The sequence below is a fragment of the Neolamprologus brichardi genome, chromosome 13 (assembly GCF_056152115.1).
Source record: "Neolamprologus brichardi isolate AB-2024 chromosome 13, ASM5615211v1, whole genome shotgun sequence".
NCBI classification, from domain to species: Eukaryota; Metazoa; Chordata; class Actinopteri; order Cichliformes; family Cichlidae; genus Neolamprologus; species Neolamprologus brichardi.
The window spans coordinates 1,503,382-1,571,071 of NC_142116.1; the positions used below are offsets into that span (position 1 = coordinate 1,503,382).

At 43.6% G+C, this 67,690-nt stretch overlaps 3 protein-coding genes across 3 annotated transcripts; 2 read left to right on the plus strand and 1 right to left on the minus strand.

Moving 5' to 3' along the window:
• Positions 1 to 13,034: 13,034 nt before the first annotated feature.
• On the plus strand, positions 13,035 to 17,937 carry adob (2-aminoethanethiol dioxygenase b). Its single transcript, XM_006783497.3, has 2 exons — positions 13,035 to 13,232; positions 14,587 to 17,937. The coding sequence occupies exon 2, from the start codon at positions 14,743 to 14,745 to the stop codon at positions 15,499 to 15,501; it is 759 nt and encodes a 252-aa protein (XP_006783560.2). The 5' UTR covers positions 13,035 to 13,232; positions 14,587 to 14,742; the 3' UTR covers positions 15,502 to 17,937.
• A 2,887-nt stretch (positions 17,938 to 20,824) lies between these two features.
• LOC102795423 (E3 SUMO-protein ligase EGR2-like) lies at positions 20,825 to 22,767 on the minus strand. Its single transcript, XM_006783498.2, has 2 exons — positions 22,559 to 22,767; positions 20,825 to 22,448 (listed from the first exon to the last, which is right to left on the minus strand). The coding sequence occupies exons 1-2, from the start codon at positions 22,713 to 22,715 to the stop codon at positions 21,421 to 21,423; spliced, it is 1,185 nt and encodes a 394-aa protein (XP_006783561.2). The 5' UTR covers positions 22,716 to 22,767; the 3' UTR covers positions 20,825 to 21,420.
• Positions 22,768 to 34,555: 11,788 nt separating this feature from the next.
• On the plus strand, positions 34,556 to 47,645 carry kif11 (kinesin family member 11). The gene is made up of 27 exons (XM_087849953.1): positions 34,556 to 34,745; positions 34,891 to 35,001; positions 36,655 to 36,784; positions 38,610 to 38,707; positions 38,804 to 38,882; positions 39,598 to 39,783; positions 39,864 to 39,988; positions 40,075 to 40,165; positions 40,242 to 40,387; positions 40,506 to 40,602; positions 40,781 to 40,876; positions 41,002 to 41,090; positions 41,191 to 41,278; positions 41,603 to 41,676; positions 41,768 to 41,882; positions 42,074 to 42,145; positions 44,416 to 44,551; positions 44,754 to 44,926; positions 45,002 to 45,127; positions 45,226 to 45,384; positions 45,890 to 46,029; positions 46,115 to 46,275; positions 46,355 to 46,473; positions 46,604 to 46,826; positions 46,902 to 47,074; positions 47,167 to 47,277; positions 47,399 to 47,645. The coding sequence occupies exons 2-27, from the start codon at positions 34,928 to 34,930 to the stop codon at positions 47,507 to 47,509; spliced, it is 3,192 nt and encodes a 1,063-aa protein (XP_087706079.1). The 5' UTR covers positions 34,556 to 34,745; positions 34,891 to 34,927; the 3' UTR covers positions 47,510 to 47,645.
• Positions 47,646 to 67,690: the final 20,045 nt, after the last annotated feature.

Here is a 67,690-nt window from a genome sequence, read left to right on the forward strand (position 1 = left end):
ATTTGAACCATTTTCCAGGAATTTTGCACATTTATTTTTTAACATTTAACCCAGAAACAATCAGGCTGACAGATTTCATCCATTTACTTCAACAGTATTTCTTTATCAAATCGAAGACCTGAGATGTGTTGTTGGGATTTCACTTTTTCTTCTTCTCTCACGATATCTGAGACAGAAAAGTGGAGTTTAAGGTCAAATTGGGCTGAATGAGCCTCATTCGTGGTTTAGACATTTCAGTTTGTCAGTGTGGGACTCGTAAAAGCCACCAAATATAATATTTCTAATGCTAAGAATAAAATGATCTCTTTCCACAACCTATGAGTCAACATAAAGTTTTATTTATCTCTGTATCATCGATGTCTTTAACGTTATTATGATCAGATTTATAGATCAGTGTAAATGAAGATCTGTTAGAGGGAGCTTCTTCCATATGATGGTGCTGACATGATGACTCCAGGAAATGTTTTTAACTTGAAAGAAATCCTTTAAAAAACAGTAGAAGAAAAATCTGTTTATGAATTTCTGCAGGTATGAAGTGATAAATTGTAACTTTTTATATTCAGACATATTTTTGTTGTGCCTGTGATCGTGTGATGTGTGTTCATACACCAGTGTGTGAACAGGGCATGGTGGGAACTGTGGTTGGGATGGAAGAAACCAGCGGTTAGCCACAGCTCATTCCAACCCCCCTGGACTCTGGGGGGCTCATCTGTCCACCTGTCTGTCTGTGAGGACATGTGAACATGATTAAGATGACAGCTCTGTTTCTTTTTTCATCTTTCTGATGATTGTTTCTCAAGTCCAAGATGTCCAAAGAAGTCGGAGGCAGAGCACAGAAATACTCTGAGGCTAAAACGCTGTCCTGTTTCTCACGTCCGTCCAAAACTCTGAAAACAGACGGAGTCGTAGAGAAGATGCTGGTTTCACATGAGGTGGACTGTGAACAACAGTAAACGTGATCGGTGTGCCGTGAGTAAAAGCATCGATGCGTGGGCCCGAAACATGAAGCTTCATAAACTGCAGTACCTCTAGTGTCCACACGAGGCTCCAAAAAGCGAGCCAGTCCCCCAGCTACAGTAACTGGACCTCTGGTCGGTACTTTTGGAGACTTTTAATCCAGTACTTCGGTTTTCCGTGTGCTTTACTGCATTAACAGAAACCTGTGCTCTAGTTTGAGATTTAAGGATTTTCTTTGCCTGATTAATAGTCCAATTAGGGGAGGCTGAGCAAATCATCTACTAATTGGAAGGTTGCAGGTTCAATTCCTGGCAGCTTTGGTCTAAGTCTATACCAAACCCAGAGTTGTTCCTGATGCACTCATTGGAGCATCAGTGTTTTAACTAATTCACCACTCTGCATTTAAAACATTAAGTTCTCTAATAGAATATCCGACATGTCCAAATTCAATTACACTGACTTTAAAAATACCAGTAAATGTATTCAGTCGTGTAAACGGTCCATCAGCGTGTATTGTGTATTGTTATAGTTTGCATAGTTTCATAGTCGCTGCAGCAGGACATATTTTAGGCTAGCGAACAGTTTCCACTCATCTGCATCACTCTCACAGCCCAGCGCACCCCAAAGACCTTCAACAACAACAACACACACAAGGTCATCGTGCATTTCAAACACTGGATTAAGATCGGTCTTGTGATGCCTGTAAAAAGCAAATTTGGCTCCAGGAGGCAGGAGGTTACTCTCACTGAGCTGCTTCCTCTGGCAGGTCTCATACTCAGTCATTTAACTCTGGCTAAGTGAGTAACGGATGAGCTCCAAGGGGATGGATCTTCAAAGTCTTTATCACCAGAATAATGTGCATCTGGAGGCAAAACATCACCAAGTTATCCACACACGCCCAACACACTGGTGTCATAGGTCGTCTTGGTTTTCTGGTTTCATACCAAAATAAGTGAAGCATTCGCAGATGAAAGCTTCGCGATCGTGTTTACGTGTGTCACATCTGCAATGGGTGTTATTTATGACACCAGCGACCCCAAATTAGTAAAGAACTAGTGTTAGATTTGATACAGCAAATATAATCACTTACAAATCAGAAAAAAACGTGTTTATGTCCACGTTTTATAAACCATATATGATCCAACACCTGCTGAAGTAAACCATCTGTGATGGCCAGGATGGCCGGTGTGTTTAAATCAGACACACAAAGGACAGGACGAAAGTTAAAAAGCGAGCCATTTATTCAGGCTCATGAGAAACACAAAAACTAAAGGTGAACTATGACTAGAACTCGGATAAGCAAACGATGACGTGAACCTGAACCGAAGCTTGAAAATAATCCTGTGAATTGAAGAACACGATGCTGAACAGAGGAAGACAGAAGACGATACACAGGAGGAGAACACTTGAAGAGAAACAGCTGACACAAATGAACCTGAACACCAGGGGACGCCAAACTAAACACACTGAACATGGAACAGCAGACCCTTCAAAGTAAAACAGGAAACTTAAAAGAATGTGGACAAGACAACACAAGCTCGACAACATGTAAGACTGCACAGAGGACAGGAAACGACTCAGGAGACAGAAAAAACATAAACTAGACCAAAACTCAACTAAAACAAAGTAATCCATCTTCCTCCGGTTTATCCGAGGCCGGGTCGCGGGGGCAGCAGCCTAAGCAAAGAGGCCCAGACCTCCCTCTCCCCAGCCACCTCCTCCAGCTTGTCCGGGGGAACACCAAGGCGTTCCCAGGCCAGCCGAGAGATATAATCTCTCCAGCGTGTCCTGGGTCTGCCTCGGGGCCTCCTCCCGGTGGGACATGCCTGGAACACCTCACCCAGGAGGCGCCCAGGGGGCATCCTTGTCAGATGCCCGAACCACCTCAGCTGGCTCCTTTCGATGTGGAGCAGCAGCGGCTCTACTCTGAGCCCCTCCCGGATGGACGAACTTCTCACCCTATCTCTAAGGGAGAGGCCAGCCACCCTTCGGAGGAAGCTCATTTCTGCCGCTTGTATCCGTGATCTTGTTCTTTCGGTCACTACCCACAGCTCGTGGCCATAGGTGAGGGTAGGGACGTAGATCGACCGGTAAATTGAGAGCTTCGCTTTTACACTCAGCTCCCTCTTCACCACGACGGACCGGTGCAGCGTCTGCATTACTGCAGCTGCAGCCCCAATCCGTCTGTCGATCTCCGGCTCCCTTCTCCCATCACTCGCGAACAAGACCCCGAGATACTTGAACTCCTCCACTTGGGGCAGGAACTCATCCCCGACCCGGAGTGGGCCTCAGATTTGGAGGTGCTGATCCTCATTCCCGCTGCTTCACACTCGGCTGTGAACCGTTCCAGTGCGAGCTGGAGGCCCTCACCTGATGAAGCCAACAGAACTCAACTAAAACAAAGTAATAATAACAAAAATGTAACATTTTCTCAACGTTTAATAAGCAGAGAGAATTGCCAGCCCCCTGACAGCATCTGATGGTGTGAAGACAGTTTGACATAAATCAGTGCAGAGCTCACAATTTGATTAAGCAGCCACTTCAAAGTTGAATAAAGATGTATATCGACAGAGCCACTATTCTGTCACTTTGCTTAATAAATACTTGGATCATCGTGTCCACCACATGTCTGTTTTCCTCCCATCTGAACAGAAATTCTTCATATGAAGCATTTGCTTCTATTTCTGCTTCTTCTCCTGGTTTTTCACCTACATCAGCACCATCTGCGTGTCGGGATAAAACCATCCGGCTGTCGATCCCGAGGCCACGGCAGAATGTTAAATGTCTTGTTATGTTATGGTTCCTAACTGCACTCCAGCCTGTCAGTAAACGCTGCAGGCTGGTGTTGATCTTTCGTGGAGAGAGTAAACACAATAACACGGCACTTTGACGTCACCGCGGAGGCTCGCACGGCCCTCTCGGGCCTCTGCGCTCCGCCGTGAAATCGTGGCTTTGACGTAGAGAAAAAAGACGCTGTGTGAAGCGCCCGGTCGGCGTATCGCCGAACGCATCTACAGATTGTAACCGTGGTGCCGTGTGGGCTGCAGATAACAGGTTTCTGGGAGCACAGTTGTTGTTGTCGCTCTGATACAAAGGAGACATGCGTGAGGCTGACTTCAGAGGCAGCATTCATAATACAGCCTCTGACCGACGGTGTCACTTCCCAGCATTTAGGAATTATACGTCTCAGTACTTTAATACTTCCTGTAAACGAAAGCTTTGTGTTTTTTGCTTGAGTGTTTTAAATAAGTACTTTTAAGGTATTTAAAAGGAGGTAATGTTGTACTTTTTCAGATCTTTGGAGCATTTTAAAAGAAAAGTGATGAATACTAGACCTTATTTTTATTATTTCAAAAGAAATAAACAGTACTATTAAGTGTTGTAGCTTTGTGTGTTCATACTTGGTGCAGGTAACGCTGATTCTGACGGAAAGGTGTCAGTATTAGGGCTGCCACAAACGATTATTTTGATAGTCGACTAGTCACCGATTATTTTTGTGATTAGTCGACTAATCAGATCATCATCCATTGGACGTAAAACATACAGCTTATTACACCAGCAGCATCTGCTCTTATATAACTATCATTAGCTTACAGCTTTAAGTGTTTAAGGTCTGTGCTAACTAAAAATAAAGACAAGATGATAGTTTATTAAATTTTAATGAAATTTGCAGATTGTTTCGGTGGAGTTTAATAAACTCCTTGCTATCTAAAATATAACAGGACACCGGAGTAAATTCTCGAGCATCTCACACTTCTGATAATCAGCTGTCTGCTTGACGTTTATTCAGCTGTGTAAAAACTATAACTTTAATCTCAGCCAAACCGATTTACTCAGGAACAAATAAAATACTGAAAAAAGCCAAACAATAACATTTTTAAGTTATCTAAGTGAGTTATATATCATGTTTAACCTGAGTAGCGAAAGACGGTGGTGGGTTTGAAAACGATTTGCCGGGAGTCCGGTGTTCTCACGGCTCTAGTTAGCCTAGCCCCCGGCTAGCTATCGAGCTAGTGGCTAACAGACGTCTCCGAAAACGTCGGAGCGCTTTTGAAAATATGTGGTGTCTTGATAAACTGAGCAGATATTTGAGGTTTACACAGCTACATTCTCGCCTGAAAATATGTTAAACGTTTATTTTATGACCCAGAAAGAATAATAAGAGTAATATTAAAACTAACTAGCTGCCGCCATTGTTGGAAACTGAGCTGGGCTGCGCTATGAATTCTGGGACAGAGCTTCTTCTTCTTCTTCGGGGTTTAACGGCAGCTGGCATCCTTGTACATGCAGTGCTGCCATCTTCTGTTTCAGTCCGTTATTACACTCTTAAATCCTACTACTTATTCCTGCGTCTTTTGTGATCTTACAAAGCTTCAAACGACGTCGACTATTAAATTAATCGTCGACGATTTTGATAGTCGACTAATCGTGGCAGCCCTAGTCAGTATACACAGATCATTACAGTTCATCGTGTTTGAACTGCACCACAAATGGGCCCCTTAGCATCCAAACTGGGCCCCAGAAGTAGTGTGATACTTTGGGCCATGTCCTGCTGGGAAACCTTGCGTCCTGCCATCCATGTGGATGTTTTCTAATGTGCAGCACCAACCTGAGCATCGTTCCAGACCATGTGGTCTTTCACGCGAGGTGCTCTTGATGTTTTTCAGTGTTTTATAAACAGATTCAGGAATCTCACGAAGTCTGAGCTTCACCAGATGATCTATGATCTATTAGTCTGAATAAACTGCATCAGGTTAACATGTGTGATGTAGAGGAACAGAAACAGGCTTTGGTGCCTCAGATCTTTGATCTGTCTTCTGACAAATCGCCAGATAAAACTTCAAAAATTACATTTTATTACCATGTGGAGTAGGTGGCTGCTCAGAACAAGTCAGAGCATGTGAAAGGTCTCCTTTTCACCAACATTTGGTGCCAGGTTTCCCTCTGAGTGCAGCTTTTTTAGCACTTGCAACTGTAGCTAATGGTTGTGAAGTGGACAAACATCATTGATGTTCGCTATATAGTCGACACCGTTAAAAGAAAAATGATTTTGTGTGTGTATATCCTCTGCAGGAACATTTTAACAACATAAGCTGACCCACCATAAACACAATGACCATCCAAAAATGGGCCGAAGCACAAAATAAGGCAGAAATGAGTCCATGCGAATCCCCCAGACAGAAATAACATGAAACTTCATCAGGTCCAGATCCCGAGAGTCTAAGGAGAAGTCATGAAAAACTGCTATGAACCTAAAAGGACAGTAATGTTAGTATTATTACATATATCACCCCCAAAATAGAAATATAGTTTGTTTCTGGGCTAAACACCACCATCTACTTACAGAGTAAAGCCCAGAGTCATGTGCATGTGAAGGTTCTCTGTGGGATTCTTTTGCCTTCAGATCCAGCTTCCTGTCTATACCCTGTGGACCGAAGTCTGTCAGAAAACACATTTGGATCCACTCAAGCTGAAGTGTCTGAGGAACAACGGCACGCAAACCTAAACTTAGCTTCGTTTGGGCTCCTTTAGAAATGCAGATTCCCGATCGGAGCGCAGCGCACATCCTGAAATGGCAAAGTAGTTGTCATCCCGAGAGCGACATTTATACGATACCCCCGGGACGACAGCTCCCTCAGCCAGTCGTGGAAATGTCACACAGAGCTCTGCTGCCAATGCTGGCAAAAGTTAAAAAGAGAAATTGTTGCGCAAAGCTCAAATTCCAATTTCAAGGAGCGCCGTGTAACCTCGGAAAAGTATGAAGGGAACTGTAGAGCTGCTCTGTGTGCGAGCTAGCATCGCGCTGATTATCACTATAATAATACAAATAATAAAAAGTATATCGACTGCACAGCTGAGCTGAATGTAACGAAAAAATACAGTAAATTACAGTCAATACACAACATGTGAGATTCATCTATTGGTCAGTTATGCTAATTACAAACATGTAGTAAACTGACCAACGTGTTCATGAAGTGACGTCGAAGCACAAACACTTCTAAATTCAGTTTTGTTCATACAGCTTCGAATCATCACAACACTCGTCTGAAGGTGCTTTATGTTGTAAGTAGCGCTGTCAGCGTTAATGTTGGCGATCAGCGTTACCTTGCTAACGGAGATTTACCGCGTTAATGCGGTAATGGCGTTAATGTCATTTTAACGAGATTAACATTGACAGCACCAAGTGTACAGTAGACCCTACAGTAATACATGCAGAGAAGAAACCAACAATCATATGACCCCCTATGAGCAGCACTTTGGCGACAGTGGGAAGGAAAAACTCCCTTTTAACAGGAAGAAACCTCCAGCAGAACCAGGCTCAGGGAGGGGCGGGGCCATCTGCTGTGATTGGTTGGGGTGAGAGAAGGAAACTGCAGAGACAAAAAATGGGAACATCTTGGATTTTTTTTAATGTGAAATTTGTCAAAGGAAACATTTTCATAAGAAATTACCAACACACACACACACACAGACACACACACACACACACAGACACACACAGACACACACACACACACACAGACACACACAGACACGCACACACACAGACACACACACACACACACAGACACACACACACACACACACACACACACACAGACACGCACACACACAGACACACACACACACACACAGACACACACACACACACACAGACACTAAAAGCACAAATAACTTTGATCTTCAGTTGTATTTATACAGGATTCACAACAGTCCCTTCAAAGTGTTTTATGTTGTGAGTTTCAGTTTCAGGAATAGATGCAAAATAAAGACACAGGAACTAAAAAAAACAAACAAATAAAAACTGATTCCGAACAATAAAAGGCACAATAATAACTTCCATGGAAAAACCAAACAAACAATTTAAGTTTAAAAAATGACCACAAAGAGGCAGGAAACAAAAACACGAAGAGTCATGTTTGTTTGTTTTTGTTTATTTGTTTAGAGGGGTTGGGGGATTCTCCTGAATCGTCTTCACTTCTTCTGAGTTGGGATTTTACCGTGTCTTAGCGTCTGAAGCTGTCATCAACCGCTGTGTGGAAAATGACGTATCCAGGACTCTCGAGACTGAAATAAATAATTTTATTTTCATGTTTTTCTCTTCTTTGACTTTCCGATAATTATTCTTTCGACTGCTCCGTTTCGGTGTCTCCACATTAGACCGTCTGCTTCCAGTTACCTCAGCATCCTCCTCTGTCACACCAACCCCCTGCTTGTCCTTCATTCCATCCATGAATCTTCTCCGAGGTCTTCCTTTCTTCCCTGCTGCCTGAGAGCTCCAGTGTATCCTCCTCCCTCCTCTGCACAGGTCCAAACCATCTCAGCCTCGTCTCCTCAGCTTTATCTCCATTTTATTCTGATAAAATGGAGATAAAGCTTTCGTTGGACTTTGTGAGATTTCGAGGATGAGCTCAGCCACCGCGTCCTGCACAATCCAAAATACTGTATTTTAAACATTTGCCCCAAACTTTGAGCTCACTGACATCCTGAAAATAGTTCACAAACTAGTTTGAGACTAAAGTTTGATCACAAATTTATACATTTGAAGGACAAGGTCTGCGCATACAGAGAGGATCCCCGCCCACACCTCACACCACTGTTTTGCTAACAGACTCGTCAGACGCTGCAAACTGGTTCTGAGACAGGTGAGAATTTGACCTGCAGGAGCTCTCAGCGCCCTGCAGGACTCTTTTGTGCACACTGACTGGGACATGTTTAGGGAGGCTGCAACAAATGTTGACCGCACCAACTACTACCAGATGCGCTGAACAACGTCTATGCACGGTTTGATGCTCAGAATGATGTGTTGCTATGTTCTACAGTTGGACTATCGAGAGCGTCCTGAGCAGCTGCATCCCTGCCTGCTATGGTAACTGCACTGTATCGGATTGCAAGACCCTACAACTGATAGTGAGAGCAGCTGAGAAGATCATTGGAGCCTCTCTTCCCTCCATAACAGAGAGATATCGCACCCACTCCATCCGCAAAGCCACCAGCATTGTGGAGGACCCCACACACCCCTCACACACACTCTTCACCCTGCTGCCTTCTGGCAAGAAGTACCAGAGCATCTGGGCGCTCACTGCCCGACTGAGGAACAGTTTCTTCCCCCAAGCCGTCAGACTCCTGCACACTCAGTGACACACACAGCTGCAAACACATCACCACCAAGCACTTATCTGCAGTATCACACACATACACACACACACCAAGTTACTTTTGCATACAATACTCACATCTCCATTGCACTGTCTTGTCTTGCCTTGTTTCTTTTGCAATTTTTGCACATTGTACTTTACGTATTTCTGTGTTGATCGTCTGTTATGTCATGTGCAGCACCAGGGTCTCAGAGGAACGCTGTCTCGCTGCACCACTGCACATGGCTGAAATGACAATAAAAGCCACTTGACTTGAGTTGATAATTTTTTGGATGTGCAGATAGCAACAAACAATCTTGGATTGTAGACTAAAGTAAATGTGATCTTGGAAGATATCGAGTTACTGCAGTGCATCATGGGAGGACAGCAAACCTCAAACGAGTCTGCAGTGTACACACAACATGCGCAGCCTCTGCTGTTTACTGTCCTGTTATAAATATACAAGGCTGGCCGTGTGTGTGTTTGTGTGTGTGCTGGCTGCACAGCAGCCGCCTGTTGCAGAATAATTTAAACTGTTTATTTGATTTGGAGGACGGCCTACGCGGGGCTTCCACAATCTGGCTCTCCGTCAGGGCTAAAAGCGTCCGAGCTCTGCATCACGCCGTCTATTTTCAGCAGGCCTTCGCTTCCTGCTAATAAAAACAGCACGTCGCTTCAGGAGAACTGTGGCGTCACGCGCTGACCGCACACATGCTCGGCAGTATTTCTGGTGTGGAAGCGAGGCCTCTGTGTCACATTGTGAGTGGGTGGGTGTCAGGAGAAGTTTTTACAGACTGAAGGGAAGTGAGGAGGTGATCTGCGTGGGAGCGGGTGACATCTCCACGGAGGGGTGGAGGGAGATCTCTGTGACTAGTTCGCTCACAGCCCGAGTGCACACTACAGTATTACTGAGGTGATAAAGAGTCAGCATGATGGTGGCTCCAGATCCTGTCCACATTATGTCATCAATGATCTGATTACAACTGCAAAACTCTGCAAAAGTCACTGCCAAACTCGACTGATGCACTCTGCAAAGGTTTAATGGAAACAGCTGATACAGGACCCACCAAAAAAGCCTGAATGACTACGAAAAGGTTCACAAAGTAATGACAAATGGCCCTTAAAAGACACAAAATAATGCATGTAAAATTAAAATATGCTACAAAATTACCACAAAAGGGTCCACATCAACTCAGAATGAGCACAACAGACCCCCAAAATAAGAAACGTGCAAAATTATGACAAAAAAGATGGAAAGTAACAGAAATAAATTCTCCCAAAGAGCCAGCAGCTCATCCAAAACCCCACAACAACATCAAAATAGAAAAACCCACAAAAGATTGTCAGAAATATCTACAGTAATGCAGTAAAGTACAAAGAAGATCAAATGCTCATAAATCGGTGAAAAACAAAACTCCCCCAAAAAACTACACTTTGCGCGGAATTTGCTACAATGTTGCAAATTCCGTGCAAACAGCATCAAAACACAAACACACCAAAAAAAATTAAAATGAACACAATATAATTCAAAACAATCTCAAAATTGTGAGAAAAGGTAACAAATGTCTCAAAACTGCCACACAACAAAACACAGTGGCCGTAAAAAAAAATAAGACGACCACAGAGAAACTCTCAAATATACAAAATGACCTAAAAACAAAACAACAAACACAAAGTAGCCGTGTTTGTTTAGCTCGGCACAAACTGTACGTAGGGCATTTAAATGAACACACAGCAAACAGCATGACTGGTGTTTGTGAACTTTACGAATCCTTTTAGAGCATCGAAGCATGCAGTTTGGTTTGTGTCAGTTTGTTTTTCAGATTTACGGTCCTGGACGAGCCTCTGTAAACTCTCCATTTCAACCCTAAAACTGTACCTGACATATTTAAAACAGGTAAAAATCAGTTGGCTGTGGACAGTGAGCACCCTGACAGGATAACACATCCTGAGGAGGCTCGCCCACATCCTGTTTCTCTCTGGTTTGATGTCAGCAGTGAACACAAAGCCAAACGAATGCCTTTATCAGGGTGAATTTCCATAAAGTAGGCTGTGTGTGTGTGGGTGGGTGTTTCCCAGCAGAAAGATGCCCAAATGGGCTGCCTACGTCTTTATCATGAAATGCCAAACTCAACTAGTGAGTCACGCTTACAGATGAGTCACTGTTAGAGTTTCAGGACTAAAGTGTGTTTTTTACCCACAAAGATGTTATAATTTCATTAAAGTGTCCTCTTCCGTTTGGAGCAGAGTGACGGAGGCGCATCCTCGTGACCCCAAACAGCTGAAGAGCTTTATCCCAAAATATGATGAATACAGCTGACACCCTCTCATGAGTGGGGTTATTATAGAGGTCCACGATCCTGCAGAGACAAAAAGGGGACGAGACAGCCGCAAACTCCAAACGGCCAAAGGTGGAGGGAAATGACCGTGAAGAGACACAAAACAGACAGGAAACACCTTTAAAATCACAAAAAAGACATAGAATGATTAAAAATGACCGGACATGATGCCGTGTGACTACTATTAACATAAAAATACTTCTACAGAAAGGCAAAAATGTCCACAAAGCCCAAAATCATGCAAAATGCCTGCAGGGAAACACTAAAGAACTCAGGAAAAATGCAAAAACGATCACAAAAGGGATCAAAAACAGATGCAAAACGAACACAAAACAAGCAGAACACAACTTCAAATGACAGAAAAGATGCAAAACAATTACAGAAGCACAAAAAACTACAACATGTCACATATAACACCAAAATGTGCAACAATGACCAGAACAGTCCCAACAAACACAAAATGTTGCAAAATGAGTGAAAAGAGGCAAAAATGAATTACAAACCTCATGAAAAATGTACCAAACACTCAATATAGACACAAAAGCTTGTTGTTCTGAGTATGATGAGCTGTGTCGTTTATCATGTTTCTTTTTCTCTTTGTTGAGGACATGTGGTCCCTTTTGCCATTTCACTATTTTTATTATATTATTGGCTCTTTGACACTGTGAATATTTAATGTTTAAGTTCATGAAGAAGTGCGTCAGCCTCAAAATGTCTTGGGGGAAGGATGACGCAGGAGCATTTTGCAGTTTTTAAGCTCTTCGTGTTTTGGTTTATCTCACGTTGAGTGTTTTTGACATGTTTTTGCGTTTTATGTTTACTTCATGCTGCGTCTGCTGCCAAGAGCTGATGGAAAATAGCTGATAGCTTAATCGGGTCATGAGATCAATGTTTTTGTGCTGCTACCTGATAAAGAAATGAAGCTAACGTGGTTGTAAATGGCGTTTGTGTTGATAATAACCTGAAGGCTGAGGGTTCAAATCCAGCTGGAGCGGTGAATTATTATAAGTAAAAGCATATATGACACTTATGTCCACATTAATCACCAGAACGCTGCTTTTTGACATCTTTAATAAACAAGATGTGATAAATGTGAAACCTGAGGCCATCCGAGTGTAAAGTGCCACATTAAGGCTCCCACGGTGAACCGTGGAGTGTTTTCTTTGGAATAAAGCGTTCCAGGAAACGAGGCTTCATCTTTCAGACTAATATGCTTCAGACAGTTGATGCACTCTATATTTATCCCGATGTTGGGCCGCTGCTGGGTTACTCCTGTCCACTGTTTGTAACTCAGTAATGACTGGGGGGCAAAGAGCATTAAGAAGTAAATATTCAGAGGCATGCTGGGTAATGTAGTGCTACTTTCCGAGCTATTCGCTTGACTTTAAGCTCGCGGATAAAGCGACAGTGTTCGCAGTGCGCTGACCCTGGAGGAGAGGGACCTAAACACGAAGCTCATTTTGTTCCCGTTTGACTTCAATCTGATTTGGTGTCGTGGACGTCCACGCGAGAGGACGACAGACTTCGTTTCCCACAATGCACCAGGCGTGAACCCGTGAAACGCTGCGCGGTGCGGACGTGTTTGACAGTAATTCAAAAATGGGGCAGCGGAGCAGATAAGAGTGACCGCGGCGGAGTGTGACGAAGGCCTCCAGACACCCCGAAGCTCCCCGAGCTTCTCCGACTCCTCCTGCTTTGTGTCCGTTTGCCTCTTTAGGTTGTTTGTGTGCTGCTCGCGGAGCCTCACGCGCTGATCGACAAAAACGGGAATGAATGAGGAGAGCAGACTGAGGAAAAGGTGAGCGCAGGGGAGCAGGTGAGGTCTCACTCTGCTGCCGTTTCCGGACACCGGAAATCATTCCGTCCAAAGAAAAATGCACAAAATCAGACTAACGGCGGTCAACGTGCCGCACGTGTTGTGGTGATCGCACCGGTGACGTATGCGTTGTGTTTTTGATTTTAGCTTTAAAATCAGCTGTTTGGTGGGATTTCTTTCAGTTCGTGTCGGGTTAATGATTATGATCCATGACGTCATGTTTGTGTGAATGCAACACTTTTTCCACTGAAGCTTCAGACACACTTGCAGCACACCTGGACAGGTCACCAGTTTAGAGACACCTCACAGAGAGGCCCCAGCCGGCCAGTGGGTTCGAGTCCGGACCGGCATCACAAGATTCATCAAATACACTTGATGCTTTTTTCAGTGGGACCCAAAACAATCATTGTTTTCAGGGTTTTTCCTGAACAGGTGCTTAAATAGTACCTGCTCGCTGGGCTACAAAGCCATCTGAGCAGGTACTGAAATGTGATGTCATCAGACCGCATGCCACCGATTGGCTGCTCAGTGGTGTCACTCCTCATTCCCGAAAATTAAAATGACATTTTTGAAACCCAGTAACAAGGAAAACAGCTCCAAAAAAACGTGTTCCCCGAGTCTGATTAAAGCCACAGACCACCATCATGTATGGATGAATTACAGTTAAGATAAGATAAGACTTTATTGATCCCATGCAGGGAAATTTGTGCATTACCTCGACTCAGGTAGAGATAGCAGAAGAAAAATACAAACAAATACAAAATAAATAAGATAATAAACTATATACAACGGTAGCATACACAGTATGTGATTATGGACAGAGGGTTGTTGAAATATGCAACAAATAAATGGAACTAATTAAAATAATTATCCTAAAAATATGTGACAAATTGTTTCTGAATTGATTTACCTACTCACTTTATTTTTTTTGCTAAAATAATCATTTTTTTTTAAACTTTTTTTTTCTTTTTTTTTTTAAAACTTTGCCGTCCTCTGTATTTGTTTCCAAATGTTGTTTTTGCAAATTCAAAGTGTTTTCGTGAGGTCACATTTTTAAGGTTTTGGTTGATGGATGTCAAAATTGAAAGTAATCTTAGATAATGAAAGGATCAGACAAATTATCTAAAACTTAATTTAATCACAAATTAGTTTGTTTATTTGTGAAGTTTGCAATTTTGGCCGCTCCGGTCCTCCGTGGCTTCACACGTTTGCACTGATGGCGGCGCTGTAAACCGTCGCAGACTCTGTGGGAGGACACCCGAAGGATGAATACCAGCCCTGCTGTTTCTCGTTATTCGGTTTATGATATTTAATTTCGTCGTTTTTGTTTCTGCAGTTTCTTTTTTAGGCTTTGATCTTCGTGAGGGCAGAAACCAGTGAGCCGAGCCCCTGAGGAGTGAGTCCTCTCGCGGTCACACGATCTTTGGCGCTAGCTACACACAGCTACAGCTAACGGGGACCAGCGGACCGAGCGGCGGCTCCTCGCTTCGGTATGATGCCCGGTGACAGCAGTATGGCCTCCCTGGTTCAGAGGATAGCTCGGCAGGCTCTCGCCACCTTCAGGAACGTACCCGCGGTGGGCGACGAGGCTTCCAAGGCCTTCCTGGAGAACCACGGCAAGCTCCGGAGCCTGATGTCGGAAGTGCGGGCTGCCGACCTGAAGCTCGTCCCGCGGAGAGCCGAGGACGGCGGCGCGCCCCCTGCTCAGCACCCGTATCACCGCAGCGCGCCCCCGGTCACCTACATGCACATCTGTGAGACGGACCAGTTCAGCATGGGGGTGTTCCTGCTGAAGAGCGGGGCCTCTATCCCGCTGCACGACCACCCGGGCATGCACGGCGTGCTCAAAGTCATGTACGGGAAGGTCCGGATAAGCTGCTTCGACCGGCTCGAGCGGCCGGCCGGGGGCGGGGGCGCGCTGCCCCGGGCGGAGATGGGCGCTCTGCGGCGCTACGTGCTTCGCTCCACCGGGGAGTACACGGAGGAGAGTGGACCCTGCGTCCTCTCCCCCGACCGGGACAACCTCCACCAGATTGACGCCGTGGATGGGCCCACAGCTTTCATGGACATCTTAGCCCCGCCGTACGACCCGGACGACGGCAGGGACTGTCACTACTACAAGGTGCTGCCCGGGGAGGGGGTCAAAGACTCGGAGCAGACGGAGAAGGAGGTCTGGCTCATGGAGATCTCGCAGCCTCCGGAGTTCTGGTGCGGAGGGGAGCCGTACCCGGGCCCGGAGGTGTGCCTCTGATCCCCCCTCCACCCTCCCGGAGCCCTGCAGCCTGGCTGGATCCACAAAGGATCTCCAGTCATCATCAGAGCCGCCAGCAGGCGCAGAGTAAAGGGCCAAATGTGGGATTAAATTGTGGTAAAGGGTAGAAATGATGCATCAGCCCTGCAGCACACACTCTGCGAGCGTGAACTTTATTCACTCCAGCTTCTGCTTCAGTTGGACAAACATCGGAGCCTCAGGCAACAGTCAACGACTTCCTGCCTGTGCTGTGATCCCCGTGGATGTGACGGTCAGGAACCCACATCTGAATCATCTGTTGATGTGCTCACTTTCAGGAAGTAGTTTTATTTTTAAAAACTGAGGCTCTTTACAGAGACTCCAGTTAAGCCAGAGTCTGTCCTGAAACCTGACTGAACGCTAACGAACCTCTTTCATATTTATATTTACTCTGCTCAGCGACACTAACTGGATATGGAGGACCCCAGCTGCCCAAATCACACATAAATCCATTGTTGAGTCGACAAAGTTTTCTTGTTTTCAGGCTGTCAAAATGGGGGAAAATAGATGTGCAGGACTGAAACGACCACAGTGAAATACAGCCAATAAGCCTTAATGCATCAATAAGTTTATTAATAGTCCATGGGCATAGATGAATATTGGATTCATAACATTTAATTTACTGCTGTATAATAAAATAACCTTCCCAGTTATTCATTTATAAAAGTGTTTAAAATGATTTAAAATTGGTATAGAGTTCTAGATAATACGCTAATTTGCCATTGAACACAAATATGAGCATCAGAAAACTTCATGTTGTTTGTATGCATTGCTAACTCTTCAAAGAATGTATAATAAATGAATAAATAAGGGATTAAAGAGGTTTGACTATGAAGGAAAACATAAAAAATAAAGTAAAATAATGCAGAAGCAACTTAGCTGTGAAACTATTAAATGACCTAATAATACATGTTAGTATTTTAATTATGTATTAATTTAGAAATGAGCAGGTAAATAATTTAATTTTAAATATTTATTCTATAAAGTGACACTTTTTGTTTTCTTATTATTTTGTTAATCATTTTCTTTTCTTTGTTTCCAAATTTTGTTTTTGTAAAATCAAAATGTTTGTGATGTTAACGTTTGATTTTGGTGGATTGATGCCAAAATAGAAAATGAATTTAAAAAGGACAGAAAGAGGTTAACTGCACAAATTTGTGTTTTTGGCAGCTTCAGTCTTCCATAACGTGTTGAATCTGACCGACAGCTGTTTCGTTACAGTCACATCTGGACTGATTTTCAAAGCTAAAATCAGACCAGCTGTTTTTATTTCACACCTGAAAGTTGATAATGCTGCGTTTGAGAAAAGTCTGGAATTTTCTGCTTTCATTTTAAATGAATTTTTCAAGGTTCACTGAAAACAATAATAATTGTGATGTTTTAATACACGTCAGTACTTCATGTCCTTCAGTCTGAGGACCTCACTGGTGATGAATGTGGTGTTTATTCAAAAGAAGGTTTCGGGTACAGGAACAACTACAGAGGACTGTAACTGCTGACATAATTACTTATTAGGAACAAAACCATATTGGAAATAAATGCAAGCATTAATTACATTTTTAAAATGAACTTAATTATGTTCACTTTGGTTTTCTTTATTAACCAACTTTAAATATTTTCCTTTCCTCTTGTCACCTGATTTATTTTCCCAAATATCTTTTATTTTTACTTTATTTTTTTCTACTGTTCTGCTTCAGCTAAACCATCTGAAACATACAAATAATAAAACTGTAAAACTGCCTAAATCACAAATGAACATATCAGTGGTAAACATTTATACTTTTGCCCAACGCAGAAATAAAATGAAAAATGAATTGGGGGGTAATGTACTTTAAAATAAATAAGTACTGCTAATTGAAATAAATACAGTAATAAATAGCAACAGAAATCAGTTCATTTATGTCCATGTAGCATTAATATTCACTTTGATGACTTTATTAGCAAATGTATAATACCGTAATGTAATTTATATTTTTGGCTTCTCTGGTTCTCCGTACACGTATACCCAGCCGCTCCCACGTATTACTCTCCGCATGAGGGGAAACAAAAACGTCCCAGGCTCCTGGCTGCTCCTTGAAAGCAGCACCGAAGGACCACTGACCCTGCTGATGTCTCTTTACTCGTCTTCCTGCTTCAGGCTTTGTGACGTCAGAGCTTCGGGTCTCTTTTGAAGACTGAAATCTCGTAAAGCTGCAGATTTTCTCGTGTTAGGACTCTTTACGCCGTCGCCGCCTTTTCTTCTTCTTCTCCTTTCTGAGAGACTCCTCAGGACTGTGTTCATGTTTGTATCTCCGATTGAAAGATGTGCACTAAATCGAGTTTATCAGCACAAAGTGTCTTTGAGAGAAATGTCAGAAAATGTCCATGTGATTACAAAATAAAGAGAAAAGAAATCTGTTCAGCCTTGAGTTTGATTAGCGCTGGAATTTATTTGCAATTAATTTTTATTTAATTGTTATTCATATGACTTCTTTATTGTGTTATGATTTTGGCACTTAGAGTCCTCCATACCACTGATAATATCATGTAAATACAGTATGTAATACATTTATGCATAAATGAGAAAATAACTTGAAAGATCAAATGAGAACATTTTAGAAATTTGGATTTGATTCCCACACAAGTGCAAGAAACACGAGAGCAAATAAAAGCTCTATTTTTGTCTGTTTCAAAGTTAAATGAACCACCAGGGGGCGGTGTTCCCCCACTGCGGTTGTTGATGGGTGTTTTATAGCACCTTTGTCCTCACAGAGGAAATGTGCTCTTACTATCTCTCTTGGTTAAATAAAGGTAACCCTGGGTCGCTGCACCATCTGGTGGTAGAAACTGGTATTACATGGATGTGCAGCCTGGCCATATTTCAGTTTTAGTTGATATTTTTTGGACACAATAAACAGATGATTTGAACATAAAGTTGCAGTGGGTGTATCCTCACAGTCCGCTCCTAGCTTTAGTAAATTTTGGAATAGGTACCTTTCATGCCCACATAGCAATTTAGTGACAGACCATTTACTGATTCACGTTTTTGTCCATATATTTTTGATTTTGACAGTGTCAGTTCTCCATGTATAAGGAAGCTGGGGCAGAATCTGTCATATACACCTGAACCAATGTTCCCTCTAATTTTCCATGTGTCTGAGCGAACATACAAACTCCCTGAGCGTCCCTTGGACCACTGTGAGCAACAGCAGACGTGTGCACTGTGGTCACGCCAGCATCGAATCATCCAAGTTACATGTTTATTGAAATTATCAAATTACAGCATTTATGTTAGACTACTTTTAATTAACTGCTACAAATGCCGTTTTTACCGTTTCTTCCCGCAGTAAATATAAACAACGACAGTATTCAGGAAGAAAAACAAACATTGCAGATATTTTATCATAACTCTGGTTTTACGCGGCCGATCAACACAATTTAAAAACTGGTATAAAGTCCACACTTTTCTCTCAGTTGTTCGTCTGTCCTGCTCACATCTCCAATGGTTGTACACGTTGTCATTAACTTCACTCCACATCAGCCGCTTTGCTAAAACACCGGTGTCGGCACATAAGGACGCTGTCATAGCCTGTCAACCACGTTGGTTAGCTGTATATACGAATGTGAATCACATCATTGGCTGGACTATGAGATAAGGTGGCATCGTTCTGATCCCATACGGGAGCAGCCAGTCACTGACTAACACTGCAAAACAGAATCGTTAAAGTTTTAATTTTAATTTCAATTCAGGTTAGATTTTTTTTGTGCGCAACGCAGATTTTCTGAGCGCAGAGACCGTGCCAGCAGTGCGCAATTGCGCACGCGCGCAGCTTAGAGGGAACGTTGCACCTGAAGGCGACCGTTTTATGCTTTCCTTGTTTCTCGAGGCCTGAGTGTGAGATAAAGTTGGATTAGTCTGAAGTAAGAACCTGTGTGTACTTTCATTGAAAAGAAAAAAGAGGCAGCAGCGACTGAACAGTTCCACGTTTATTTGCATTGACAAGAAGCATCAATTCTTCAGAATAAAAGCTTTAGTGCTTTCTCTCATTTGCATAAAATAGTAAAACACACAAAAACAAACTTTTACTTTTTGCCCACTTACTCTGTGTCTCTTTGTCTCACATTGACAAGAAATACAAAAACAGGAAATAACAGATTATCAGGCTACAATCAATAAATCCCCTCACAGCGCACCCCAGCCTCAAGCTGTGACATCACCGTATCCCCTCAGTGTGCTCTGATGCTGCATCACACATATACACCTACATACTGCATTAGTTCACGTGACGCCGTGGCTGCCATGCTGCTCCAAATACATGCGTGTGTGTGGAAACATCTCTCGCTGACCTTTCAGCCGATGTTCGGTGTGCTATATGTGTGCTATGGGACACTTATTCAGGTCAGTTAAATAGTTTTTTAACCAAAACATTTGTCTCATATCTCAGAAGGTTAAAAATATAAAATAAAGACGGCTGACTCAAGTGAGCAAAAGCAGCAAATTTTAGAGGTTTATGTGAAAAAGCCCGGAAAAACAGGAGCTTTTATTTTGGAAACCTGCTATGATAAATACATTTGACTAACTTCACACAATCTGAGGTCTTTCTGAGCATCATGAAAGCTTTCTAACAAATTATATTGTTTTATTTTGAAAATCTAGCAAAATAGACAAGTTCCAGTAACTAAATAGATGATTTTTTTTAACTACAGCAAAAAAAACAAACAAAAACAAAAACAAAAAAAAAACAACCGTCATCTTAAATAATCTCAATGAATTCCCAAATAACTAGAGGATTAAATGTAGAAAATGTGGTAACTTCCAATAACTAATGGATGCTTTTATTTTGAAAAAAGCGAACGTAACTTGTTTCACACAACCAAAAAAGGCCTCTTATTTTGACATTCTCACAGAAATAAATTACCTTGATAACGTCTAGACCACTAATTAAAGGCTTTTATCTTGAAAAATCATTAAAAATTATTTTAGTCCTGATCCCCCCTCCCCAAAAAGGATTTTTACTTTGAAAATATTGAAATAATTTAAGTAGTTTCAGGCTGTTTAACACAATAACATAATCAGCTTCTCTCTGATGTGTTTGAATAAAATGTTATTTTTGTTTATCCTAACTTCACGCCAGTCATTTTACTCATTTACGACTATAAAATGTCATAAAACAACCTTCCATCTGTGGCCTGTTGTTTCCTGTCGCCCAACAAAGCAGCGCAAAATGAGTTTCTTTCATACAGAAACGTCAGAAGCCAAACGCAGACCCCCTGAGACACGGCATCTACGTGTCTCACTCTGACGTTCATTGGTTTCTCCTAAAAACTGTAAAGTGTTGGACTTTTTATTCTTTTCAAATATGGTGCAGAGGAACGTTTGAGTGCCAACAGTCTGAAGACACTCGGCCTTGAACTTGGACTGAAGGTTTTTAAAGGATTTTTCTGTGATCTTACAAATATAGAAAAGGCTGGTGTCGCGTTATCCGAGAGAATTTCACTAACGATTCCTCACAGTCCTCCTCCGAGTCACGTGTGATGCCTCCGTGACTCTCTGAGTGTTTTTGTGCATTTGACTCCAAATGAAAGCTGGAGCAGCAGTAACCCTCTCACCTGACTCACCTGACTCACCTGTGCTGCCCGGCACGTGACTGAATCCCTGAGAGCTTGAAGCACAGACAGCAGACAAAGTGTTCACTAAAAGCAGGTTGTGAGATGTTGTTCTTGGAGGTTCATTTAATCCTAGCACGGCCAGCTCCGCTCGTGTGGATTTTGTAGTCATAGTAACACACCTGGGGACCGGGTTTCTGGCTCTCCCTGATTTCTTCTTCGTGATATGGCTTCTAAAGAGACTTGCGGCTATTTCTGAGGTTAACTTAGACTACGGGGCTCGGAGGGCTCGGATTAGGACGCGGGGGTCTTCTTCTCCTTCTGCCGCAGGTGAATCTTCATGTGCCGCCTCCTCTCATCGCTGCGTGCGAACTTCCTCCCACACTGGTCGCAGGTGAACGGCTTCTCCCCGGTGTGCGTGCGGATGTGCGTGGTCAGGTGGTCGCTGCGGCTGAAGTTGCGCATGCAGATGCGGCACTGGAACGGCTTGTGGCCGGTGTGGATGCGCAGGTGCCGGCTCAGCTCGTCCGACCGGGAGAACCGGCGGTCGCAGCTCTCCGCCGGGCACGGATACGGTCTCTGGTGCACGGGGGTCTTGCTCGGGCGATTCGGGTACTTCCGGGGTCTTAAGATGGGCCTGAGGGGGAGGTTCTGGTGGCCGGGGAAGGGGGCGGCCGCCGGGCCTTCGGGCGCGCTGAGCGTAAAGTTCCTGATGGTGTTGAGAGGCGTGAGCGGCGGAGGCACCCGCAACGAGTCCAGCGGGTACGGGAGGGCCTTCCTCTCCGGGAAGCCGGCATGCATGTCCCTCTGGCAGCTCTGCGGGTAGAAGCCTCCGTACTCCGGCACGATGGAGAGCAGCGCGCCATCAGCGGCCGGTTTGGGCGCAGAGCTGTAGGCGGGAGGCGGGTGGTAGGACACCGCGCAGGTGGAGGTGGACAGGTAACCCTGGTCCTGGTACACGTCCCCGCTGCAGGAGTAGGACTGGGGCGGGTGGGGGTGTGAGTGTGGGTGGGGGGGCGCGTACATGTGGCTGATATCCGGCTGGCCGTGCGCCATGTTCGCGTCTCCCGCTCCTCCTCGTCCTCCGCCTGCTGCTTCTCCCGCGTAAATGTTGGGTGATGCTGATCCGGACCCCTGTGCCGGTCCCGGGGGGGCGATGTCCGCACTGACCACGTTGATCACGTCCCCCTGCGCCCAGCCTGGCCCCCCGCTCCCGGAGTCCAGGGAGAACCTGCCGCTAAACGCCACCGGCTGCGTGCGTAAAGTGGCCACGTACTGCGCCAGGTGGCCCTGGAGAGAGAGCTCAGGTGCGCCGAGATCACCTGCAACACAGAGAAGAGCGCAGTCAGACACATTCACAGGAACAAGCTCAGTATCTCCATCTAACTTGTCCGTCCACATCCTCGAGTGTTTGAAACACACGACCGCTTACCGCCTCCATCCCCACCACCGTCCCGCCCTTCAGCTCCCTCCGGCCCCACGGCCTCCTCCTTGAACACCATCACCGTTTCTGCGCACACATCTTTGGGAGCACCGTCTGGGATGCTGCCGAGAGACGCCGAGACTTCAGCCGCCGTCTTCGCGCTCATGTTCACCGACTCTCAGACGTGTTCGGTGTCTTCCCTCATTTTCTCCGGTCCGCCTCTCATCCCTCGGTAACCACTCCGCGGAGGCGCGGCGGGGTTATAAAGGGAATCTCCCGGTGTCCCGTTGCGTCATTCACCAAATATGGAGTCGGGTTTAAAAATAAGAATAATAATAAAAACGGAGAGGGAACTCCAGAAATAGGAGCTTCCCGTGACGAAACACGGACCAAATAAATGTTCAGTTCATTCGCAAAACTTCAGGAGTGGATTTAAATTTTCTGCTCAGTTTCAGCATGTTGTCACTATCATGCGCACGTGCTTTGCGTTGTTTTGGTTTCATATAAAGGGGGAAGGAGAGATGTTCCATTATTCGGAATTCCGGTCCCCCTGTCTCCATAAAAGGACTCTCCGGTGAGGTGAGAGGAGCTCCGCCTACGTATATGGCGGTATCCGGTTAAATTGGGTTGCATTGTGTTGTCTTCGTGCCAGCTGAGCCCACACACTGACTGCGCACACCCATTTGTTTTCGCTCTTGTCTTGTCAGGAACAGATTACTGCTCTGAGTCCGGCTATGGTTGGCCCGGTGTGATGGATGGGGGAGAATAATCATTGGAATCATCTCATCGCTGCTCTTGTACAAACATGGAAGAGAGAATAAAAGAAACGTCCAAGCGCAGCTGTGCCTGACAAACATCAGATCATCAGCCGAGAGTCCTGTAAGTTAAATCTGAGGATCAGGAAGTGTTGAAACGTGTAAAATGACCAAACAGGCTCTGTTTCTGCATTTAAACCTTCTCTGAGTCTCTCATCCCCAAAAAATTATTTGCAGGTGAGCTCAGAGCTCTCGGTCTGCGAGCATGCATGAACATATTAAAGGTATTTACTGGTTTAGTACGGAAGCTTGTTTATGCCACTGGGGGGAAAGTAGACAGTCAGACAGTCCTACTGACTCACACTTAACTGGAAAAATTGAGTTAACCTGAAACTTAAACCAGCATCCACAGAGTAAAGAGTTTAACACAGCTTGTGTTGAGATTTAAAGATTTGTGAACGATTTCAGAAGTGAGTCTGTCCACTCAGCAGCTCCCTCGGCCCTTATTTACAGCTTCATTGGAGCATTTTCTAAATCGGGGTTGCACATGGTTTCAGATAAATGAATTCAAACTTAGACGGAACAGTTTGACACTTATGAATATGAATCAGCTCGTTTTCTCTTCTATTGCTGCTCAAACTGGACTGATGTGGATTTGAAAACACGCTTCGTGTCATGTTTCAGAGTTTTCTGAAGGTGAGGGGAGGAATGGCGATCAACTGGTAATTCAGCTCTGCTGCTCCTCTCTCCACCCACTCATGAACAAGAACCTGATGCTTGAAGTTGTCCAACAACTCCTCCTCAACCTGGAGCACGGCTTCCAGCATTTTTGGGCCTCAGCTTTGGAAGAGCCAACTCTCTTCACAACCTCATCATCCACAAAACAACAAAGACCTGCTACTGTCTGCACCTTCATAACCATCCTGGTGACAAAGTCCTCTTTAACCCTGCTGGCTAACAAACCCACGCGATGTCCATCATGTTGGTCTTCCCTACAGCTCAGCCACACTGAGTGTGTGCTAGAGGTGAGACAGTGGGCAGACAGAGATGTGGATTGACGACTGAGTGTCGTGTGAAAACACAGAAGCACTTTCTGACGGGTCAATTTACCAGAGAAATGACTGTGGAAATGACACCACCATTAAATAAGCACACTCTAACCTTCTGATGGCCCCAGAACTCCGTGTTAGACTTTGTTTGTGTTGTATTTGGATTAAATGATCTTCTGATGATGAAGCTCGTGTTCCTCAGGCCTGAGCGGACCTTGCATACACACTGACGCTGCACTGCAATATGGACTGGTTACCACACGCATTTCTTTTGGAGATCTCAGCAGTTTCTGGGCAGATGTCTTATGAAACCCGTGGAGTCGCTCGAGCTCCCGGAGGAAGAATTAGAAATTGAATCAACGGCACGTTAACATATGTGTTTGCAGCTCTTCAGGCCTGAACTCGAGGCTTTGACCAAATCTGTGACTTACGTTCTGTTTGTGTTCAGCAGGAATCGCCCGCAGAAGAGAAAGCGAACGTTTTTTAGTGTTTGGAGGTTAAACAGGAGCTTTGAAAGCGTGTGTTTGCTGTGCTGATTGGAGAGCTGCTGGAGCCGAAGCCTTCTGCTGAGCTGCAGCTCTCCGAGCCTTTTGAACGCCCACAGTTACAAAAATGTTGGTGTGTATTGTCGTTGTGTGGCGAGCCGCCCACCCTGTGGCAGATGGGGGGTTTGCTCTGTCCACACACACATTCACAGGAAACACATGCACACACACTTTCTGATGCTTAAACACTCCCACACAAACACACACACACAGACACACACACAGATTCTCTCGTTTTCAGTTCAAATCTGTCGCTCTGACTCCTTACACACACACACACATGTGAGCTCACACAGCTCCGTGGGGACGGTGCCCTGCTTCCACCCTTCGCCCACGCTCCTCCAGGCCGCCGAGGCTCTGGGGGGTTTTTGGTTTTGTGTTTGGCGGCTCGGGGTGTCAGCCGGGGGTCCGGCAGCTCGGCAAACCCCACCACGCCGATTAATCATCTGTCATCTGCGGTTTTTGTTAATATGGATCTTTGTCTCAGTCCTAAAACGACGCTCAGGTCCGGCCTGCTCACCGCCTGCCGCCTTCTTTTCCATTTCACCAAACCAAGAAACCACCAAACGGGTCTTTTCTGCACCTTATGAAGGTTTTTGAAGCCATCAGCTGCTGCCCCAGCAACCTTTGTCACCTCTGAGACCTCTTATTGACTTTCAAAACCTCTACATAGGTACACTTTAGCATTTGCACGCTAGTTTTTTCACTTTGCACAAAAGAAAGTTTCATCTAATTCCCTGGAAATCAATGAAAAGTCATTTTCCTCCATGAAAGTCACACTGAGCCCTCTCTATGCTACATTATTCTATCCCAAAAATGCCCCTCCACTCACACTGCAACCTTCCCTTCATTTATTTCTGGCTTAACCGGAGCACACAGCAGATTATTCGCAGCTTTGTTCGTCCTCTGACAGTCGTGAATCAGCCCGGGCGAATCTGGACATTCAGACTTTAAATAAACACCATAAATCATCTGAATTTTCTCCGCTACCTTTAGCGTCGGAGCTGTAGGTGTTTCTCAAACAGCGGATGACTCATTTGTGGAAGGAAACCCCCGTCCCAGTTTAACCCTGCGGCGCTCATCGTGCTGGAAGACGAGGAGCTGGGTGATGAAATAAATGAAGGATTGAAGAGTTTGAAGGCGAACTCTGTGTTGTGATTGAGTAAATCAGCACATTTTGCCTCGTCGTTCATGTTAAACTGGTCAGATTTTAATTTTGGGCTGAAATCCTGCAGATGAGGCCAGCTCTGGACGCTTGAGGCGACGCACCCTCCACCTCACACATCCACACTGGCGATTGCATATTCATGGGAAATGTATTGACTGCTGAGTGTTGGATAATAGACAGGCACACGAATGAGCGCTGAGGATAATTAGCTCTGTAACGCAGACATGTTTCAGGTCGTTTTTACAGCGTTTCTCAAACCACGTTAAGCACAGATGGACTCGTGACCTTTAACGCTGCTCAGTCAAAAAGTCACCTTCCAGGAAGTGGAGCTGCTTTGGCAGTTTTCTATCTACTAACTGATCAACGAAGGAAAATTCACATATTTGGTATTTTTTACAGTCAAATTATGCAAATTTCACCAAAAAGGAACAAAAACAACAAAACTTTGAGACCTTTGAAGCTCCACAGACAGGAGCAGCAGTTTGTTACAGAAGGTTGTTTTTGCAATTCACAAATGCATCTTTTGTAAATATTGGATCGGTCAAGAATTTCAGTTTTGGAAACTTCTTCAAATGTTAAATTATTTAGCTTAAAATGAAGAAATTGATCAAATTTTCACGTAGAAAAGTCAAAGATTTCAATGTTTTCTGTCACTTTGGTTAAAAAACGATTTGAATTCTTTACAAATGATCAAATATTTGCCTTAAAATCTACAAAAGCTACAATATACCAAGAAAAGTAACATCTGCTCCACATTCCAACACTCTGGACTCATTTTTGCTCTTTTGCTGATTTCAAATGAAGCTCCTGACACAGCTGAGTGTAAACAGAAACTCCTCCCACAAGGACAGAAATAAAAATGTTTGCTTCATTTTTTTCATTAAATGTTCATTTTTTTTAATTTAACACAGAAATTCTCACATAAAAACAGCAAATGCTCGTTTTTATTTCACTTTTGTTCTTTTGGTTTTGGAAATAACTATAAATTATAACCACTTATCCCAACATTTGCCTTTGGTTACAGCAGTTATCTCTCTCACACAAGATCTTTGTTTTGATTTAGTCCTTGATTGTGATTTTTTTTTTTTTACTTTGAGGCAAATAAATGAATCCAAAATCACAAACTTCTGTTAATTTGGTTTAAAAGCAGCTGAATTTACTCAACATGTGCTGAATTTGATCAACTTAATCATCTCTGATATCAACAATTTACTAAGAAATCAGCTCCAGGCTCAAATGGATCACTTTTGGTGAAACCAGACTTTACTGATCATAGAGCTCACCTCAGACTTCAGGACAGAAACATTAGAAATGTCAGATTTCACAGAAAAAGCTTCTCAGAAAAGGAGCGAGTTGAAAAAATGCTAAAGTTTCCCACACTGACCGATTGAAACCAGATCCGATCGTTCTAAAAGCTCCTCTCAGACCAGCGAAGAGATTTTAAAGCTGAGCTTCAGAAACTCAGAACGACCAGTGAGAGGAGGAAATCCAGTCGGTGCAGTGGTTCCTCCTCCCCACTGGACAAAAGATCAAGAATCAGACTCACTTCAGCTCTGTCCGGGTCGACGCCGGCGTCCTCCTCGTCCTCCTGAGGTGACTGGAGTCCCAGAGAGAGAAAGACAAGAGTGGGATCGACAACAGAAGACACGGAGATGCTTCCTGAGCTGATCGCAGCCCGACGTTTGGACGCCGGATCGAAAAGTTTAGCCGCTCCTCCGGCTTCGTGGCTCGCCCCCGAAAAGGGTCATCGTCACCCGGGGTCTGAGTGGGCTGCCAATGACAAAAAGAGAGAGAGGGAGCGGGAGAGCGTGGAGGGGGGAGAGACAATACGATTGTTTCCACCTCACTCTGCTTCCACCCTCGCAGTTAAAATTGTCATGGTAATGAAGAGGGGTGATTTAGTTTTGCCGGACAGCAGATTTCATGGGGAGTGGAGGAAGATGCAGCAGCTCAGGACGCGAGGATGAGGACGATGGAGGCGGTGAAGGTTTGACATCGTCGCAACAAAGCGCACGAGGACGGTCAGGAACCCGAGCAGTGCCTCCTCCTGACGCGTCAGATGGGTTTTAATGCAAAAACTTTTCATTGGGGGTTAAAAATTGGTGCTTTATGATAATTTTTCCATCATACTTTCATAAATACGGGACGTATCCACGTCAAACCCAAAGGGCTGAAAACACCTTTGAGTCTGAACACAAAGTGATGGCTACAGCGTCAGAAACCAGCCTCAGCACCATCGATGTTTTAACACAAATCCATCAGTTTCTTGCATAAAAGGAGCAAAAATGTAACTTTTTGTTAATTTGGCTTAAAAACAGCTGAAATTATGCAACATTTGCCTGATTTTTTGTTCCGTGACAGCTGAATTAGCACGTTCGTATTATGGGTGGCTGCTCAGGACAAGTTAGAGCACACAAACGTCTCCTTTTTACCTCCATCAGACACCAGGATCATCTTCCTGCTGTGATTCCAGGTCAGAAGAACTTTCCTGAGCGGAGCTCCTGGCTTGGTTTTTACAAATGAATCAAACTAATTTCGGTGAAGAGGTTTTTTCAAAGTCCTAGCAGGCTCTCCGCCTCAGCAGATGATTTTAACATGTTCAGCTCGCGATCTTCTTCTTGTGTCATAAGAAGTTTAGACACTCGTATTTCTAAATTTCAGAGGAACATCCAGTGTCCTCATCTGAGCTCGCCCACTCAGCCCGAGACCCTCTGTGATGCAGGTCCAGCACTTAGAAACAGATGCCCCGATGTTTGGGGATCTGCTGTGGTAACAAAAACCACACCGCATGCACAGACATGTTAGCGAGGCCTGAGACGCATTATCTACTATTACTAATGCAGCACGTGGAATTTGCCAAGATTTATTAAATAACGGATAATTATACTGAGTTATGAGGTTGATCAAACCGTGAAAGCTGGTGCTACTAATTCCTACAGGTGTTCCAACTTTCCTGGATTACATACAGCGCCCTCTGTCTGCATAAAGCAGTGCTGGAACACACTGTGGTACCAGACCCTCGTGAGCATCAGTTGAACAGAATTTGACTGCAGAAAGTAGAGTGTTGTGAGCAAAAAGGCAATTAACAGTGACAGACCATCATAACACTTATAAATGTAGGTCTGTCCTACAGAGAAACTGCAAAGAAAGTCAGGGTGTCAGTGAGTCCGGTTTCCTTCACACTCAGAAACAAACTGTGACAGGAGGAGGTCTGCAGACCCAAAGACACGACTGAGTCAGAGGACAAGTTTCTGAGAGTTAACATTGTCTGACTGGCGGCTCACAGGACAACAGCTTCAAGCAGCTTAATAGTGGTCGTAGTGAGAAAGTCTCAGTTTCTACTGTGAAGACTTCGAGCTGCAGGTTTGACAGGATGAGCTGCAGCAAGAACGCCGGACGTCAGAATAAGACACAGAGGCTCGTCTGGACCATGAAACACCGACACTGGACTACTGAAGACTGGAAGAAGGTTTTATGGACTGATGGTTCATCACGCAGGGTCTTTGTACGCCGTTGAGTAGGTGACAGGACGGTTCCACGGTGTGTGGCATCAACTGTCAAACATGGAGGAGGCAGTGTGATGGTCTGGGGCTGTTTGCTGATCCAGGGTCGGTGACTCGTACAGAGTGAGAGGCTCCCTGAACCGAACCAGCTACCACAGCATCCTGCAGCACCATGCAGTAGTCAAGTGTTTATTGTCAACCCAACAATATTGACTCAAGTATGCAGTGGGATGAAATATCGTCCGGATCAAAGGTGCAAACTGTAACAATAAAATTTAAAAATTTAAATATACATTTATACAACTATACAGAAATAAGATAAACTAAGAATAAGTACAAGAGTACTGTGCTTGAATAGAAAAGAATGAGAATAAATAAATAGTACACAGAATAAATACAATACTCAGAGTTGAACAGTACAATACAGAATAGGGCCAGTGTTGGAAGAGAGAGGAGTGTTATGTGGTCCAAGAAGTGTGTATACTCTCGGGTATGGACCTAGTTGGTGAGGGGTTGATCCTACAGCAAGATAATGACCCAACACAAAGTCCAAGCTGTGCCAGAACTGCCTCAGGAAAAAGTAGAAGATGGTGAGCTTGTAAACATGGAGTGTCCAGCACAGCCTCCAGATTTAATCTTCTAGGACCTCACATTTTGGGTTGTCTGGACCGAAATACTGAATTTTACTCTACAAGGGCCTGATATCCACTTACGAGGACATTAAACTGCCACTGTTCTATTAAAATTTAAAATGAATGTCCTGGATCTCATTTTTGTCAAAAACAAAAGTCAGGTAAACAAATAAAATTATCAGGTTATTCTTTGTTTTTACATTCATCAGGTCAGCACAAATAGCAAAGAGAAATAAAAAATGCCATAAAAGAGTTCGGGTCTTAGGTTAAACCCCATCGAGCTGGTTTGGGATGAACTGGACAGAAAAGTGAAAGCAAAACAACTGACAGGTGTCAACGATCACTTGTGCAACAGATATGGGAAGAATTTTCTGAAGAATATTTTATTTCTATTGTAGAAAGAATTTTACGTGTGTGTTCAGCTGTTATAGCTGCCAAAGGTGGCTACACCAATGAGTCAGAAGTTCTGAATACATGTTGGTCCATAAATTGATTCTATGATTTATTTTTTAACTCAATTTCTTATTTGTGCAATGCTTTAATTTCAGAGTGCAATGAGACATTAAACTGCATCATTTTTAATTTTTTAAAAAAAAGGGAAAATTGGGGTGTTCTGGTAATGTACACATGGTTGCATAATCACACAAATTTGTGCGTCATGACATCGCATGCTCATGCGAATATGTGGGAAGATACTCATGTCCACACCTGTTTTCGTTTTGTGACAGTTTAACTTGTATGTTTACCTGGAGCACAGCGTAAACAGATAATACGTATTATGTTCTGCAGTGAGCTATATGTTTTGATACTTTTTATTGTTTCAACACAGGAAGTGGTTAACCACACCCCACAATTTTTCAGATGTGTAACTGCACATTTTGTGACATGTTAGCTGTCCTGTAGAAAACACTCACTGGTAGTCACGTCAGATGTGTCCTCGTGCACGTCATATAATCCACAAAGTGCTCGTAGTTGAAGACAAACAAGCAAACATTTATTTCCAGGCTTGAAGTCACAGGAATTAGCCTGCAGCTAGTTAAAGCCTCCACTTCTACTTAACAATCAATATTAAACTAAAATATGACTTTGTAGTCAAATGCTTATTCATCTCCATAATAATTCAAATCAAAATTATTACCAAATATATACGAAATATGATTAAAGTTAGAGAAACTTATAGACTGTCTTCTATATTAGCTAATGTTAGCTAATGTGCTAATTAGCTAATGTGCTAATTCGCTAATGTTAGCTAATGTTTGCTAATGTGCTAATTAGCTAATGTTAGCTGTTAGATGTTTTTACTCGGCTGGTTTGGGGAAATGTTTCTTTGAATGTCCTGATCTTTGTTTAATATATTAGATATAGATTATTAGTTTCATTTTAGCTCACTGCTTGATTTTAGCACAGCTGAAATATTCGGTGCTGCTTCTGCTTAAACGCTAGAAAAACAGATTTTTAGGACGTACACTTACCGTCTGCTGACTTTATGGAGACGGTAATTTTGGTTAGAGAAAATTTCAACAAATCTTGATGTGAAAAACTTAAAAAATTTCCACAAAAAAACTGCACAGTGTTTAATGAGTTAAAAAATTATGGCAACATTGCAAAAGATTTTTGAGTATCAAAAAACTTGTATGTTTTTAATTTCTTAGAACCAAGTTTGTTCAAATGTATTAATTTAAATGTCTTCACCTTAAATACATGAGCAGAAATCTTAAAATTAAGAAATGCTGACTGAACTTCTTACCTGAGTTGATGCAACTCATTAGCGTTTGCAGCTTTTACAGTACACACAGAGTACCACTGGCACAGTCTCAGGTCCCTGAAACGTGTGCTATCATCTGCAGTGTTACTGCTTTTAAAATCCTGGAGTACAGGAAATGTGTAAGACTGTAAATCTTCTGGTCATTTTGGTTTTCAGTGTTTTGCTGTGGAGTTTTGATTATGGTTCTGATCTCACTGTTTGAGGTTTTTGGTGATATTGTGGACTTTCCTGTCCAGATGATGATCAGTGTCTGGAGTTTGTGCCTCCCCCTCTGTGTCGTATCTGTGTTACTGTCTAAGTTTTCACCCTTGTGTTTGGTCTCTTTTGGTTGTTTCCTGTTTTACTTTGAAGGTCAGTTTTCTTTTGTGTCCTGCGTAAGTTTGGCTTCATTTCTCTGACTTGGCCTGATGGTTCTCGCCTGCTGTTCGCTGCTTCCTCCTCTGTGCTGTTGTTGTAGATCTAGTGCTGTGTTCCTTGGCGCTTGGCTCACTCGTCCACCTAAAAAAGTGTTTTGTCACCTTGTGCTGGTGCCTGTGCCCTGTGCAGCTCTTCAGCACCACCAGACCTGCACCGTTTAACTTCTGCGCAGGAAAAAAGGTTTCTGGTTATGGATTACAGCCAACATGTTTCTAATACGTACAGCTAAGAGTGTCTGATGGGATGAGCAGAAAAATCATTGGAGACAGTGTCCAGGACAATGAACTCCAATCTGAGTTGGACTGTTCTCTTGAACAAAAGCTGGGACAAAGCTCTTTAGGTCAGACGATTTCTACTTTCTTTAAAGAGTGTTTGAGTCTTAGAGATGTTTAAGTTGTGCTGTGAACAGAGAAGCAGAGATTTAAAGGAGCTGAAATGACCAAACTCGCCGTGCTTTGGAGGGACACGTGCAGTGCTTTGCATGAGGATGCAGGCAGACTCATTGTCACGATAGTCGTCCATGCCTAGATGGCTCAATAAAGCTTCTCTAAAGTAGCAGGATTGTGACTATTACTCCAAATAAACGAGTCACTGGTTACACTGTGCAGCTGCAGAAGTGAAAAATGAAGCGAGAGGTGCTGCAGAGTCCGACCGGAGCAGCAACGAGGACCTCCAACAGCTCCGTGAGATACTGTAAGATATCAGACAAAGGGAAGCTGTGTGTGTCTGTGTGTGCAATGAAGAGGTTTCCAGAGCAAAAAGGGCAACCCCCTCGCTGTCCTCAGGAGGCCGAGTGGGCGGACGGTCCTCAGCAGATGGATTGCTGCTCGCCTGCCGTCACTTCATGAACCTGGAACGGAGGCGGAGCCTGAAGTCTATCAGTGACATCATGTTTTTGGATTATTTCTTCTCTTTCTTTCTCTTTTCTACGCATTCTAGTCTGATTTTAACCCAGTTGTGTGTGTTATCATATGTTATGAAGCACTTATTATGATTTTTATGCACATTTGAGCATGAGATAATCAAAAGGCTCCTCAGAAGGAAACGTTAAAGATGAAGAGAAATGACAAAAAGCATTCAAAGAGTCATAAAATCACCTCAAAAAATAATGCACAGTCCCCACAAAAGACACAAACACACAAATAATGATAATAATGATAATAAGTTAAAGGATCATTTTGTTTTGCAAAGTCATTTATGGTGTCTTTGGACTTTTATTTAGGCTGATTTTTTTAATGCTACTTAAATAATGAAACACATCAAAATATTCAATGAAACGATCGAGTCATTCACGTAGTCGGTTTTCCTCCCACAGACCAAAGACGTGATGTTAGGTTAAATAACCACATAGAGACCAACACCTTTGCACAGTGAACACATGATGTCCACAAAGAAGCAAAACCGAGGGAACAAAATGAATATAAACACACAAAAGATGCAAAATTAGCAAAAAGAGCCACAGAACACAAATAGATGAGAATGACAAAGGTGAACAAAAAGATTCATATCAAACACATAAAAACAACATAAAAGTGACACAGAGTCATAAAAAGATGATGTTAAGTCAACAAAAAGTGCCAAAGAATCTGCACAATATGTGCAAAAGATATTCACAGAAAACCAAGTGACATGAAAGCGGGAGAAGTGCAAAGGTCATGATTGAGGAAAGGAACACAACAATCATTAAGAGATGCTTAATTCCAACGAAAAAAGTGAAAAATAAACAGAAGAAAATAGTCAAAGAGCATAAAAGAGACAAACAACCTCAAAGAAGTTCAAAAATGACCGCATGAAGAAACACTCAGTGCATCATGGGAAGCCGCCAGCATCATTCGGGTCACTTCCAGGCTTAACCATATGAAACTCAGCCTTTTTTAATTAATTGAAAGAAATCCGAATCAAATATCGTAAACTTAAAAGTCTAATTATTTATTTGGGAACATAAAAATACGTTATTATTTCTAATAGTTGCTTATAATTACAAATAAAAATCATGTTTGTTTTCGTTTTATTAAATATTTCTCAGAACAATGTCGCCACCTGCTGGACGTACATCGATATTTATATCACATCTGCTCCCGTGATGCTCTGCGATGGCAGTATCACATGATCGTGGTACCCAATGACAGTCACGTAGTGACCGTTACTCTCCTGCTATTGGCCGATGAAAATTTAAAAGTACAGTTTGAAAAGTGTCCTGTCGGAGGTTTTAGTGCGCCAGAGAAGTTGTAGGAAAACGGCCTGTGCTTTCAGAGCAGCCCGTAAAAGCTGAATTATACGATTTATTAAGATATCGGAGGCTTTGGATTTATATTCGGATAACCCGCAGAGGGGGAGGAAGTGACGCGCAAAACGATATTTGGTGAGTTTTCGTTAGCTAACATTATGATGCTATTTGTCGCTTTTCCTTCGGCTCGTCACATTTGAAGCGGACAAACCGTCTCCCTGCGGTTCATTTCTGTATTGATGATTGTGCTGCTTCATTAATGTGCCCGTTTCATCTGAAGTGCGTGATATAACGGTGTCCGGGAGCAGCTCGGTGCCATGTCTTCAAACGTCCAGAGCGGGGGGAAACGGGAGGAGAAGGGCAGGAACATCCAGGTGGTGGTCAGATGCAGGTAAGGAGTGGAAACAGAGTTTCAGCTGTGCTGTGTTTGCTGCTGTCAGTCGCAAACATACTCTAGATGTCGTAAATATCCTCAAAACATCGCAAAAAAATGCAGAAACATCACCAAATCCACCTTAAAGCTGTATGTTCACTGGTTCAACTGCCTTCAGTGGGTGTATTTACCTGGAAGACCTTAAAAAGGCTAAAATTGTACTCATAAAACAGGTCACTGACATTTTACAGTCTCAGAAACTAAATGAGAACACTAGCCTGAGCGTATGTGTGGAAAAATCAGCAGTTCTTGCAGTCTTAAAGTTACTATTTGAGCCTCTGAGGGAACCCTAACCCATGTGGCGCCTAATTTATCAACAAAATTTGAGTCTCTCTTTTTTACTTTCTTCTATATGTTTATGGGTGTGTTAAAATGTTAGTCAATCCAGAAATGTGCACACAAATGATGCAAAAATACTTGCACAACCACAGAGAAATGCAAAATGATTATAAAAATACAGGAAAAGGATGGAAACAGGACGTCAGGACGCCATCATACTAGCCTCACATGTTTGAGTCTCTCAGTATCCCAGTGCTCATGTATTTGATCTTTAATTTATTGATCATTTTCCTAGAAGAGACCTTAAAGCGAGTTTTACCTCTTTATCATTTTTAACATTGAGGGGATGAATTTCCACGACTGAGTGAAAGCCTGTTCATTCCAGTTTAATTGTACTTCAACCTGTATTAACAGGTTTAAAACCCAAGGCGGAAAAAATGAGTATAAAACCATCCTTTTCTGTTCTAAGGTCTCGTAGCTCACTTACACATCGGTTTGGCAGAATAAAGGTGTAATAAGTTTTTAAAAACCCAGCAGGTGGAGCAAAGACACGCCCCCACTCGTCTAGATGCAAATATTTCAAGCATGTCAAACACTGAGCACTAACATCACAATAAATAGGTTTTGGGTGTTTTGGATGCTGTTGCTATTTTCTAGCTCTCAAAGTTTTATTGGCTGTTAGTTGATCCCTGACAGTTTAGATTTGTGTGATTGTGTCGTTGGACACAAACATGGGTTTGTCGTCCTGATCCGATTACTGGAGTCGTCTTCCACGTGCTTCCATTTAACAATTATTAGTGTGAAAAGAAAATTAGTAATCCATCAGCCCCTCTGTCGGCACTCAACACTCAGTTTCACATAGTTTTTTGTAAGTTAGCTCTCTATGATGTCACAGAGTACAGAAGCCCCGCCCACCAAGTCGAGGGGCAGCCAGTCAGAAGAAAGCTGGCTTGAAATGGCTCGAGAAGATAAACCGATGGCTCAGCTAGAGAAGCTTTGAAGAAGCTTCAATGTTTTTAGTTTCTGCTTTTCTGTCACGTGTGAACACGAACTGATTATCTCTGGGTTTTTGGTTGGCGGTGTCCCAGCTCTGAAACCGACACTGAGTGAGATAAGCGTCCGCAACGTCATATCGCGGTTTGCTCTGACAGAAAGAAGCAGAAAACTCAAACCGTGAAAGTCAAAGCTTTGGTGTCGGCGCGCTGTGAGTGTTTAAAAACGGGACCGTGTGACCTGAGCTGATGTTGAAGCTTCATTATTATGACTGCAGAGCTGCAGAAGTCTCAGGCGTCGAGTCTTTGTCACCGAGGTTTTCCTCTGCTGCGCTTTCAGGCCTTTCAACACGATGGAGCGCAAGTCGTCCTACGGCGTCGTCGACTGCGATCAAAACCGGAAAGAGGTGATGGTGAGGACGGGAGGCATGAACGACAAGGCGTCACGGAAGACCTACACGTTCGACATGGTGAGAGGAGATGCTCGCACATCTGGCTTATGTCTTAAGTAAAGCTGTTCGATATAAGGATATATCTGATGACGATATAAAAACATCTATCGTTTCCTATCACGCTGTCGTTTGTTTTGTGGTGTCGTAAAATAAACTGTTTACAGCAATATTTTTTCATGGTTTTGATGTCACTGTAGAATTCCTCTTATATTTAATATAAGCGCCTGTTTCTACGTGTTGTCGTTAACAGCAATGACAGTAAAACCATCGCGTGGCTCCGCTGTCCGCTTGTTTGTTTTCTACGTAAACCTTTCACAATAAAGCTCAAGATCCTGTTGCGACTTTTCAAATTAAACTGAATCATGGGAAAGAGCATGCAGAGACTTTACAGATGAGATGCAAAAAAGAGCCGTCAGGTGCTAAAAAATAAAGCTTTGACTCAAACTTTGAAAGAAAACGTTTCATGTATCGTTTCAGTAGAGCTGGGTGATATACGATTTTTTTATATCACGGTATGTTTTTTTCATTTCAGGCGATAACGATATATATCACGATATAAGCCAAATAACTATATTTGTAAGATTTAAATGTGCCGTTGCTCACAAGTAAAATGTGAAATAATCAGCAGCTTGTTTTGATTTAAATTTTTATTTCCCATAATAAGTTCAACAGGGTAGATGTGCTTAAGGAACATGAGACTTTTTCAGATAAATAAAGGCAAATATTGCAAACGACACAAAAGGCAGCCGCTAAAGCGTTTAAGTTTCAAAACAGAACAAACGAAACAGACTAAATTATCAATTCCACTTAGAAACAAAATATTAATTCTAAAAATAAATCTTAGTTTGTTTTACAGAAGAAGAGACAAAATTGACTAACTTTTGTCAATATCAAATAAACTGAGAACTAAAAGGAAATTCTCGATCTGTCCTTGTTGTATAGCTGAGCTTTTCAAACAGTTTAACAGTTACTTTAGTCGACAGAAGCCGAATGACGAATTAGCGCTTCCAGTCAGAGACTGAGCATGCACCGCTTTATTGTATTTCCAGACTTGCTTTCGGCACATTTACAGTGCGCACTGCTCTGTTTCTGTCAGACTTGAAACAGCAGAAATACCTTCACACTACAGAACTTCTGTGGCTCTTCCGTTCGACAATCTCTCCGGCGTTGGAACCATCATCTGTTTTCTCTTCGGTAACCTTCGCTCACGCTCTCGGTTGATTTTTCTCTAGTCGGCACACTCATTTCCTCCGTTACCCGGGCGGCACGGCGGCTGGCTGCTTCCCAAACAAATGTGTATTTGTTTGGGCCGTCACAAGTCACGTGATGCTGCGGCTGTGATTGGTTCGTCTCTGCGCTAGTTAATTTGGATTGGCTGTTCTTCTTTGTTTTTTGTTTTTTTGAGAGGACAAGAGAGATGAGGTCTATCGCAAAAGTTTAATTTTTCTATCGAGAAAAAGTTATTTCGCAACACATATCGTTATCGTTCTATCGCCCAGCTCTACGTTTCATGCATCGGTTAAAACACTCGACTCCAGGTACACGACGCCCAGCTGGAAACACTAAAGCTGCCCGAGATTCACAGAATTTACAGAAAATGTTACATTTTTGTGTTTTTATATCGTTGTCAGGACGATAAATGTTTTATATCAGGATGTGAGATTTTGGTCCTATCGCACAGCTCTAGTCTTAAGTTCTTAAGGTGAAGTAACAGAAGCGGCTCTTAGCGTCCCTCGATGAGGATTGGCTCATTGCTGCAGCTGTGTACGCTGCTGTCGGTCCAGCGATGAGCTCACGGTGATTTCTCTTTATTTGTTCTGACCGGAGCGTTTCTCTCCCTCAGGTGTTCGCTCCGTCTGCGAAGCAGATCGAAGTGTACCGGAGCGTCGTCTGTCCCATCCTGGACGAGGTCATCATGGGATACAACTGCACCGTGTTTGCGTGAGTGCTCTCCAGAGGCGTGAGCGTCGGCGCGAGCCGTCCCGGACGAACCTGTTTGTAATCTCTTTTGTTTTTGTCTTTTTTTATTGATGACAGCTACGGTCAGACGGGAACGGGAAAGACGTTCACCATGGAGGGAGAGAGGAGCCCGGACGAGCAGTTCACCTGGGAGGAGGTGAGCTCACTGCTTTGCTGTTTGACCCTAAGCCTGCAGGTGGATCTAATTCAGCCGAACCACAGAGTGAATGAACTGATCCTGCAGCAGCGTGCATGAAGTACAGGAAGGGGAAACATCTCGACTGTCTAACGTTAATGAACTTTTTCAGGTTTTAAAATTCAGAGTTTTGTGATCAGTCCGACTGCATCCATCCTGCATGAATCGGCTTTAAATAATTCCCCGTGTCCGTTTTTATGCACGTGGATGTTGGACGTCTGGTTTTCAGATCATCAGTAGCTGCTCAGACCTGCTGCTCATTTCAGCCTCGGGCTGTAGCAGCTTTGCTTGATTCATAGTTAATAATAATCCTCCTTTGTCTTGTGCTGGGTCTCCGTACAGGCCTTCAGCTCATCCTTTACAAGCCCTCGTTCATCTTATTGGCCAGTTTCTGGAAGCCTGCAGAGGGGTAGTATACAGTACCTGTCAGCTGAACTTTTGAGGGGGGGGGTGTTATTGGATGCTGCGTACATGCAGCCAGCTTTTTATCGTCAGTTCAGATGCATTAATGTGTCAAATCACCAAAATAAAACATGTTTTATTTACAAGTTTCACAAGTAGCAGCGAACGAGGGTGACGAATGCCACCACAGCTGTGTTTGTTAATTATTGTGGAAATGGTGCAAACAGCTCCGTGGTCGGCGCTGAAATAAATTCCCGTGTTTTTGCGTCTCTAGGACCCGCTGGCCGGCATCATCCCTCGCACGCTGCATCAGATCTTTGAGAAGCTTTCCGAGAACGGCACCGAGTTCTCCGTCAAAGTCTCGCTGCTGGAGATCTACAACGAGGAGCTGTTCGACCTCCTCAGCCCCACCGAGGACGTCAGCGAGCGGCTGCAGCTCTTCGACGACCCTCGCAACAAGGTGAGCGTCCCGCAGCTCGGACGAAACGAACGCCGCCGCGGAAATCTCCGTGAATCTGACGCCTCTGTTTGCCTCCGCAGCGCGGCGTGGTGGTGAAGGGTCTGGAGGAGGTGACGGTGCACAACAAAGACGAAGTCTACCAGATCCTGGAGCGCGGAGCAGCAAAGAGGAGGACCGCCTCCACGCTCATGAACGCCTATTCCAGGTACCCGCTCGCAGGAAAGCGCTCTCACCCCGTCGCCGGCCGCCATGTCGGTTATGTTCGCTCACCCGCTTCCCGTTTCTCCACAGCCGCTCCCACTCGGTGTTCTCCGTCACCATCCACATGAAGGAGATCACGCTGGAAGGGGAGGAGCTGGTGAAGATCGGAAAACTCAATCTGGTAATAATCTGGCGATAAGGGGGAGGGGGGGGCGTGGCCTACAGCGTCTAAAATGACCCAAACGCTTCCTGTTCAGGTCGATCTCGCCGGCAGCGAGAACATCGGCCGTTCCGGCGCCGTGGACAAGCGAGCTCGCGAGGCGGGAAACATCAACCAATCGCTGCTGACGCTGGGCCGAGTGATCACCGCGCTGGTGGAGAAGAGGCCTCACGTCCCGTACAGGTGAGAGACGACCCTCCTCGGCGTCACGAGGACGTCGCGTTCAGGTCGGTCTTCTCTCGCGTGTCGTTGTGGGGGCGGAGCTTAGGAGCTGTATTGATCGGTTTCTTTTCTCCCGCAGAGAGTCCAAACTCACCAGAATCCTTCAGGACTCGCTGGGAGGGCGGACCAAAACCTCCATCATCGCCACCGTGTCGCCGTCGTCCAGCAACCTGGAAGTGCGTTTCCCACGTCTGTTATTGTTGGTGTAAATGTTTCCACTCGAGCACAGACTGTAAATAAAAGATGGACGTAACCACGTTTATATTTTAGCGTTTCTCGATCGAGCACGTTTGTTTCGCCCGTGTTGTTTTCACTGCGTCTAATTGTGCTGACGAGTCTCGGTTGTGCGTGCAGGAGACGCTGAGCACCCTCGAGTACGCCAGCAGGGCCAAAAACATCATGAACAAGCCCGAGGTCAACCAGAAGCTCACCAAGAGGACGCTCATTAAGGTATGAGGTCGACGCGACGCGGTCGGGAAAATCTGAAACTTTTAAATTCGTGACCCAGAAGAATCTAAATGAAAATGTGACCCTGAGTCCAAACACCAGGTTTCACGACCTTCTCTGTCCTTCAGGAATACACCGAGGAGATCGAGCGTCTGAAACGCGACCTGGCCGCCACCCGGGACAAGCACGGAGTCTACCTGTCCTCGGAGAACTACGAGTAGGTCTCGGCTGACACGTCAACGCTGCTTTTACCCAAATAGCTGACCTGACCTGATCTCGGGCGCTCCTGACCACGACTATGTTTTTGATTCATGCAGGAGCATGGTGGCTCAGATCACCGCCCACGAGGAGCAGGTTACAGAGTACAACGACAAGATCGCCATCATGGAGGAGGAGCTTAAGAAGGTACGATCCTCATCCGCTGTCGGACGGCTGCAAATCAGAGCCTGATTCAACTTACTGAGGTTGACCTTTGACCTTTAGAAGTTGAAGATGCTGTTTGAGTCTCGTGCAGATTTTAAAGCTGGAGATTTAATTGGATGCAGCGGTTGCAGATTCTGCAGTCTTGCATTAATCTGCATTTCAGGAGCACTCCGCACAAACTTTACAGAGACTGTTTGTTGCCGTGGCCACTGCACTAACTGGCTGTAAACGAATTACGAGGTGTCTGTTGTGGCGTCTTCGCCGTCGATCCAGCGGCGTGAACGTGTGGTCGTGTTCTCTCTGCAGGTCACGGAGCTGTTTGGGGACAGCAAAGCCCGACTGGAGCAGTGCACCGCGGACCTGGACGAAAAGCAGCAGAGGTGCGGGGTTGTTGTTGACGTGTGGGATTAAAACCACCACCAGGGGGCGCAGTTTGATTTGAAGTTGTGGTTTTCTCCTTGCGCCTCTCAGGCTGGAGGAGACGAGCAGAGACCTGCGGGAGACGAAGGTGAAGCTGAGCGAGGAGGCGTTCATCTGCTCCGAGCTCTCCTCCGCCCAGGAGACGCTGTACGACGCGGCCGGGCAGGTACAGGCGACGCTCCACGCCGGGCGATCTATTTAGACTTCCTCTCACTTCATCATCGCTTCCTTTTCTCCGTTTCTCTGTTATTTGAAATTAAAATGAATCTTCAGCTTCCTCTCTCGCCCCCTTTCACCAAACGTCCTTTTTCAGATGTTTATGATTCGAGTCTGAAACTTTGTGCTTTCGTCCTTCAGCTGCTGAGCACGGCGGACGCCAGCACCAGCGACGTGTCGGGCCTCCACGACAAGCTGGACAGGAAGAAAAAGGTCACGTGTTTGTTTTTGTTAAAGCGGTGAATACGCGGCGTCCACAGACGCGCTCGCTTCAACTCGTGTTGGTCACAGCAGTGTGAAGTATCATTACTGGCAGAGAGCCTGTAGATGGTCTCACGCTGGGCCTTCCTGCAGTCTGAAACGGGTCATTTAGCTCCTCCCCCTTTGAGCTGGCATCCTTCTGATTGGCTGTGGATGAGGCTGCTTCATCTCTGTCCATGTTTGATGTGAACAGCCACAGATTAGAACAGATGTTAAATCAAAGATGTGTCTTATTTACTTTATAGTTGCAGCTGAGGCGAACACTAACGCAGCCTCGCTGTTTGACCCGTAAAAGCACATTTCTTCTGTTTAAATGTTTCATCTGGTTTGAGCCAGACTTGTTCTGACTCTGAGTGACGGATTCCAGTGAAGATGACAGCTGCTTGTGGCTGCCGTGCACTAATGACACAGCAGGTGTCATAAATCAGAGGTTTGAGTCACAGATGATAAGATTAGGGAACAGCAGGAACTCTCAGCGGGTTTTGGGTGGATCACGCTCTGATCTGTGACCACTGTGGGGAGTTTCCTCTGCAGACTTCCTTTTAGAGGAGAAAGAAACACTCACTGTGGAGTAAGCCGCCCCGAGTGACTGAAAATAAACCTTTAAGCATCAACCGCTTCACAGAACAGTTGGGAAAGAAGTGACAGGGAAGTCAGATCGGACTATTTTTACGTCTGTGGGCGGATTCGAATCATTTCCACTGTGATTAAAACCTGAAAATGAACTTTTTTTTTTTTTTTAAATCCATGTAAATCAGCAGTCCCCAACCCCCGGGCCTCGGACCGGTACCGGGCCGCGGGAGTTGAGGCTCAGGTGTGAAATGTATAGTTTTCAGGGTTTTTGTCGTTTTTATTGTTAACTCGGTTTTCCTGGGTCTTTTCACGTGTTATGAATAAATCTTCTTTTTTTCGGTACCAGTACTAGTTTTATTTGTTGTATTTATCCGCGACACCTTAAAGGCCGGTTCGTGAAAATATTGTCGGGCATAAACCGGTCCGTGACGTACGGAGCCCCGCAGGGGACATGGGAGAAAAAAAATTAAGACAGAGAAAACTCGGGGCGTCTCGCGAAACTAACTCGGGGCGTCTCGCGAAACTAACTCGGGGCGTCTCGCGAAACTAACTCGGGGCGTCTCGCGAAACTAACTCGGGGCGTCTCGCGAAACTAACTCGGGGCGTCTCGCGAAACTAACTCGGGGCGTCTCGCGAAACTAACTCGGGGCGTCTCGCGAAACTAACTCGGGGCGTCTCGCGAAACTAACTCGGGGCGTCTCGCGAAACTAACTCGGGGCGTCTCGCGAAACTAACTCGGGGCGTCTCGCGAAACTAACTCGGGGCGTCTCGCGAAACTAACTCGGGGCGTCTCGCGAAACTAACTCGGGGCGTCTCGCGAAACTAACTCGGGGCGTCTCGCGAAACTAACTCGGGGCGTCTCGCGAAACTAACTCGGGGCGTCTCGCGAAACTAACTCGGGGCGTCTCGCGAAACTAACTCGGGGCGTCTCGCGAAACTAACTCGGGGCGTCTCGCGAAACTAACTCGGGGCGTCTCGCGAAACTAACTCGGGGCGTCTCGCGAAACTAACTCGGGGCGTCTCGCGAAACTAACTCGGGGCGTCTCGCGAAACTAACTCGGGGCGTCTCGCGAAACTAACTCGGGGCGTCTCGCGAAAGTTGAATTCCAACAATGGCGGCAGCTACTTAGTTGTAATATTCCTCTTTCTGGGTCACAAAATACACTTTTAAGATATTTTGAGGCGTGAATGTAGTTGTGTAAACGTCAGATACCTGCTCGGTTTACAAGACATCACATATTTGCAAAAGTGCTCCGACGTTTTCGGAGATCTGACACCCACTAGCTCGAAGCTAACGGGAGGTCGAGACCTACTACAGCCGGGAAGAACACCGCTTTCCCGGCACATCGTGCCTCGACCTCCCGGTCGGCTTCGAGCTGGCGGCTTCCGAAGAATGCGGCTAAAACTTTGGCGAGATCTCGCAAAAGTCCGTCTTAATTTTTTTTTTTTTCTCCCATGTCCCCTGCGAGGCTCCGTAGTGACGCAACACAGGTTGGAGGCCGCTGATGTAAATGACTTCAGAGGGTTTCAGGTGCTTTGGCTGTTAAAAGCATGAATCCTGTAAACCGGGTTTTTATGACTTGATGCTGAAACTTGGAGCTTCCTGAAAACAAATGTTCTGAAGCACAAACCTGCCTCTGACGCTGCAGGTGGAGCAGCACAACAGGGAGATCCAGCAGAGCTTCGCCCAGCGCGTGGACGGCTCCTTCAGAGACGTGCAGCGCTGCATCCAGCAGCACGGAGACAAACAGCGCCACATGTTGAGCAGCTACTCGCAGGCCGTCGGTAAGCAGAGGTTTCACAGAGGCGTGGGTGACGGGCTGGGACGGTTTACGCAGCCGCTTTAAATTCGCCCGCCTGATGGTGACTCTGTGTTTGTACTCAGCGTATTTCTTTAGTATGTTCTGAAGTGAAATACTGAACTGAAAAAGAAGATTTGGTGTTTAAAACAACTCTTTCCTGCGTCTCCGCCTTCTTTCCTGTGCAGACGGTTTGCTCGTGATGAACGAGGCGGCACTGAAGGGCGCTCTGACCACTGTGGAATCCTTCGTGGGCGGAGTCAGGCCGCTGGTGGCTGAGAGCGTGGCCCGCTGCGAGGAGAAGGTGCAGCAGAACGAGACGCTGTGTCTGCAGGACAAGGAGAGCGTGCTGCAGCTGCTGGTGAGTGTCTGAGCGCGCTCACTGCCGCGTTGTCTGCTCAGATCAGCGCTGTGTGACTAAAGACTGTGTGTGCAGGAGGAGCACCGACGGGACATGGAGGAGGTGCTGGTGGTCCAAACTCTGATGGGTTTATCAGCAGCCAAAGAGCTCAACGACAGCCTGAGAGCTTCGGTGGAGAAGCAGCGAGCGCTGGCCGACAAGGTTGGTCCACGACAGTAACGTCCACACGGAGCAAACGTGGCGTACGCTCGATATCGGAGGCGAAGCTCTGATCCGATTCTTCTTGTTCTCCTCCTCAGGCGGAGGCGATGAAGGAAATGGGCGTGGCGTTCGACAGCTTGGTCCGGGAGCTGGCGGCGATGCGGGAGGCCGCCGTGCAGAGTCTGAGCGCCCTGCAGGCCGAACGCGACGAGCTGGAGGACAAGATCAGGCGGGCGGAGGAGGAAATCGAGCAGAAGGTGAGAGCTGATCGGTGTGGACCAGAGAGGGCGGCGAACCTCCGTCTGCTGGACGAGGACGCTGCCAGATGTCCTGGGGCCTGAAGTAGCGCTGGGCGATGTGACCCAGAATTCATATCTCGATATTTTTTTTTTTTTTTTTTTTAGCTGGACGGCGATATAAGATAAATAAATAAAAATCGATATATATTTTACGCCATAAAGTCAGAACAAACAGTTCTTAGTCACAGCTGTGTCCCAGATGTCACACAGGCGCTTTTATTAACCTACAGCGCAGATGTACATGAAAAAAATTACTCAAAAATAATTTATGAGAATTTATTAAATAATCATGCTCCATAAATAAAAGAAAACTGTTGTTTTTGTGCAGTCAAAATGTAAACTAACAGACGCAGAGCATAATAACAAGCAGCTGCTCTGTTATTAACTTCTACTGCAGTTTCATGCATTAACAGGTTTATCTGCCTTTATTACATCTGAGTGTTCACACGTTTGCTTCGGTCAGGATGTGAAGGAGACCATCCAGTGCCTCCAGGACCAGCTCAACCTGCTGACTGTGAAGGTCAAGAAGAAGTTCACTGGTCTGTACTCGGCCTCCAGAGGCCTGCAGAAGCCCCTGCAGAGCCTCCAGGAGGACATCAGCAGGTGAGTCGAGCACTAAATGATCAAGTTTTTCTTCGACTGCACCTCAAAGTTCAGCTCCTGCATTGAAACCGTGTGTTTGTGGCAGAGGCTGCAGCACAGTCGAGCACCAGGTCTCGGCCCAGGCGGACCTCCTGTCTTCCTCCGCCTCCTCCCTCGTCTCCTCCCTGCGTCTGACCGCGGACGAGAGCCGGCAGTCTCTGGAAGAGATGTCGGGCTGCTGCTCCCACATCCGCAGCTCCGTCACCGGTACAAACCCTTCCTCTCCTCTGTTACTGCTCGCTGTAATCCCTCATCCACAGCACGCTCGGTGTGTTTGTCCCTGCAGGTCTGTTGGAGCGCGACCTCGAGTGGAGCTCCAGAGCGAAGGAGCACGCTGAGAAACGAGCCGAGGAGCACCTCGCGCTGATGAGGAAGGTTGGCTCTGAAGCTCAGGACCTGCGTCAGGTGAGAACTCAAGGTTTTCTGTCCTAACCCCAACACAGAGCAGACCCGACACGACCGTCTCTACAGTATTAAGATCTTCTTACCAAACCCGACGACTCTGAACTCAGTAAAAGTGCCTCCTGTCCCGCAGCGCGTGGAGGATTGCTGCTCCGAGCAGCTGCGAGCAGCCAAGGCCGATATATCCAACCAGCAGCGGGAGGTGACGCGAGCTCTGACGACCGTCAAGGATCAGACCTCCGTCGACTGGAGCGTCCTGGAGGAGCAGCGGGCTGAGCTCCTGCAGCACGTGGAGGCGAGCGAGCAGCTGGTCCACAGCTTCCTGCGGGACGAGCTGCAGGAAGACGTTCCCACTGGTGACAGATTTATTTTTCTGCCTTAAATTAAAAGTTAAAGTTCTCAGCAGGACATTAACCTCCTGTTGCCTTCAGGCGCGACTCCTCAGCGGCGGGAGTTTGTGTATCCCCGTCAGCTGGTGAAGTCTCGCCGCCGCAGCGAGCTGCTGGAGAGCCTGAGGAGGCAGCAGGAGGAGCTGCAGGCCGCCATGGAGGCGGAAGAAGAGGAGGAGCTGGAGGAGGAGGACAAGCAGAGCCAGACTGACCCGGTGAGTTTCAGAACATTTATCTTGGATCTGTGATTCATTTAAATGTAAATAAAGTTGAGGTTTGACCTCGTTCTTCTCTGCTGCATCATCAGGACTCGCTGGAGGACGATCTGAGCACGTGCAACGAGAGTCTGGCCACAGAGCCGTCCTTCATCGACGAGAACCTCGTCTTCAACGAGAGCAAGCGGGTCCCCTTCTTCAAGGTGAGAAGTTTGAAGCCGTGCAGCTGTTACTGAAAAAGCTGCTGAAGCAGCGACTGGGGGTCAGAGGTCACGTGTTTAATACCAATACACGTTAAAGCATGTTTTCATTCCTCTTTTCCAGAAGAAGAAAGGCAAAAAGGAGATGAAGATCCCGTCCCGGTCTAAAGTGTCGGAAAACGAAGCGGAGTCGACGCCTCAGAAATCCAGACTGCCGCTCCGCTGTCAGAACTGAAACCTTCTTTCTTTATTTTTAATAACTTTATTACTGTTTCTTCTTTTTTCTGAGCTCTTTAATCTTAAACGTGTCCTCATGAACTGTTTTATTGTGGTTTGTGTCTCAGCATCTGCAAATTGTTTGTGAAATTAAAGATTTATACTTGTTTTATTCTGCTGTTAATTATTCCATCTGCCACAGTCCTCGGTTATGACGCCAGCACAGGACACGTGTGGCGTGGAGCGATGGAGGGTAGAGTGGGTTCAGCAAAACCACGAAGCGTTCAAATGTTTTTGTGTCGGGTGGGCTGGAGGCCACTGCAGCCTGTGAGGTTTCTTTGGTTTCTGTGCTGCTTCATGAACTTTAACTATTTATGTTTTGTGGCCTCGACAGATGAGCTCACAGCAGCACGCCATGTTACACGCCGTGTCTTTAACGGCCAGAACGTGGAAAACTATTCACGTTTCCACAGGGATTCGGAGTAAACAGGAGCCCGATGCTGATAGTCGTTCATGGAGTCCAGCTGATGTGAGCGTCTGTGTAAAAGCAGAAGTTGTGGGAGTTCACAGTTTGTAGTCCTCATTCATAAGTGGGCATCCCAGCAAATGTACCGTGACGTCAGACTGCGCATGCTTAGAGAAACCAAAGAAAAACCCCGAGAACTCCACACTGCTGTGTCCCAATTCAGGGTCTGCACGCTTGAAGTACGCATTTTAAGTGCGATTACGTCACCGCCACGCGACGACAGCTGTCCCAATTCGAAGTGTACTTCAAATGCATACTCCAAATGCGCCGTCGATTTCCCCAAATATCAAGCGTGGTCCGGTGCACGCTTCGTGGTCCCATATCCACAATTCATAGCGCGGCGGTGGGTGTGGATAATTTTGCCGCAAAATACGGCAGAAGGGAGCGGCCAAGAGTGAACTGTCAAAAGTAAGTACTGAATATCACGTCACTTATTCATGTGAGAATGTTTAATAACGAAGAACATTAAAACATTGCTGTTGGCCACATGTCGGCAAAGTTATGTGACATATATCTATATATATGACATATATATGTGACATATATATATATATATATGTATATGTATATATGTATATGTATATATATATATATATATGTATATATATATGTATATATGTGTATATATATATATATATATATATATATATGTGTATATATATATATATATATATATATATATGTGTGTGTATATGTGTATATATGTATATATATATATATATATGTGTGTGTATATGTGTATATATGTATATATATATATATATGTGTGTGTATATGTGTATATATGTATATATATATATATATGTGTGTGTGTATATGTGTATATATGTATATATATATATATATATGTGTGTGTGTGTATATGTGTATATATGTATATATATATATATATATATATGTGTGTGTGTATATGTGTATATATGTATATATATATATATATATATATGTGTGTGTGTATATGTGTATATATGTATATATATATATATATATATATATGTGTATATGTGTATATATGTATATATATATATATATATATATATGTGTATATATGTATATATATATATATATATATATGTGTGTGTATATGTGTATATATGTATATATATATATATATATATATATATGTGTGTGTATATGTGTATATATATGTGTGTATATGTGTGTATATGTGTATATATATGTGTGTATATGTGTGTATATGTGTATATATGTATATATATATGTGTGTATATGTGTATATATGTATATATATATGTGTGTATATATATATATGTGTGTATATATATATATGTATATGTATGTATATATATATGTATATGTGTATATATATGTATATATATGTGTGTGTATGTATATCTAGATAGATCTATATCTATATATATCTACATATATATATAATATATATATCATAATAATCTGAAAATACTATAATATTGGCCATATTATATTTACATTACCACAGTGAGATGACTTCAGTCTCATGAACAACATTAGCTAATTGTTATTTACTCACTATCTTGTAATAACTGTTCAGTACAGAAATGAAGCCCAACAATCATGTTTTACAGTCCTGTGGTCTCAGCCTCAGATACTCAACTAATCAAAGTGATGTCATGACAAAAATGAATGACCAACAAAACATTTTTTTTCTCCTTCATTTCTGTCACACAATCTCGTGTTTCTCGCGGTTAGTATCATGGTTGCTAGGCAACCTGAACAGCGCGACGAAGGCTAGACCGTCCCATTTCACAAGCCTCTCACTTCCTCACTTCTCGTACTTATAGTACGCACCGTACGTAGTGCGCGTAGTGCGCGTACTTCAAGCGTGCAGACCCTAAATTGGGACACAGCCTTTGTGTATGTAAGAATTTATTAGCGGTTCAAGTCGGGCCGCCTATGCGTTGGAGTTCAAAACACAGACAGTGCGCATGCGTGTGACGTGAAGAAGCGAACGCTTTGATCGCCTGACTGTGACGTAGCGAACGCTTTGATGTGCCCGTGACGTTACAGTCAACCGAGCCCTTATATAAACCCCGCCAGGACTCACAATCTACTACTTAGCGTTAAGTAAATGAGATGTACAGACCGCGATCTTCACACTCTACAAACTTCGATTTTCAAAGTCCTTCAAATAATTTTACTGAAACAGAAACGTCCACAATGGCTGAATTTCAGACTACATGCTCTATCCCCATTCTTCCTGAGCATATTTTACCTGCTATGACCAAGTGTTTCGATCAGTTCTCCCAGGTACAATGGGGAATGATTGAACAGGGAATCTGGGACTCTGATCTCCAAGCATTACTGGCTGATATGATAACCGAAATCATTCAGATAGTTTCTACCGGCATCCTGAAATCTGCACTTCCCACATTTCAGGAGTTAATGACAGACGAATTGTCCCAAACAGATATTAGTATACCTGTGGCAAAAATAGCTCCGTCGCTGGGAGACTCTCTTTCAACCAGCATTGGCATCGCTCTTAGCATCCCCCATGAAAACTGTCCGTCCAGTAAGACGCTGACAAAACTGATTGAATCGGAGATCTCAGAAAAGGTTAACTCAGCTGTGACTCTACTCTTAAACAACCCGGATTTACGGTCAGATCCTGCTGTTTATGTCAGTGGAAAAATGACAACCACATATAACCTTCGACGCATGGTCTCTCACGCAGCCTCGTGTTTGGAAAAATGTGCAGGTAAGCTAAGCAGCCAGCGCATGTCAAAGGGCGACGCAGCTAGTTCCCCTAGCCCGTCTAATTCAAGAACAGAGAGTACTGAATCAAAGATCTCTGAGAAGGCAATGGTTGTTGAGGAGGTGAGCAGCGCTCTCACCAAATGGAGCACAGACACGGGAATCACAGAGGACAATAAGGATGAAAATGACAAGAAAAAAGAAAGTGAAACTGGAGAGATGGCGGAAAGACGTTTCAGAACCCCAGTTGACGTGATCGTGGCTGAAGTTGTCAGTGCAATGTTTGACACTCTGAAGAATGCCGACGATGACACAGAAATAGAGAAGTGCACAGATGCTGAGACAGCTGAAAGTCTCCAGCGTCCCAGCACGCCAGCACAAATAGCTGCAGCTGACATTGTAAACACAATAATTGATAATCTGCAGTCTTCTGATGGTGAAGATGTCACATCTGGTGAGAAATGTGACTCACGCAAACCTGCTTTTAATGAGCAGTTAATTATCCAAAAGGTGAAAAACTTTTTCTCGTCACACATCCCATCCAGAAAAAGCAACGACCAAAAGCTGCACAAAGACCGCTTCTGCGCTTTTGCCAAAAAGCAGTTTTACAAATTGATCAGAGAGATAAAACACCTGGTGAAGAAAAACAAAAGGTTCTTCATCTGTCTCCACGAACCGGTCAAGTCTCTTGATGATCAGAGAGCAGATTGTATGGACAACTACAGTTCTTTTTGTAGCTATGTAAACACACCAGTGATGGATAGCACGCTTAAAAGTTCTTCCCCAGTTGATTATAACACCATCAAACCCATTCTCGAACAAATGTTTAATCAATTAAACGGGCCAGAACATTTTAACCTTATCTGGAACCCCCTGGAAAAGATAAAGGAAACTGAGACGTTTTCCAGGGAGTTGACAGATAAAGTGTATGACCATCTCCAGTCAACTGAAAGATATTTACTCCCTGTGATGCTATCAGGAAAACGTCTTTCAGACTCTGTGATCTCTAGGTCTGCAGAGCCAACAGATGAGTTACCCTTTTCGCCCGAGGTCCTCTATGTGACTGTAGAAGACTCAGTGCAAAAGTTTTTGCAAAGCACTCTTCTGTGGTTAAAGAATGATGCTTTGGATCAAACTGTCCAAAGTGACAAGATTTCTGGTGCCGTGGGAGACATCCAGGATGTGATTTTAAGAGCACTGACTCCAACAGAGCAAAAAGAAAATGACAGACTGTCTGAACCAGAGTCATGTCCAGATTGTCCTCCCAAAAATGAAACAGTCTCCTGCGTGAGTGTACTAGAGCAGGGCCCACGCCCAGAAAACAGCCCTGAGCCTGAACCAATCACTGAAGCTGGGCTTACAGAAGCTCAAAGTCAGCCATCGACCTCTAAAGACTTACAGGAGGAGACTGAGAAAATTGTCAGAGACTTCAGTAACTGTCTGTTAGATAAGCTCCTGGAGAAATGTAGTTTCGACACAGAGACTCTGAATATGGAAAAATACGAAGCGATCAGCAGGCGTCTTACAGATCTGCTTCTAGATAAGGTCAGAATCCCAGGATATCTGAGTGCTCTTAAAAATAACAAACGGCGGATCCTAAAGAAAATGAGTAAAGCCCTTATAAAGGAGCTCGACTCTGCAGATCAGTTTCTACACTCGGCTCTTACACCAGATGATTACACTTTTGATGAACTTTTTCAGGATCTCCTGGACGTGATTATTGAGGTTGTACTCAAGCCCACACTGAAGTCTAAAATTACAAGGTTCTTTCGAGCAGTGGGGAAAGCTTTAATGAAGCCGTTTAGGAGCTGCTTTAAGGGCAGCAGCGATGACTAAAAGACCAGCTTGACCCCCCCCCCCCCCCCCCCCGCCCCCCCCCACACACACTACAATGCTTCTTTAAAGATCTCGAAGCATTCAATAATTTATTCAAAAACAATGTAATTGGCCAACAGAAGTATATTTCATCTTGTCTCCCTATATTGTCTCTCCATCACCCCCAACCGGTCGCAGCAGATGGACGCCCCTTCTTGAGCCTGGTTCTGCTGGAGGTTTCTCCTTATAAAAGGAGTTTTTCCTCCCCACTGTCGCCTAGTGCTTGCTCAAAGGGGATCTTTTGATTGTTGGGTATTTTCCTGCTAATACTGTAGGGTTTTCACCTTACATTATAAAGCACCTTGAGGAGACTCTTGTTTTGCTGCGATGCTATATAATCTTAGATTTAACTGAATTTTAAAATCTATTATAGCACCAAAGTAAAACAAAATGAAATGTAAAAAAAAACCTGACATAAAAAAATAGATTTACCATCAAATAAAAATCCTAATCTCAAACATATTCTGATTTTTCTTGTGTTTTATTGTGTCGTCAAGTATGAGGATTTTTAGTTGATCAGACTCTACTGTATTAGAGAAAAGAGAAGCAGGTAGAGCTGGGTTAATTTACTGTCATTGTCTTTGGCAAACGTAATTAAAAGTTCATTACAAAACTCTTACTGCCTATATTCTACTCAATAAAGTTTATCTTATCTTATTCTGTTTTCATTGCGCCATTCTCTCTATACAGTTTTTGAATTTACATACTGTAACGTACACGGCAGTTTGTTTCTGTGCTTCTGCAACCTTTTCTTAGCTTTTCCTATAAGGTATTTGTAATTAATTAAAAATATATATATATTATTTTTTTTGGCTTTAGTGGATTCCCGCTCAGGTAACTTGGCCATTATGCACTACCCAGTAAACAAAATGTCTGAACAGTATCTTGAATGTTTGAACATGAGCTAGTCATACCATGTCACGTAATATTCATGTGCAGTGTAGCAAGCTCACCTTATAGGCGTGTAAAACATGAGGCGTATGAGGTGATTGATTAAATTACTGCAGCCTGCAGCTGGAACGGTTTTCTGATCTGAACGTGAACCTACTGGTCACGTTTACAGTAATGTTACCAGATATGCATTGTACTGTAGGAAAACGGTGGTGAATCAGTGTGCAAAAAGCCCCCAAAAGAAACACACAGCTTCTTTAGCTCAAACACTGTCTGATCTCTCTCTTAGATACTGTGCTGTTCCATCTAGTTATTGGTTACTGAGAAATGTTTGGTTATTAATTTATTAAGAAAGTGCAGCTGTTCAGATCAGATGGTGAAGTAGGAAAATGCAGAACATGTTACTATTAGGGATGCAACGATACCAATTTTTTCAAACCGATACGATACCGATACTTGGATCTGAGTACTTGCCGATACAGAGTACAAAAACCAATACTTCTACCACACACACACACAAATACAATTAATTGGAAGACAGGTTTTATTATATTCTCTGCCGATAAAAAATAAAATCTTAATAAAAATGACCACAAAAAAATTTCAAGTGAAAAATAAGCACTTCTGTTAAATTATTGCAGAGTCTCCACATTGTAATTTTACAGAATATCACTGAACTATTGGCACTGTCTCGAGCTTTCAGAATAATAAATAAACACTTCTGTTTGGAATAAAATAAATACAAATTAGGTTTGAGAATAAAATGAACTTTTAAATTATTGCAGAGTGTCCATATTGTAAGCAAACAAACAAAATTATTATTATTAAATAAATAATAAAATATAAAAAATTATAAAATAAATAATAAATAAAATAATAATTGCCCCCCTAGTGGCCAATCTAAAAAACTACAACAGAAATTACAATCCACCCTCTGATTAATGAAATAAGTTGGTATCGGTTCATGGTATCGGTTAACTTTTACGAGTATGAGTACACACACATTTTACAGTATCGGCCCCGATACCCGATACCAGTACCGGTATCGGTGCATCCCTAGTTACTATAGCTGAATGCTGTGTAAAATACTAGTAATAAATCTAACTCCCATTTATGGCTTTTACTACTGTGGGGCTAAATAAAAAATTACACACATAATGAAATCTGCTACAATTACAAAGCTTAAGTTTAAAACAATTATTATTTATTAAGCTTTTTTTTTTTTTTTTTGCTCTTTTTTAAATTCGTTTTGCTAATAATGGACTCAATTTTATTATGAAGTTCAAAGACTTATTAAACTTTGAAACCATGAAATCCAGGAAATTTGATGCTCGTAAATGTACGAGACCCTCTTTATGGCTAGTATCCCCAAATTACGGTGGCCCTGAGAGGCCAAACGGACTGCAACTTCAGAAAACACTTGCAAAAAGAAAAATGCTGCAAAAAGAAAAATGCTGCAAAAGCACACAACACAACGGAAATAGGAAAAAAGACAACGGAAATGTTTCTGGGGAGACAATAACCGGACGGACCAGTTACACGAACCAAAACCGCTGTGTCCCAATCCTGGGCCTTTCTCAATATGCGTACTTGTGCGTACTTGCGTTCTCGTGTACTCGTGATACGTCATAAGTCAGAGACCAATACTGTTCCAATTCGAAGTACGCATCAAGCCGAGAACGCGAAAAAGTCCCGGATGTGTTCTCGCTCCGCCCGTTTTATCGAGCATGCATCGGTGGTGACTTGTGTGGACTTGGTACAGCTAAATATCCCAGAATGCATTTCGTCCAAAACTCAAACGCGGTAATGGCGGACGAGCGGGGCTAAAAACTTTTAAATATTACTCTTTCTGGGTCACAAAATAAACTTTTAAGTTCTTTTCAAGTGAGAATGTAGCTGTGTAAACTTCAAATATCTGCTCGATTTATCAAGATATCATATATTTCCAAACGAGGTCCGACGTTTTCGGAGACGTCTGTGACCCGCCAGCTCCATAGCAGACAGCGAGGTCGAGGATTATTACAGCCGGCGAGAACAGCCGACTCCCGGCAGATCGTTTTCAACCCCCCCGCGGTCTTTTCGCTACTCAGGTTAAACAAACCCCAGTAGCTGTCTATTGTATTGAGTGTCCACTAAAATAAAAATAAAAACGTTCTAACATCTCACCTGCTTGTTTTTATTAAGGTATGTACACGTATGTACATGTACACTATTTTTATTAATAGAGATTTCACTACTGAGGTTAAACATGATATATAAGTCACTTAGATCACTTCTAAATGTTAATGTTTGGCTTATTTCAGTGTTTTATTTGTTCCTGAGTAAACCGGTTTGGCTGTGATTAAAGTTAAGCTTCATAACATATTACTCACAGTTAAATTAAGGACGGCAGTAAAAACTCCGGACCTGTGACATCATCAAGTACGCTGGTGTTCCAATTGTACAAATCGCGAGTCCGTGAACGCGAGTATGTACTCGCGTACTTGAGAATTGAGAAAGGGCCAGGGTCTGCATGCTTGAAGTACGCATTTTAAGTGCGATTACGTCACCGCCACGCGACGACGGCTGTCCCAATTCAAAGTGTACTTCAAATGCATACTCCAAATGCGCCGTCGATTTCCCCAAATATCAAGCGTGGTCTGGTGCACGCTTCGTGGTCCCATATATCCCACAATTCATAGCGCGGCGGTGGGTGTGGATAATTTTGCCGCAAAATACGGCAGAAGGGAGCGGCCGAAGAGCGAACTGTCAAAGGTGAGTACTGAACATGACGTCACTTATTTATGTGCGAATGTTTAATAACGAAGAACATTAAAACATTGCTGTTGGCCACATATCGGCAAAGTTATGTGACATATCTCTATCTATATCTATAGATAGAGATATAGAGATATATATATATATATCTCTATCTATATATATATATATATATATATATATATATATATAGAGAGAGAGAGAGAGAGAGATATAGAGATAGAGATATATAGAGATAGATATAGAGATATAGATATATATAGATAGATATATATATATATAGAGAGAGAGATAGAGATATAGATAGAGATATATAGATAGAGATATATATCTATCTGTCAGGGTTCTGGGTCTGAGCAACCCAGGATCCCTGAGCAGTTATGGACTGGTTATATTATATGGTGTTGCTGTCTCTCTTCTTCCTGTTTGCGGATGTGTGTATGTGTTTCTGCGAGCGCCGGTCTGCGGGCGCCTTCAGGCCTCGTGGGTGTGGCCCTGCTGGTGGACTGGCCACACCCGAAGCCACACACCTGCTCCTGATCAGGCCTCGTCGGGGGAGCTACTTAGGAGAGTCTTGGAGCTCCCACCGACGCGGGATCATTTCGTGAGACTTCCCGTCAGTTCTCCAGTTGGTCTGTTTGTGAGTGTGAGCTTACCAAGTGAACTGAGGGTACTAACTACTGCCTCTATTTTCCCAGGAAGGATTGCTGGACGAGAGGGCAGCAGACACAGAGTGCACTGGCACGAGGGAGCGGACACACGAGCACAAACACTGGGAGAAGACACGGAGTGGAAGTCGGGAGCACACGGGGATGTATTGTTGTGTGTACAGTTTTCACTGTAAATAAACGCACTGCTTGTACATAGAGCACCGCGCCTGGGTCCTCCTTCCCCACACCCCCCCACGGTTTGCCATGCCAAACCGTGACACTATCTATATCTATAGATGGATAGATCTATATATCTAGAGATCTAGAGATAGATATCTATCTCTATCGATATATCTATCTCTATCGATATCTATATATATATCTATATATATATATATCTATATCTATCTATATATATCTATATATCTATATATATATCTATATTTCTATATATATCTATATTTCTATATATATCTATATATAGATATCTATATCGATATATATATATAGATGTCTATCTATATCATAATAATCTGAAAATACTATAATATTGGCCATATTATATTTACATTACAACAGTGAGATGACTTCAGTCTCATGAACAACAAGAGCTAATTGTTATTTACTCACTATCTTGTAATAACTGTTCAGTACAGAAATGAAGCCCAACAATCATGTTTTACAGTCCTGTGGTTTCAGCCTCAGATACTCAACTAATGAAAGTGATGTCATGACAAAAATGAATGACCAACAAAACATTTTTCTCCTTCATTTCTGTCACACAATCTCGTGTTTCTCGCGGTTAGTATCATGGTTGCTAGGCAACCTGAACAGCGCGACGAAGGCTAGACCGTCCCATTTCACAAGCCTCTCACTTCCTCACTTCTCGTACTTATAGTACGCACCGTACGTAGTGCGCGTAGTGCGCGTACTTCATGCGTGCAGACCCTGATATGGGACACAGCTGTATGTAAGAATTTATTAGCGGTTCAAGTCGGGCCGCCTATGCGTTGGAGTTCAAAACACAGACAGTGCGCATGCGTGTGACGTGAAGAAGCGAACGCTTTGATCGCCTGACTGTGACGTAGCGAACGCTTTGATGTGCCCGTGACGTTACAGTCAACCGAGCCCTTATATAAACCCCGCCAGGACTCACAATCTACTACTTAGCGTTAAGTAAATGAGATGTACAGACCGCGATCGTCACACTCTAGAAACTTCGATTTTCAAAGTCCTTCAAATAATTTTACTGAAACAGAAACGTCCACAATGGCTGAATTTCAGACTACATGCTCTATCCCCATTCTTCCCGAGCATATTTTACCTGCTATGACCAAGTGTTTCGATCAGTTCTCCCAGGTACAATGGGGAATGATTGAACAGGGAATCTGGGACTCTGATCTCCAAGCATTACTGGCTGATATGATAACCGAAATCATTCAGATAGTTTCTACCGGCATCCTGAAATCTGTACTTCCCACACTTCAGGAGTTAATGACAGACGAATTGTCCCAAACAGATATTAGTATACCTGTGGTAAAAATAGCTCCGTCGCTGGGAGACTCTCTTTCAACCAGCATTGGCATCGCTCTTAACATCCCCCATGAAAACTGTCCGTCCAGTAAGACGCTGACAAAACTGATTGAATCGGAGATCTCAGAAAAGGTTAACTCAGCTGTGACTCTACTCTTAAACAACCCGGATTTACGGTCAGATCCTGCTGTTTATGTCAGTGGAAAAATGACAACCACATATAACCTTCGACGCATGGTCTCTCACGCAGCCTTGTGTTTGGAAAAATGTGCAGGTAAGCTAAGCAGCCAGTGCATGTCAAAGGGCGACGCAGCTAGTTCCCCTAGCCTGTCTAATTCAAGAACAGAGAGTCCTGAATCAAAGATCTCTGAGAAGGCAATGGTTGTTGAGGAGGTGAGCAGCGCTCTCACCAAATGGAGCACAGACACGGGAATCACAGAGGACAATAAGGATGAAAATGACAAGAAAAAAGAAAGTGAAACTGGAGAGATGGCGGAAAGACGTTTCAGAACCCCAGTTGACGTGGTCGTGGCTGAAGTTGTCAGTGCAATGTTTGACACTCTGAAGAATGCCGACGATGACACAGAAATAGAGAAGTGCACAGATGCTGAGACAGCTGAAAGTCTCCAGCGTCCCAGCACGCCAGCACAAATAGCTGCAGCTGACATTGTAAACACAATAATTGATAATCTGCAGTCTTCTGATGGTGAAGATGTCACATCTGGTGAGAAATGTGACTCACGCAAACCTGCTTTTAATGAGCAGTTAATTATCCAAAAGGTGAAAAACTTTTTCGCCTCACGCATCCCATCCAGAAAAAGCAACGACCAAAAGCTGCACAAAGACCGCTTCTGCGCTTTTGCCAAAAAGCAGTTTTACAAATTGATCAGAGAGATAAAACACCTGGTGAAGAAAAACAAAAGGTTCTTCGTCTGTCTCCACGAACCGGTCAAGTCTCTTGATGATCAGAGAGCAGATTGTATGGACAACTACAATTCTCTTTGTAGCTATGTAAACACACCAGTGATGGATAGCATGCTTAAAAGTTCTTCCCCAGTTGATTATAACACCATCAAACCCATTCTCGAACAAATGTTTAATCAATTAAACGGGCCAGAACATTTTAACCTTATCTGGAACCCCCTGGAAAAGATAAAGGAAACTGAGACGTTTTCCAGGGAGTTGACAGATAAAGTGTATGACCATCTCCAGTCAACTGAAAGATATTTACTCCCTGTGATGCTATCAGGAAAACGTCTTTCAGACTCTGTGATCTCTAGGTCTGCAGAGCCAACAGATGAGTTACCCTTTTCGCCCGAGGTCCTCTATGTGACTGTAGAAGACTCAGTGCAAAAGTTTTTGCAAAGCACTCTTCTGTGGTTAAAGAATGATGCTTTGGATCAAACTGTCCAAAGTGACAAGATTTCTGGTGCCGTGGGAGACATCCAGGATGTGATTTTAAGAGCACTGACTCCAACAGAGCAAAAAGAAAATGACAGACTGTCTGAACCAGAGTCATGTCCAGATTGTCCTCCCAAAAATGAAACAGTCTCCTGCGTGAGTGTACTAGAGCAGGGCCCACGCCCAGAAAACAGCCCTGAGCCTGAACCAATCACTGAAGCTGGGCTTACAGAAGCTCAAAGTCAGCCATCAACCTCTAAAAACTTACAGGAGGAGACTGAGAAAATTGTCAGAGACTTCAGTAACTGTCTGTTAGATAAGCTCCTGGAGAAATGTAGTTTCGACACAGAGACTCTGAATATAGAAAAATACGAAGCGATCAGCAGGCGTCTTACAGATCTGCTTCTAGATAAGGTCAGAATCCCAGGATATCTGAGTGCTCTTAAAAATAACAAACGGCGGATTCTAAAGAAAATGAGTAAAGCCCTTATAAAGGAGCTTGACTCTGCAGATCAGTTTCTACACTCGGCTCTTGCACCAGATGATTACACTTTTGATGAACTTTTTCAGGATCTCCTGGACGTGATTATTGAGGTTGTACTCAAACCCACACTGAAGTCTAAAATTACAAGGTTCTTTCGAGCAGTGGGGAAAGCTTTAATGAAGCCGTTTAGGAGCTGCTTTAAGGGCAGCAGCGATGACTAAAAGACCAGCTTGACCCCCCGCCCCCCCCCACACACACACACTACAATGCTTCTTTAAAGATCTCGAAGCATTCAATAATTTATTCAAAAACAATGTAATTGGCCAACAGAAGTATATTTCATCTTGTCTCCCTATATTGTCTCTCCATCACCCCCAACCGGTCGCAGCAGATGGCCGCCCCTTCTTGAGCCTGGTTCTGCTGGAGGTTTCTCCTTATAAAAGGAGTTTTTCCTCCCCACTGTCGCCTAGTGCTTGCTCAAAGGGGATCTTTTGATTGTTGGGTATTTTCCTGCTAATACTGTAGGGTTTTCACCTTACATTATAAAGCACCTTGAGGAGACTCTTGTTTTGCTGCGATGCTATATAATCTTAGATTTAACTGAATTTTAAAATCTATTATAGCACCAAAGTAAAACAAAATGAAATGTAAAAAAAAACCTGACATAAAAAAATAGATTTACCATCAAATAAAAATCCTAATCTCAAACATATTCTGATTTTTCTTGTGTTTTATTGTGTTGTCAAGTATGAGGATTTTTAGTAGATCAGACTCTACTGTAGTAGAGAAAAGAGAAGCAGGTAGAGCTGGGTTAATTTACTGTCATTGTCTTTGGCAAACGTAATTAAAAGTTAATTACAAAACTCTTACTGCCTATATTCTACTCAATAAAGTTGATCTTATCTTATTCTGTTTTCATTGCGCCATTCTCTCTATACAGTTTTTGAATTTACATACTGTAACGTACACGGCAGTTTGTTTCTGTCCTTCTGCAACCTTTTCTTAGCTTTTCCTATAAGGTATTTGTAATTAATTAAAAATATATATATATTATTTTTTTTGGCTTTAGTGGATTCCCGCTCAGGTAACTTGGCCATTATGCACTACCCAGTAAACAAAATGTCTGAACAGTATCTTGAATGTTTGAACATGAGCTAGTCATACCATGTCACGTAATATTCATGTGCAGTGTAGCAAGCTCACCTTATAGGGGTGTAAAACATGAGGCGTATGAGGTGATTGATTAAATTACTGCAGCCTGCAGCTGGAACGGTTTTCTGATCTGAACGTGAACCTACTGGTCACATTTACAGTAATGTTACCAGATATGCATTGTACTGTAGGAAAACGGTGGTGAATCAGTGTGCAAAAAGCCCCCAAAAGAAACACACAGCTTCTTTAGCTCAAACACTGTCTGATCTCTCTCTTAGATACTGTGCTGTTCCATCTAGTTATTGGTTACTGAGAAATGTTTGGTTATTAATTTATTAAGAAAGTGCAGCTGTTCAGATCAGATGGTGAAGTAGGAAAATGCAGAACATGTTACTATTAGGGATGCAACGATACCAATTTTTTCAAACCGATACGATACCGATACTTGGATCTGAGTACTTGCCGATACAGAGTACAAAAACCGATACTTCTACCACACACACACACACAAATACAATTAATTGGAAGACAGGTTTTATTATATTCTCTGCCGATAAAAAATAAAATCTTAATAAAAATGACCACAAAAAAATTTCAAGTGAAAAATAAGCACTTCTGTTAAATTATTGCAGAGTCTCCACATTGTAATTTTACAGAATATCACTGAACTATTGGCACTGTCTCGAGCTTTCAGAATAATAAATAAACACTTCTGTTTGGAATAAAATAAATACAAATTAGGTTTGAGAATAAAATGAACTTTTAAATTATTGCAGAGTGTCCATATTGTAAGCAAACAAACAAAATTATTATTATTAAATAAATAATAAAATATAAAAAATTATAAAATAAATAATAAATAAAATAATAATTGCCCCCCTAGTGGCCAATCTAAAAAACTACAACAGAAATTACAATCCACCCTCTGATTAATGAAATAAGTTGGTATCGGTTCATGGTATCGGTTAACTTTTACGAGTATGAGTACACACACATTTTACAGTATCAGCCCCGATACCCGATACCAGTACCGGTATCGGTGCATCCCTAGTTACTATAGCTGAATGCTGTGTAAAATACTAGTAATAAATCTAACTCCCATTTATGGCTTTTACTACTGTGGGGCTAAATAAAAAATTACACACATAATGAAATCTGCTACAATTACAAAGCTTAAGTTTAAAACAATTATTATTTATTAAGCTTTTTTTTTTTTTTTTTGCTCTTTTTTAAATTCGTTTTGCTAATAATGGACTCAATTTTATTATGAAGTTCAAAGACTTATTAAACTTTGAAACCATGAAATCCAGGAAATTTGATGCTCGTAAATGTACGAGACCCTCTTTATGGCTAGTATCCCCAAATTACGGTGGCCCTGAGAGGCCAAACGGACTGCAACTTCAGAAAACACTTGCAAAAAGAAAAATGCTGCAAAAAGAAAAATGCTGCAAAAGCACACAACACAACGGAAATAGGAAAAAAGACAACGGAAATGTTTCTGGGGAGACAATAACCGGACGGACCAGTTACACGAACCAAAACCGCTGTGTCCCAATCCTGGGCCTTTCTCAATATGCGTACTTGTGCGTACTTGCGTTCTCGTGTACTCGTGATACGTCATCAGTCAGAGACCAATACTGTTCCAATTCGAAGTACGCATCAAGCCGAGAACGCGAAAAAGTCCCGGATGTGTTCTCGCTCCGCCCGTTTTATCGAGCATGCATCGGTGGTGACTTGTGTGGACTTGGTACAGCTAAATATCCCAGAATGCATTTCGTCCAAAACTCAAACGCGGTAATGGCGGACGAGCGGGGCTAAAAACTTTTAAATATTACTCTTTCTGGGTCACAAAATAAACTTTTAAGTTCTTTTCAAGCGAGAATGTAGCTGTGTAAACTTCAAATATCTGCTCGATTTATCAAGATATCATATATTTCCAAACGAGGTCCGACGTTTTCGGAGACGTCTGTGACCCGCCAGCTCCATAGCAGACAGCGAGGTCGAGGATTATTACAGCCGGCGAGAACAGCCGACTCCCGGCAGATCGTTTTCAACCCCCCCGCGGTCTTTTCGCTACTCAGGTTAAACAAACCCCAGTAGCTGTCTATTGTATTGAGTGTCCACTAAAATAAAAATAAAAACGTTCTAACATCTCACCTGCTTGTTTTTATTAAGGTATGTACACGTATGTACATGTACACTATTTTTATTAATAGAGATTTCACTACTGAGGTTAAACATGATATATAAGTCACTTAGATCACTTCTAAATGTTAATGTTTGGCTTATTTCAGTGTTTTATTTGTTCCTGAGTAAACCGGTTTGGCTGTGATTAAAGTTAAGCTTCATAACATATTACTCACAGTTAAATTAAGGACGGCAGTAAAAGCTCCGGACCTGTGACATCATCAAGTACGCTGGTGTTCCAATTGTACAAATCGCGAGTCCGTGAACGCGAGTATGTACTCGCGTACTTGAGAATTGAGAAAGGGCCAGGGTCTGCATGCTTGAAGTACGCATTTTAAGTGCGATTACGTCACCGCCACGCGACGACGGCTGTCCCAATTCGAAGTGTACTTCAAATGCATACTCCAAATGCGCCGTCGATTTCCCCAAATATCAAGCGTGGTCTGGTGCACGCTTCGTGGTCCCATATATCCCACAATTCATAGCGCGGCGGTGGGTGTGGATAACTTTGCCGCAAAATACGGCAGAAGGGAGCGGCCGAAGAGCGAACTGTCAAAAGTGAGTACTGAACATGACGTCACTTATTTATGTGCGAATGTTTAATAACGAAGAACATTAAAACATTGCTGTTGGCCACATATCGGCAAAGTTATGTGACATATCTCTATCTATATCTATAGATAGAGATATAGAGATATATATATATATATATCTCTATCTATATATATATATATATATATATAGAGAGAGAGAGAGAGAGAGAGAGATATAGAGATAGAGATATATAGAGATAGATATAGAGATATAGATATATATAGATAGATATATATATATATAGAGAGAGAGATAGAGATATAGATAGAGATATATAGATAGAGATATATATCTATCTGTCAGGGTTCTGGGTCTGAGCAACCCAGGATCCCTGAGCAGTTATGGACTGGTTATATTATATGGTGTTGCTGTCTCTCTTCTTCCTGTTTGCGGATGTGTGTATGTGTTTCTGCGAGCGCCGGTCTGCGGGCGCCTTCAGGCCTCGTGGGTGTGGCCCTGCTGGTGGACTGGCCACACCCGAAGCCACACACCTGCTCCTGATCAGGCCTCGTCGGGGGAGCTACTTAGGAGAGTCTTGGAGCTCCCACCGACGCGGGATCATTTCGTGAGACTTCCCGTCAGTTCTCCAGTTGGTCTGTTTGTGAGTGTGAGCTTACCAAGTGAACTGAGGGTACTAACTACTGCCTCTATTTTCCCAGGAAGGATTGCTGGACGAGAGGGCAGCAGACACAGAGTGCACTGGCACGAGGGAGCGGACACACGAGCACAAACACTGGGAGAAGACACGGAGTGGAAGTCGGGAGCACACGGGGATGTATTGTTGTGTGTACAGTTTTCACTGTAAATAAACGCACTGCTTGTACATAGAGCACCGCGCCTGGGTCCTCCTTCCCCACACCCCCCCACGGTTTGCCATGCCAAACCGTGACACTATCTATATCTATAGATGGATAGATCTATATATCTAGAGATCTAGAGATAGATATCTATCTCTATCGATATATCTATCTCTATCGATATCTATATATATATCTATATATATATATATCTATATCTATCTATATATATCTATATATATCTATATATCTATATATATATCTATATTTCTATATATATCTATATATAGATATCTATATCGATATATATATATAGATGTCTATCTATATCATAATAATCTGAAAATACTATAATATTGGCCATATTATATTTACATTACAACAGTGAGATGACTTCAGTCTCATGAACAACAAGAGCTAATTGTTATTTACTCACTATCTTGTAATGACTGTTCAGTACAGAAATGAAGCCCAACAATCATGTTTTACAGTCCTGTGGTTTCAGCCTCAGATACTCAACTAATGAAAGTGATGTCATGACAAAAATGAATGACCAACAAAACATTTTTCTCCTTCATTTCTGTCACACAATCTCGTGTTTCTCGCGGTTAGTATCATGGTTGCTAGGCAACCTGAACAGCGCGACGAAGGCTAGACCGTCCCATTTCACAAGCCTCTCACTTCCTCACTTCTCGTACTTATAGTACGCACCGTACGTAGTGCGCGTAGTGCGCGTACTTCAAGCGTGCAGACCCTAAATTGGGACACAGCCTTTGTGTATGTAAGAATTTATTAGCGGTTCAAGTCGGGCCGCCTATGCGGTGGAGTTCAAAACACAGACAGTGCGCATGCGTGTGACGTGAAGAAGCGAACGCTTTGATCGCCTGACTGTGACGTAGAGAACGCTTTGATGTGCCCGTGACGTTACAGTCAACCGAGCCCTTATATAAACCCCGCCAGGACTCACAATCTACTACTTAGCGTTAAGTAAATGAGATGTACAGACCGCGATCGTCACACTCTAGAAACTTCGATTTTCAAAGTCCTTCAAATAATTTTACTGAAACAGAAACGTCCACAATGGCTGAATTTCAGACTACATGCTCTATCCCCATTATTCCCGAGCATATTTTACCTGCTATGACCAAGTGTTTCGATCAGTTCTCCCAGGTACAATGGGGAATGATTGAACAGGGAATCTGGGACTCTGATCTCCAAGCATTACTGGCTGATATGATAACCGAAATCATTCAGATAGTTTCTACCGGCATCCTGAAATCTGTACTTCCCACACTTCAGGAGTTAATGACAGACGAATTGTCCCAAACAGATATTAGTATACCTGTGGTAAAAATAGCTCCGTCGCTGGGAGACTCTCTTTCAACCAGCATTGGCATCGCTCTTAACATCCCCCATGAAAACTGTCCGTCCAGTAAGACGCTGACAAAACTGATTGAATCGGAGATCTCAGAAAAGGTTAACTCAGCTGTGACTCTACTCTTAAACAACCCGGATTTACGGTCAGATCCTGCTGTTTATGTCAGTGGAAAAATGACAACCACATATAACCTTCGACGCATGGTCTCTCACGCAGCCTCGTGTTTGGAAAAATGTGCAGGTAAGCTAAGCAGCCAGTGCATGTCAAAGGGCGACGCAGCTAGTTCCCCTAGCCCGTCTAATTCAAGAACAGAGAGTCCTGAATCAAAGATCCCTGAGAAGGCAATGGTTGTTGAGGAGGTGAGCAGCGCTCTCACCAAATGGAGCACAGACACAGGAATCACAGAGGACAATAAGGATGAAAATGACAAGAAAAAAGAAAGTGAAACTGGAGAGATGGCGGAAAGACGTTTCAGAACCCCAGTTGACGTGATCGTGCCTGAAGTTGTCAGTGCAATGTTTGACACTCTGAAGAATGCCGACGATGACACAGAAATAGAGAAGTGCACAGATGCTGAGACAGCTGAAAGTCTCCAGCGTCCCAGCACGCCAGCACAAATAGCTGCAGCTGACATTGTAAACACAATAATTGATAATCTGCAGTCTTCTGATGGTGAAGATGTCACATCTGGTGAGAAATGTGACTCACGCAAACCTGCTTTTAATGTGCAGTTAATTATCCAAAAGGTGAAAAACTTTTTCGCGTCACACATCCCATCCAGAAAAAGCAACGACCAAAAGCTGCACAAAGACCGCTTCTGCGCTTTTGCCAAAAAGCAGTTTTACAAACTGATCAGAGAGATAAAACACCTGGTGAAGAAAAACAAAAGGTTCTTCGTCTGTCTCCACGAACCGGTCAAGTCTCTTGATGATCAGAGAGCAGATTGTATGGACAACTACAATTCTCTTTGTAGCTATGTAAACACACCAGTGATGGATAGCATGCTTAAAAGTTCTTCCCCAGTTGATTATAACACCATCAAACCCATTCTCGAACAAATGTTTAATCAATTAAACGGGCCAGAACATTTTAACCTTATCTGGAACCCCCTGGAAAAGATAAAGGAAACTGAGACGTTTTCCAGGGAGTTGACAGATAAAGTGTATGACCATCTCCAGTCAACTGAAAGATATTTACTCCCTGTGATGCTATCAGGAAAACGTCTTTCAGACTCTGTGATCTCTAGGTCTGCAGAGCCAACAGATGAGTTACCCTTTTCGC

Excerpts from the sequence above, each read along its gene's own strand:
- adob (XM_006783497.3), top strand. The coding sequence starts at position 14,743 with ATGATGCCCGGTGACAGCAGTATGGCCTCCCTGGTTCAGAGGATAGCT.
- LOC102795423 (XM_006783498.2), bottom strand. The coding sequence starts at position 22,715 with ATGAGCGCGAAGACGGCGGCTGAAGTCTCGGCGTCTCTCGGCAGCATC. Across the intron at positions 22,449-22,558 it reads CGGTGGTGGGGATGGAGGCG|GTGATCTCGGCGCACCTGAG; the intron begins GTAAGCGGTCGT and ends TCTGTGTTGCAG.
- kif11 (XM_087849953.1), top strand. The coding sequence starts at position 34,928 with ATGTCTTCAAACGTCCAGAGCGGGGGGAAACGGGAGGAGAAGGGCAGG. Across the intron at positions 40,603-40,780 it reads CGTCGTCCAGCAACCTGGAA|GAGACGCTGAGCACCCTCGA; the intron begins GTGCGTTTCCCA and ends TTGTGCGTGCAG. Across the intron at positions 46,827-46,901 it reads GCAGGAAGACGTTCCCACTG|GCGCGACTCCTCAGCGGCGG; the intron begins GTGACAGATTTA and ends TGTTGCCTTCAG.